Genomic DNA, 60,948 nt, shown 5'->3' with positions numbered 1-60,948 from the left:
TTAAATCTGAGACTTTGTCTCGCAGGCAAGACCACATGTTCTGACACTAACCAATACCTGTTTATATTTAGCATCCTGAAGAGACATTTGTATGCTGGCTAAATACACACACCATCAGACTGGATTCACCCATGCAATTAACAGATTATGGGTTTTGTTGACTCAACATTTGTCTGTTTAGCATGCAAAAGATTTTGTAAGAGGTTTACCAGTACCACCACTCTCAATCCAAACCTTTCCCTGCTGTTGTACTTTTAAAATCTTACAAAGCAGAAATTTACCATAGTTGCTAGACCTGTTGTATTACTTTGGACGTACACCAAGAGAACATCACACAGCTCTTTTGTGTGAGAAAGATCTCTTTAGGATACAGAGTTGTATGTGTGGTGCAGTTTTGTCTGTCTCAAGTCTTAAAAGATGTTGATTAATTAGGTCCAGATAGTCTGTGGAAATTGGGTGTCGTTTCTGAAAGAAATTGTAATAAACTTTTGTAAATTAGGGAGATAAAGCTGTGATGGGAACACTAGGCAAGATGACTCATACAACAGCTTCTGTATATATATTCAATTTGGTTTTACAGTGATTTTCTGTAACTAGGTAAAGCCCACCACCTGAACTAACAAATTAAACAAGCACATTATGAAATGGCTAGGCTCTACTCTATTTCCCATAATTTGTATTGCAGAGTTTTTCAAACTGTTAATAGTAACCCTTTCTGTGTCAAGGGAGGCAAAAAAATTCCCTTTCTCTCCCAAAGGATAAATAAGGCAAAACTAGAACGCTCAGGCTAGTTATTAAACACACACAAAATGGGGAGTGCGAAGAAAAAACAGGAAAAATAAATAAATTAGCAGCCTAGAGACCAACTAAGTTTTTTCTTGGTATAAGCTTTTGTGTGGTATAAACTTTCATGTGCATGCACACTTCTTCAGGTATCTTAAGAAGTGTGCATGCACACGAAAGTTTATACCAAGAACAAACTTAGTTGGTCTCTAAGCTGCTACTGGACAATTTCTTTTATTTTTTAATATGTTTCGACTGTGTCAGACCAACACGGCTACCTACCTGAATCAAGAAAAAAGCATAGTTTGGGATATGAAACATTGGGGCTTTTGTAATGCCCTGTATCTTTTTTTCTTTTCTTTTCCATCTTCTCTGCGTGTGTGTGTCTTAAATTAACAGTTCTTAACTTTAAAATGTGCTCACTATTTTGTTACATGGTAGCTGGCCTTATTGAAGACCCTACTGTTTGCTTTAGATTTTACCTTTACGTTTTAGTTCTGCACAGTGTTTTTTCTAGAAAAATAGGTGCCAGTACTCACAATGAAGTTGTTACAGTAGGTAGCACATTTTTAACAACAAAAAGGTGCCATACTGAGTACCCTTGAGTATCCCCTGAGGGGGGGGGGGGAGCACTGGTGCTACACTTGATTTTCCCCTGCTGTATCTAAATGAAGTTATATCTAACCCTTTCAATGAAAAAATAAAAGGAGAGTTGATTGTAAAGTACAGCATTCAGCAACATACTTGGCTCATAGTAAAGAAGTGTGTGGATGCAGCTTGAAGTTGCTAATAAAGCTGATAATAGGAACGCTTTGTTTTTAGTTCTCCAGCAGAAGGAAACTGGCTTAAAATGCAGTGATATGGAGGAACTTGAGAAGGTCAGAGGAATATTAAAAAACAACGGGGATGACAGATTTGAATCATTTATTTAACTTGCACAATAATTTTATCACTAGCTGAGGACTTATAAAAAAGGCTTGTAATTAAAGGCTTTTGTAATGCATTATGTCATGTAGGCCTGAAATATGTAGTGTGAGCTGTATTTTGAATACTTGGTTATCTTTCAATGAATGTTACCCTTTATACAGAAAGTAATTCTTAAAAAGTATAACTGAAAGTACTAGAATGCTGTAATTACAGATAAGGGAATGAAATAGTTTAGTATTTTTGCAAGAATCCCTTGAGAACAAGGACAGCTAGCCATTCCCTAAAATTAACATAATATAGACAGAATTCAGCTTTTTTATTTGTATTATTGCCATATGAATATGTTGGGCATCTCTGCTACAAACTAACTTCAGGCCATTTGTTTCCAAACTCTTATTTAAGATTGTTGATTGATATGTGTGTTTGCATCACATGTTGGAATTGCATCTTACTGTGAGTTCTAAAGTTTTACTTCTCCCACTTTTATTCTTTTATTGTGTGACAGTCCTGAGCATTACTTAATTCACTTTGAGACCTGGTTCCATGCAGATACTTGTCACATGGCAGATAAACAGGGGTGCTCACATACTATTGCCATAAAGCTTGCAGTATAGGGATATGGGAACCTTGAGCCCTGCAGAGTATTATTGCACTACAGCTCTAACCATCCTTGACAATATTGGCAGAGACTGATGGAAATTGGGAGTCCAACTTCTAAGGAACCAAAGGGCAACATTCCAATAACAATGTATCAGTATTAAATCCTAATACTATAGAGATGTTGCCTGTGGAAACAGAAAATATCCTCAGTAACAAAGAATACAAATGTTTATGTTACTAACAGAACATGTGGCAATGCATACCATTAAAAATGTTCCCCCTCTGTTGACAGACTCAATATAGTAACTATTTTTTTTTACTTAACTTTTTAATATTCTGTTGGAAGCCGCCCACAGTGGCTGGGGAAACCCAGCCAGATGGGTAGAGTACAAATAGTATATCATTATTATAATTATTCATATAATTAAAAGCATTTTTTACCATCCAATGAAATATAATAGTTTCATGTACTTTCACTATGATCTACAAGCTACAGGAATGCCTTCAGATGTCTTCTAAAAGTCAGAGAGTTATGTCCTTAAGATATCAATGACTTCCCTTCTTCTCTTTCCATGGTTCATTTCACGTATCACAAATCCCTGCATATTTTATATTTAAAAAAACACCTATACCAGGGATGCCCAAGCAGTAGATCACGATCTACCGGTAGATCCCCAGCTGATCCTGGTAGATCGCTGGATCCTTATGTACAAAACGTTATGGGGGGGGGAGCTAAAAAACTCTGTGCAATCCCCCCCCCCCTCCAAAAGGTCAACTACTCTGGGCACTTCCCTCCTGAAGAAATTCTGGGCAAGCCATCCATCCCAGGCTCGCTCCTCCTCCCTCCAATGACAATGGGTAGATCACTGCCAGTTTTTTAATACTAGGAGTAGATCACAGTCTCTTGGGAGTGGGACATGCCTGCCCTATACCATTCAGTATTCCATTATTTCATCCATGAAAGCTTGGAAAGCTGGGCTTTCACGGGAGTGCCAAAAGTATGTCAGTGAAGGCGGGCCCCAAGTTGGGGGCCGAATCCTGGCTTTAAAGCCCTCTGCATCAAAGACGATGAAGATCTAAGGGGCTGGGCCCGTTTAATCTTCCCAAATACAGTGGGATTTCAAGCGGCAAAGAACCTGACGCGTCAGGACTCCCCAGCCGATCCTACGAAACCTTCTCCTCGCACCTCGCTCCGCAAGGAAAAAACGCCACGCCGCGGAAGATCGCCCAAGAAAGGGCCTCGTGCTCCCTTTCCATCCGCCTCGTCCATCCCTGAACCCGGCAGCAGCCTGCGGTCTTAACCAACCCGACGCGCTCTCAGCCCCGCCCACCTCGCTCCCGAGGATTGGTTGGCGGCGGGCGGATGACGATGACGGACGGGGCGTGGCCTCCGTGGCTCCGCCCCCAGAACGCGCATCGTCGTCCGCGGGGCTGGGAGGTGCCTGGCGCCCTCGCGTCCCGCTGCTGCTGCTGCTCCTCCCCCGCCTCCCTCCCTCCCCTCCCCCGCCGGCGCGAGCGCTGTGGTGAAGCCGCCGCATTGTTTGTGCCGAAGGGGGGAGGAGGAGGAGGGGAAGGTTCTCGGCCACGGGAGCCTCGGCGACCAACCCGCAGCCGGCCCTCCGCCCCCGAATGCGTCGCGGCAGCCGGAGACAGCAACCGCCGCCGCCGCCGCTGCCACCGGGAGCCCCAAGGCGGCCGGGACAGCGCGGACGACGAGGCCCCTCCCTCAGTCTCCTCACAGGCGCTCGGCGTTAGCAAGCTGAGGGAGCCGCCATTAGCCCCGGAGTCTCGCAGCCAAGGGAGGGGTCGGCCAGCTCCCTCAGGTGAGCGCCCGCGGCCCGTCCAACCGCGACCCCCTCCCCCTCCGCGCCACCACCCACCTCACGGGCGGGCGGGCGCCATGTTTGCGGCCCGAGCATTGTCCCGGGTGGGGGAAGGAAAAGCGAGGCGGGCCCGGCGGGGAGAGGTAGGGCCTCGCAAAGGATAAGGCGCCGGGCCTGGCGTGGGAGGAACCACTCGGCGAGAAGGGAGGGGCGGTGGGGGGAGGGGAAGGAACCATCGGCGCGCCAGCGGGAGGGGCGCCCGCTGTTGTTGATGTCGCGGGCGGGGGAAAGGCGACGTTCGGGGAAGGGGGTGGGCGGCGGCGGCGGGGGTTGTACTGGAATCTCGTGCAGGGCGCAACCATTCCGCGAAACCGAGGAGGGGGCGGGGAGGATTGGGGAGAGGGAGGGTGGCCCGCGCCTCCCGCAAAACCTATCGTGTCTTCCTGTTTCGCCTCGTTCCCGTCGGGGAGGAAAGGGTTACTTCCTGGGGAGTTCGCTTTCGCTTTCGGGGCGAAGCGCGACTTTCCCCACCCCCCACCTTCCCCCTCGCCTTTCTGTTGTAACTCCCAGCTGGGAGCTGGCCCGGCCGGATTCAGCGCACCGGGTTCCGCAGTTTGTAAGAGGAGCGTCACCTCCCAGGGACCAGGGCCTTTTAACTCGTCGGCATGCAGTTGGAAGAGGCTTTCATCTTCCTTTCTGTAACAAGAGATGATGTAAGACGCTCCGCAAATGGACGTGTGATTTATTATTTTGCGTTCCCAAGGGAACTGCAGATAGGGTAAACCCTGACTATAGTACAAGCCTCGCAAACGGTATGCTTCTTGAGGAAGGCTTTATTTTGGCTATGTGGTCTGGTGATAAAATGTCACTTTTAAGACGCTTTGGCAGTTGCTGAACTTCGAAAAATGATGATGATGATGATTTATACCCCACCCATCTATCTGGGTTTCCCCAGCCACTCTGGGCAGCTCCCAACAGAATATTAAAAACACGGTAAAATATCAAACACTAAAAACTTCTCTAAACAGGGCTGCCTTCAGATGTCTTCTAAAAGTCAGATAGTTGTTTGCACATATGGTAAGCATTTCTTTCTGTCATTCTTCTAGACGTGGAATTCATTCTCTCTGATCTAGATTTTATCTAGTTTATGATAGAGGAATACGCTCTCAGAATAACTTGCATGGTTCTTCCTTTTCCCATGGTTTTTTTTCTTTTTAAAATCCATGGGGAAATAGTTGTAGTTTAGCATGATAATTTCTTCCACAGTTTTAGTTTAGTTTTCATTTATATAATGTCTGAGATTTTGAAATGAATTATGGCTGTCAAATAGTACTGTAAACACAGCTTGGGTATTTTAAAAGTTTGCTTGGGTCAAAAATGTCAGGATGCGAGAGCCATTTCTGTCTTTCTCATCAGTGGCCTACCTCACAAGGTTGTTAAGTCAGTTGGTTCTCTAAGGATTCAGTCTGATTCAATGTGATGGGTAAATCCCATTGAACTGGAAAGCCATAGGATTGTGTCATAATAGCTCTCTATAATAAGCTTAGAAATGCTCCCCATTGTGTACAGACACAAACATAGCCCTCTTTCTGTTACAAAAATTGAAATGTGATATTGGATTTGATGCTGTTCAGTCTGGATCCAGTAAAAAAAAAGAGCGGAGGAGGTGGGAGTTGAGTTGCAAGCTACCAGAACAGGTCTGAGTGGCTGTTTCACCAATTTTGATGAAGGTTTGAATAGATGCCTCTTGCATTTGGGTGTTCACTCGATGAACTAGCTATTAAAACACTGCAATTTCACAAAGTTCATATAGCTTCTGCTCCTCTTTCTTACCCCTCAGTATTTGTGATTAAAGATTTAGTGGGAATATTTGCACTTCCCAAAAGTGCTTATTGTGGGGGAAAATGTCAACACAATTTGAAAATAAGGAATATTCATCCTCTGTAACCTGGGGAAGTGGGAGAACTGTCATTGGAAGGGAGGGCATTGACACAAATGTTTCAAATAGAGTTGGTGCCATGCATTACCCATGAATATGTGTAAAATGTTTTCCCCAGTGCAGACATTTGTTGAGTGTTGCTTGTTTTATGTCTTCAGATATCATTGCACAGCTACCCTATTCTTTTCTTACTAACAGCTGCGGTTACTGGAAGAGAAAATGATGATTACTATCCAGTAGTCTTCTATTACTACTTTTTAAAGAAGCAGCTGTTGCCTGTTGAATTGCTTTCTGATACATGTTTTGCAGTCTGCACAGTTTTCTAAAGTAATATATCAAAGCTAAGTTTTGCAGTGATAACTTTATAAATACTATTTTGTTTTGTGCTTCAGTTCTTTTTATAAGGCTGTATAAGAAGCTTTAGAAATTACGACAGTCTAAGCTCAAATAAACCACAAACACAACCAGTTATTGGGTAATAACAGAAAAAAAGATTGTGACCTAAGAATCATTCTGCATGTGAAGGCGTGCAGGACTTGGGGCCTGTGTCCATAAAATGTTTGAGCAAGTTTTTTTAAGGCGTGCATTCCTTTAAGTGCCTGTTCTAGCTTTGTAGTCCATGGGGGAACAGTGGGAGGAAGGGAGATAGGATGCTTTGCTCAAGATTACCAAATACTAGTAACCCTTAACAACTTTAACTTCATTGGCATACTTGTCATCTGGGTACATGGACCTTCCTGTTGTGGTTGTAGCATCCGCAAATGCAACGGATACCCATAGTATTTCTGTCCTGTTACACCCCATTCACAGATGAGTGCTTCCTAAACCACGGACTAATGCTCCTTGACTATATTGTGGATATGAGAGTTGTACACAGACCAATATTTCCCATAACAGCCTAGTTCACTGAGTTTTCATATACTGAGCTGGAGGACATGGAAATACAGGACCTTTGGGGGATTCTGTGTACGTGTACATACAAAGAAGGATTTTTACCTCCCATGCTTTTTAAGGTGAATACGTGAACGCACATGAACTATCAGTGATGTAGGCACTTAAAATTAAATACGGTCTGGAGTAGGCATATGTGATCTTGTGTAGGTGGCATAGGCCCTTCAGTGCACTTGATGCACACCCTCTTGTGCACTTACTGAAATGAAATAATTAGCTTTTTATCAAACCTCCCAGAGGAATTGAGTGAGCTTAGATAATGGTTGAAAAAATTATATTTAATTTAATATGCTTTTACTAACTGCATGAAATTATTCTAATCCTCGGGGAGCAAAGCTTTCCTTAGTAACGTTGAATGGTTGTATGGCTCACAATGATCAAGGCTAGCCCCAGTTTTTTAATGATTAAAACAAGTTGACCACTTATTGTGGTCCATGTTCAAAGAAGCTAATTCATTGTTGATTGTGCTGTAGTTAAGTCTGGAAAATAGCATGGAGGCTATCCAGATAATACTTTGTTTTATTGTCTAGTAGTCATAGTCTTGTTTTGTTCCTGATAGAGTAAAATTGATCCTGTGGCAGTGAAGGTTGGTGCCTTGGGGAGAGAATCTGATGCTGTGAGACAGTCTTCTCCAACCTTTTGTCCTCCAGATAGTTTGGACTATTGGCCATGCTGGCTGGGTCTGATGGGAGTTGAAATCAAAACATCTGGAAAATCTGCCTTAAGTGAATACTTGTTCGACAGATAGTTTGACAGAGTTTATTTATTGAATGAAAAATAATTGCTGTAAACAGAACAATAAAATTTGCCTACACTGTTTGTAAACAGGACAGTTTACAGAAATGGCCAAGGTGTGATTTTGTTCCTTTCATTTTTGAGATCAACTCACTGTATTTCCTTTCTTTCACATTTTGGCATGTGAATTTTCACAACATAACTCTTCTTTTTCTCTCTTGCCCTGTTCCCCATTAAAACCACATTGGATCCCTCACAGGTGCTGCCTCGTACTTGCATTTGTGTACTGTACTGTATTAAACATCAGCATTTTCCAGCAAATTTCTGACCCTATTACAAGACAGAGCCATTCAAATATCATTTTTCTACTGATGAGCAAGTCAAGCAATACACTAAAGGGGAAGGAACCAATGTTCCACTTCTTCCCAAGCATATCAGTCATAATTATGTTCCTGCAAGTTTTCTCCAAATGATGTTTTTATGGGCTCATTTACACTGCATCACAACATTTGCTGGTTCATAACTACAGATTGTGTCAGTGTCTGTTTTAACTCAGAACCTGAAAGTGTTGCAAATCTCATTATGAAAACTGTCCTTTCTCAGAGGCAAGTAAAAGAGATACGTACACAAAATATACCATCCTCTGTATAATTTCCAGACAGTATGTATTAAAAGCTACACAACCATAAACACAAGTGAAATCCTTTATCATCAGGTAAAATGGTTCCTATTCTACATAAGAAAAATAAGAACATTATGAAAACAATCTTTGTTGATAGTAATATAAGGTCACAATCATGAATTATGTATATATTGTAGTTGAACAAAAATATCTACAAATTCAACATTGGATTTAATTCTGTGGGTTTCACGTGCTGGCTTAGATCCAGACCATGAGAAAAATTAGGCTACTTGTGCAACAGAGTTGTTTCTTTACCCCTAAAATCTGTTCCTCGCAGTTGGTGTGGGGAGAGATCCCTTTCTCACTGTAGCCCTCCATGTGTAGTCCCATGTTACTTGGCTTTGGAGAGCTCTGTGGGTTGCAGTCAGAAGGAGTCGGTGAGGAACCACTGCATGAAAGACCTTGTGCAAGTCATTTTTCATAATTGGAGGCCCATTTTGCTTGATAGAAGAGTAGAATGCAATCCTCAATACTGTGGAGCTAAGGAGAATAAAAAAGTGTTGAGTATTTGTTGACATCTGTCAGTTGCTATAACAAATCCTTCATAGAAATCAGCATCTGATGCTCACTTCACATTTCTTTGAGCCATTTTTGCAGAGGTCCATTTTAAAAATATTTCAAGACATCCTGTATTAGAAACAAGGTGATAGATTTTTCTTTTCTTTCTTTCTTTCGCCCTGGTGGTGGTGGGAGGCCCCAGGGAATTACCTGATGGAACATTGTCTTGTATAGTTATCACCTCTCCAATGATAGCCTTAGATGCCTTCATTTACTGGCACCATTCCATTCCTTGCACCAAAATTTTAAGCTCTGGTGTAATTCAATATCTGTCTTTAGGATAATCCATCTAAATAAAACAAATAAGTGCAAAATAAACTTTCCAAATAATGTAAAGTGTTTGATCCAAAAGGCTATGCACAGTATTCTGCAAATGCATTGGAGCTTTCTAGCTCCTTTCATTGCAGGTGTACTATCTCTCATTCTGTCATTCAAACACACACACAAACACACACACACACACGCTTACTTTTCTCCATTCTGCCTCCTTGCTTTTGGAAGTCACAGGACCCCTCAGGATTCTTCATGCTGTGAAATGCTGCAAAAATTGGCAGCCCCAGTCCTTACAAGCAGATGGGGTTTTTTTTCTGCCTGTGCATAGGACTCTGGTGTCAGTGAATTGTACCTGTTTTAGTTTATGCTATGCTATGTTACACCTGTGAATGATGGATAGTTGTTTGAACGTGAATTAAGGAGTGGCTCACTATTTCAAATATATATAGTGAAAGTAGGAAGTGGCATGCCCAATGAATCATTAATCTCTCCAGTAAACAAATCTGCAATCAAAGCTTGCTATTGCTTGAAGGACTGGTTCACATTCTGCACACTTCTGAAAGCACAGGTGCTTTGTTCTCCCTTTGGTTCTGCCAGTCCTTAGCTGCAGGAAAGCAAACCAGAAGCTAGCTTTCCATCATGCATGAACCAGAAGTAATGGTTTGTTCCCTCCTCCCACACAAGCCATGAGCAGTATGGCTAGGTGATATATTGTCCAAAACAGTTTTAAAGTCCATATAATGATACTGGTTTCATAATTTTTAACCGGGCAATATATCATGAATCATGATGTGTGTTAGGGCTGGGCGATATATTGTGCAAAAACCTGTTTGAAGTCCATATTGTGATACCAGTTTCATAATTTTTTACCTTGCAATATTTTACAAATTGTGATGTGTTTGTGTGCTGTGCAAAAATCACAATGTAGGAAAAACCATGAAGCCATCCAATGCCTCTACATAGCTCCATCCTTATTTCAGACATTGTGATATATCAGTACATTGCATTTTTTAGCTGGTGATATATAATGGTGTTGAAAGGCCAGCCCTAATGAGCAGTATGCAAATATTTGTTTTTGGCTTACACTGTGTGGTGTGTTTGCGAGTTCGGGCAAATGACAACCACTGGTTTGTAAGTAACTTGAATCCACCCTCCAATTTCTTCTCCAGTGTGCTGAAGGCAAAAACAAAGCACAGTCTTTCGATCAATGTGCTCCAACACACTGTTTGATCACTTTATACCAGGGGTGGCCAACTCCCAAGAGACTGCGATCTACTCACAGTTAAAAACTGGTAGTGATCTACCCCCTTTTGGGGGGTTCAGGTCAAAGTTGCCGAGCTTTTAGGAAGGGTGAAGGCCCATTTTTGGGGAGGAGCAGGATGAAAATGATGAGCTTTTTTAGGGGAGTCAAACTTGTTGAGTTTCTTTGGGAGGAGACAGTGATCTACCCATGATCTACCACAGACATTCAGTGATCTACCGGTAGATCACGATCTACCTGTTGGACCTGCCTGCTTTATACCATAGTTTATTTTAAACTATGTTTTAAAATGACATGTGAACTGGACTGTAGACAGGCTCACCGATCGTCTGTTCAAGTTACTAATGAACGTACTGCATATCACATGCTGTTAGTCTTTTTTTCTCCTTTTATTTAATATCAGGCAAAATGTGTTATGCATGTATTTTTAACGGCACAATATTTACATCGACTTCAGTGTCCCTTACTCCCAAGTAAGCGTGCGTATGATTTAAGCAATGCTGTCACCAGGGAGGCTCTTCTGTTGCCATCACTTAATAGCTTCAGGTTTCAGGTGAAAACATTCCTCTTCAACCAGGCCTTTGACTTTTAACAGTGTAGAGCCTTTTAGAGGGGATGGGATACTTTAACATTTTTCTTTTCATTTCTGGTTTTAATGTTTTATGTGTTTTTAAAAAATGACTTTTTCCTGTCTGAGACAAAAAAATGCAACAGATAAATGGAATAATGATAATAAGTGGATAAACTACTATTTAGTTTTAAGAAATGGGCTTGTTTGTGTCTTGTGTGAGTAGAAACCTTGCTGAATTATTCTGAATGTACCTACCCTGCTGCAACTTCCTGTTTCTCATCCCAAGCCATTAGACAAGGGCTCTCAACCCTCAGGAGCAGCTTTGGGGTGGTTGTAGTCAGGAAAGCCCTACTGTACAAGCAGATTTTCAATCACAGTTCTCTGGATCCAACTCATTTTGAATACCAGTGACCAGCAAACCAGTAAATATATCATGCTACTAGATCATGCTATAACTCTGTTTCTTCAGATATTGTTAAACTACGATCTTCATCACTTCTAGCCATTGTGGCCAGTAGTCAGGGATGATGGGAGTTGTAGTACAACAATATCTGGGTAGCTAAGGTTGGGGAAGGCTGACTTAATGACAGCACACACATCTGTTTAACTGCAGGGATGTTTTATAAAATGAATTGTTAAGAGTTTTCTTAAATTACAAAAATGTGTGGAGTTCTTACTGTGGTCTTATGAAAGTATTTTGTTTCATAGTTTTTAAATGCCTTCAAGATACTACATTTAATTTTTATCATAGAAATCACCTAGTAGGTAAAAAAATGTTTCTTCTTTTGTCTTTCCTGTTTTCATATTAAAATATACAATTTCATCTTACAATCATGCTTCTAATTTTAGGTAATCAGTACCAAATGAGGAGGAAAGGAAGATGTCATCGAGTATCTTCAGCAAGACACTCTTCTTCTCCATGCAGTATTAAACACTCCCCTACTAGAGAAACTTTGACCTATGCCCAGGCTCAAAGGATGGTAGAAATAGAAATTGAAGGGCGATTGCACAGGATCAGTATCTTTGAACCCCTGGAAATTATATTAGAAGATGATCTTACAGCCCAAGAATTAAGTGAATGCAACAGCAATAAAGAAAATAGTGAAAGGCCACCAATCTTTCTGAGAACAAAGAGGCATAGAAACAACAAAGTTAAAAAGAAAAATGAAACGTCTCCGAGTGCGCATGGCATCCCGTCTACCGCAAGTACTCTTCCAGAACCCAAAGTGCATATTGTTGAGTACAGTCCACCTTCTGCACCCCGGAGGCCTCCATCGTACTATAAATTTATTGAAAAGTCTTCGGAAGAACTTGATAATGAAGTGGAGTATGATATGGATGAAGAAGATTATGCGTGGCTAGAAATAATCAATGAAAAGCGAAGGAGTGATGGATTCTCGGTTGTATCGCAAAACATGTTTGAATTTCTTATGGACCGTTTTGAGAAAGAATCTTATTGTGAGACTCAAAAACAGGGTGAGCATCAGTCTTTAATTGATGAAGATGCAGTGTGTTGTATTTGCATGGATGGAGAGTGTCAGAACAGCAATGTAATTCTTTTTTGTGATATGTGTAACTTAGCAGTGCATCAGGAGTGTTATGGGGTGCCATATATACCTGAGGGCCAGTGGCTCTGCAGACAGTGTCTACAGTCCCGTTCACGGCCTGTAGACTGTGTACTGTGTCCAAACAAAGGAGGTGCCTTTAAAAAGACAGATGATGATCGATGGGGACATGTTGTTTGTGCTCTTTGGATTCCGGAAGTTGGATTTGCCAATACAGTTTTTATTGAGCCAATAGATGGAGTTAAGAACATTCCCCCTGCCCGATGGAAGTTAACATGCTACCTCTGTAAACAGAAAGGTGTTGGTGCCTGTATTCAGTGCCACAAAGCAAACTGCTACACAGCATTCCATGTTACATGTGCTCAAAAAGCTGGTTTGTATATGAAAATGGAACCAGTGAAAGAATTAACTGGTAGTGGCACGACATTCTCAGTAAAAAAGACTGCATATTGTGATGTACATACACCACCAGGTTCCATTCGGAGACCTCTGAACATTTATGGAGAAGCTGAAATGAAAAATGGCCTCTATAGAAAAGAGGGCTCTGCCAAAACAAGGTCCACATCAAAATTCAGAAAAAAGGCTAAAAAGTCAAAGAAGACACCGGCTGAACCCTGTACAGTTATGCCTGCAGTATCTGCGCCATGTATCCCTCCTCAGAGGTAAGAAAAACATTAAAAGTCTATGCTTTGTTTACCTTAATGGTACGTTAAAGATAAATTTGCTTTATTTTAATTTTCTTTTAGTTGTCAGCTTATTGATAGGGAATGAAACCTGCAATACTTTATGGCACTATTTGACAAACAAGTTAATAGAATTTTTTAAATCTTCTTACTCAGTAACTTAATATTTTTGTAGAAGAGTGAGGATAGCTTTCAGAGTCATCATTGCTGTGGTTTGAGTTCACTTACCGTATTTTTCGCCCTATAGGACGCACCGCCCCATAAGGTGCACCTAGTTTTTTTGGGGGGAAATAAAGGGGGGGGGATAATTTCCCCCCCAGGCGCGGGGCTGGGGCGGGGGAAGCCCGAGCTTCCCCCGACCCCAGCCCCCAGAACAGGCAACTGTCCGCAAGCCGCGGGAGCCCAGCACCGGGCTCCCGCGCTTTGCGGAGAACTGCGCGAAGCCTGGGCACGCTGAGCTCAGCGCGCCCAGGCTTCAGCATGCAGGCAACTCTCCGGCGCGGGCTCCCACGGCTTGTGGAGAGCTGCGTGAAGCCTGCATTTGCCCCTTAGGACGCACACACATTTCCCCTTCATTTTTGGAGGGGAAAAAGTGTGTCCTATAGGGCGAAAAATATGGTAAATTGAACAGGAAACCTTTAAATTATTTGCCTAGATCACAGGTGGACGGTATGTAGCCTTTGACCTCATTTTATTCAGCCTTCAGTGTTTCTTGAAGCTGCCACCTTTCCCCATCCCATCAACATTTCTTCTCTGCTCATACATTTCCTACTTACTCTTCTTTGCTTTCCAAAGTGTTCTTCCCCTCCTTATGTAGCTTCAGAGCAACTGGAAGTGGCAGTATTTTGTTTAATTTAAATTTATGTTTGTTTCTCTAAAGAAAATAAATTCCCCTGCTTGTATAGCTTGAGGAAATGGATGTCTGAGACAAATGGATAGGCTTTTGCTGCTTGTGTGACCCATCGAAAGAATTACTTTTACTTGCTTTCCAAAACAACAGCTATTAATCTGTTGTTCTAAAAAAAACCCCAAAAAATCCCCTGTATGCTTATTTGAGAGCAACCCTGTCACAGTCCCATGAGACTTTCTTCTGAGTAGACTTGCACAGAATGGTTTTGATTCTCACATTGATCTAGTCAATGTTTCTAGTTCTACCATCATTATCTCTGTTTCTGTCCACCACTGAAACGCAGCCCTGAAAAAGGGGCTGCCTACCCCTGTCCTACATCCTCAATTAGCAGTTAGAATTTATTTTATTTTCTGGGGTTCCCTGTTTTTCCCCAGCTATGCTATGTTAGTGGAGTTGGGTTTGTGAATCGGGGGGCTATTCAAGCGTGACTTCCTGTTTGTATGATGGTGTCAACCTCTAAACATTCAGAGGGGTTAAACACAAAACATCATGTATATATTTAAATAATTTCATGGAACTCATTAATTTTAGAAAGTAACCTTATTGGCTACATATTGCTTCTTTATATTTTAAAATTATATCCTGCCTTCGTCCCCAGAGGAGCCCAGGGTACTTACTGTGTGTGATGTGATACCCACACTGGAAATGGAAGGTTGGGTGCTGATACTTCTACTATTTCATATACTGACTTTGTTTATTTTGAGAAATTGATTCTTAAAGGCAACCCTAACAGGTGTAATATCTTGGGACATATTTGCCTCAACCCAGAAAACTACCGGGCAGACTATTTGATCTAATCTCGGTATTTTATCTGATATTAGGAAGTGTTAAATATTTCCCTTTCCCCTGTGCTTTTAATAGTGTACTACTGCCTATGAAATAATTACATATACAGACCTATGGCCCAGATCCAAGTCTGATTGTATTCAGGGAGGTTGGGAGGGTTGCCAATCTTGCTTCAGGTTCCCAACCTTCAGGAGCAGTGGAAGAGGCACTTGGAGAGAGTGAGTGAGGGCTACATTAGGATGGGTGGCCAAAAAAACCCCTTGTATATGTGCATATGCAGTTCTTTGGATGCTATATGCGGTTCTAATACCTTTGTATATCCCTTGAATAAAATTTGTGAAGTTACATGCAGAAGTGTAAGGAGAATTGCTTCTAATAACAGTTTTAGCACTCATCTGTAAATTTGTTTTCCCCAAAAAATATTTTGGCTAATTACTAGAAGGTTATTTCTGTCTCAACATTCCTAATGCAATCCCCTATTATCCAGATTGGCATGCCATGAAGAAGAAAAAAACTAGTGGAAATAAGATGCACCTGTTGGTACTTAGATGAAGCAAACACAGCTGGCATAGTAATAGAAATATAGCAGTCTGATACATCAAACTTGTAAATGGCAACTTGCCTGGATCTTATATCAGTTGAGAATTATCTCTAGGCAACCAGGTTAATTGAAAGAGAGTTGATTCTTTTTTTAGTATTACACAGTCAAATGTGACTTAACAGGTATGTGTTTGGACATGTGATACTATAAGTCTTGTAAACTTGCTTCCCAGGCTTCACTACATAACTTCAGTAGCAAAACCATTAAATAATTTAATCAAAGAAAGAAATTCAATGAATATGTATTGATTTGTCAAAGGTCTTAGGGTATGTATGTATGTAGTTCAGGCTCTTTTCCTTTTTGGTCTTTATTGTGAAACATTCCACTAGGAAATAACAGGTGAAAATAACATTCTAGCTATATCAGGTTTGTAAGATTTATGGAACTGTTTATAATACCCTGGTTCTAAAAGTGTGACTAGCTCCCAAGTACCTAAAAGAATTTTCAGTTAGTGTTTCTTAGAGAGCAGTCCCTTACCCGCAGTGCATGGTAAAACTTTTGAAATCAAGGGGAATTCCAAAACAAGTTTGCGATGTAACATAGGTGTGTCATCCAAAATAAAAAAAAAAAAAGGGGGGGGGACACCTGGCTTTCCTGAAGTTCTTTTTACACCAGCCCATGTAAATGTTGGTGTCATTTCAAAACAACATTTCCGATTCAGAAGTATTCCATTTTCTTTCTTAATTAAAATATGCAGCGCTGAGTTACAAAAATTAATATGTTTGTTTCCCCCCCATGCTTTAGATTAAATAAAATTATGAATCAGGTGGCTATTCAGCGAAAGAAGCAATTTGTTGAAAGAGTACATAGTTACTGGTTACTTAAAAGGTTGTCCAGAAATGGTGTCCCTTTATTGAGAAGACTGCAGTCTAGTTTGCAGTCACAAAGAAACACACAACAGGTATGTATCTTCCGTAATTTCCAGCATAATTAAACTGCTCATGTGATTTGAGTTGATAATATATGACATAGGTAGCTAGGAACAGTATAATTGTGTATTAAGTGAAAATGAATATGAAAGTTTAATTCCTATCTTTGTTCTACCAGAGAAAAATAGTATACCTGGAATTGTAAGTAACTTCACAGGCTAGCTGGACTCAAAATTATTCTTGAAATGCTTGCTAGAAGCTACTGTTAGCTGTAGAGTTAAGAGCAGAATAACATAGAAACTACTACTTTTCTTTCATAAGAGGGAAGATGATGAAGAAACACAAGCCTTAAAGGAGAAGTTGAAGTACTGGCAAAGGCTCCGTCATGATCTGGAGAGAGCACGGCTGCTGATAGAACTTATACGAAAACGAGAAAAGTTAAAAAGAGAACAGGTATATGAGTAATTTCATTTATTAGGATTTTGAAGGGAAATGTTGCCGAGTCAGGATTTATTCAAAGGATACACACTTGGGGACCCACAAATCGTGGGTGGCCTTGGTAGCCACCAGAATTTATGGTTACCAAAACCTCCTCTTCTCATAATGAGGGAGGGGTAGGATCCCCTTGTATCTGACATCACACTATGTGGAGGACATCTCTGAAGCATAGTGAACTGTCAGGAAGAACCCCTTTCTCAAATTCTAATCTGCAGGGGTTTTTTAAGCGTGTTTCATGCTCCATTTCTGAAAGATTTTGGACGCCCACATAGTGAATGTGCATGAATCCTGCCCTCTTCCCAATCTTAGAGCTTTGGGGATCAGAGATCTCATGCATTTGTACCGTGCTTGCTCATAGAATTGGAAGGTACCCCAAAGATTGCCTAGTTCCAGCAAACCTAGCGCTGCATCCCAGATGGCTGGCCAGCCAGCATTAAAACACTTTCATGAATGAGAGTCCACCTGCCAAGACTCTTTGTTCTACTGTCAAGCAGCTTGCATTGTCAGAAAGTTGTTTCCTAATGTTTAGTTTAATTCTGTCCCGTCCCCCCGCTTTGTCATTTGAACCCATTGTTTTTGGGTCCTGCCTTCTAGAGCAACAAAAGACAAATTTGCTGTTACTTATGTGATGGCCATCTTCAAATATTTGACTACGGCTATCGTGTTGTTTTTTAAAAGTCTCTTCTCCAAGCTAAACATACCCAACTCCTTCAACCTTTCCTAATAGGACTTAGTCTCAAGATCCCTAACTTTCTCTGTAGGTGTTCTTTGTGCATGTTTCAGGGCAACTTGGAACAGCCTTAGAGCACCTTGGGAGCATGGCGTAACTGGGAAGGCTCCAAGCTTTGAAAGAGCACCATGATTATGTGTCGTGTTTTCATTGGTATACTCTCCTCTTGAGTGTTACCTATGGCTCTACGATAGTTGTATTGCCAAAAGCACACAGGGTTTTGTAATTAAGCTGTAAAGATTGCCAAATACAGGCAAATCAATGTTTCCTTGTTACTGCACATTGAACATACATCACATATAACATTTAAGCTGCAGTACTTTGTGAGTAAGCACCATTAAACTTGTTGGAATTTATTTCTGAATACAGTTGCTTAGGATTGATAAATTCAATTTTTCATACTTACAGTCTGCAATCGTATCCATGAATGAAATGGACTCTGTTTGTCTTCCATTGCATAGATCAAAGTGGAACAGGTTGCCATGGAACTTCAGCTAACTCCATTTACTGTACTACTGCGGTCAGTTCTAGACCAACTACAGGAAAAGGATTCTGCTCGCATATTTGCTCAACCAGTGAATCTTAAAGAGGTGAAACTTTAATATTTCTGATACAGTTGATCAGTTTTGTATTGAAGCGCTAGCTTGGTAGCCATAGGTGTCATGGAATTTCATGCAGGTGAGTGAGTAACCTGGCTGAGGATGGACAGATCACTCCATTCCTCCTCTGCACTCAGCATAGAGATCGAGGGAGTTGCCAGAGGAGGAAAGTCCCCCTTGCCAAATATGGAATTACACTGCAGGATGTGGAACCTGGTAAAAAAAGAATTGGTATCACCAGTCTTGCACATGAAGGATAAAATGCTTTTATTTGCAAACAGTAAAATGTTAATACCTTCATTTTCTAGACTTTGTGAAAGCATAAATATAAAAATAATTATTTTGTTAAAATTAAACATTAAAGGAGGAATCCAATATCTGTTAGTGCAAGGATTTCTGCTCCTGCTAGTGCAACTGTTTAGTTCAATCCAGCCCTAATATTTGATTCTTCAACCAGATGATAGCATTTAATCATACAAATCTCAGAAGAGTACTTTAGATTATTTTCTAGCTTAAATATTAAAATTAATTTGTATGTATCCAGGTCACTTTAAAATAAAGGTTGCCTTTAAAAGTAGATTAAGGGAACAGAGGTTTGGAAAGTGCAAAGCTTCAAATTATCAAAGTCACAAACATACATATTTATACATTTCTATGTATTTCATTGATTCAATATTTTTAGGAAGAAACTAATTAATTTTTGCTTTTGTTAATATGGAATAGTATATTTTTGCCTTCTGTTAATATGGTATGGTATATAGTATATTTATATTTCTGCAGCAATCAAAGAGCAAAGAATAATTTAAAAAAAAAAAAAATCTACTTGCAGGTTCCAGATTATTTGGATCATATTAAACATCCCATGGATTTTTCTACTATGAGAAAACGGTTGGATGCCCAAGCTTATAAAAATCTCAACGAGTTTGAAGAAGATTTTAACCTTATCATTGAAAACTGTATGAAATACAATGCAAAAGATACAATATTCTATAGAGCTGCTGTGCGGTTAAGAGATCAAGGAGGTATTGTTCTGCGACAAGCTAGAAGAGATGCGGAGGCAATTGGGTATAATAACGAAACTGGAATGCACTTACCTGAACGGCCTAAACTTGAATCTCCTCCACCTTTTACCTGGGAAGATGGTAAGGACGCATCAGAATGAATGCTGATACAATATTTTCAGGTTATTGAGTGGGTCAATTCTTGTTCAGAATTCTTGAAGCCTTTTAAACAAGGTGTGTTTCTCACACAAAGCTCATCTTTGCCTATAGCACTAAGCCCTTAAACGTGGTTTATTAAAATCTACTGTGCATGAGCTATGTGCAACCCAAGCATTCCTATGTCACTCCTCTTCTTTCACAAGTGGAAATAAACTATGAAGTGGAAAGTTTAATGTTATATCCAAACCCAGCATGTAATGTTAAGTGCAAGCCACAATTTATAGCCAGCTTTGAATGATGGTTGTTGGCTTAGCCATTAAAAAAACAACAACATGATCTCAGGTTCGAAACACAAAAGCTAGGACCCTTGTGATTTGGTTAGCCGCTTCATTTCCAGGAACAAAGGAGTGAAGTTAGGCAGCGTATGCAGTGTGGTTTGAGAAATGAAGCTTCATGGCTTAGCAGTATATGCCGTTGGTACCAAAGTGTGGCACTTTAGGGATATGGCAAGGGTTTCCTGCACTTGCGGCATCGTGGGGACTGCTGTAATGTAGAAAGCCCTATCACAAATTATTTGTATCTCTGAGATTAAAGATTTTGTGATGTGAAGCAGGAGGACTGCTCTTAGGAAAGTAAATACTGAAATCCTATTGTTTACTTGCATGTTTTGTGGACTCTGCTTCTGGAATGTAGGTGTTGCAATAGGAAAAAAGTGTTGGACAGTAAAAAACCCCTCTTATAAGAGCATAATAAAGCAAAATAAAAAATAATTTAGAGTAGAAAGAAGGCAAAACATTTTAACATGGGAGGTTAAACTAGGGGTGAATGGACGTTCCTCATTTCATTCTGGATTCCTTCCACAGATTAACTGACAGTGCCTGTTATGTTCGTCTTCCAGTTTATAGTGAATTTCTAGAACATGTACTATTTGCTTTTGCCACAGCTTCCTGTTTCTACCATTAATTTGCATAATTTCCCCATCTACTGACTCCTACCCCGATATGATTTATATTCCTGCCTGTATCATAATTATCATTCTGGCCTCCTAGGAAAAGAAAGGAATCTTGATTTCAGCTTCTGCACATACAGAAGCAATTTTTAATGTATATGTCGAGAGAGTTAATTAAACCTGTGGTAGGCTTTCTTCCTTCAAAAGCATGTATGTAAACTAGCAGTACTGCAATAGTAATCCATTTGTTATTATGCCGTGAGATTTGAGAAAAAGCACTTCTCATACATTCATATGAGATATCAGGGATGGCAAAGGAGTTTTTATAGCAATTCAAAAACACATACTCCCAGTGCAGAAGTCTTTACAAATCCCTGGCATGCAGAGTGGAAGAATAGCAGAAAGCAAATGTATCAGTGCTGTTTCATGACCTGTGCAAGGTAAATTTGAGTCGCTAAATCTGTGGAGAAATTCACAGGGAGGGAAATTCTGCATAAAGGCTTACACATAGAATTCGTTTCAGATTGGTTGGCCAAATACATTAGTAGGTTTGATGCAATAACTCATAAAGGCATTTTTGTGCCCTTCAGAACATAAAATTCATGTTCAGCTCATGTTGCAGAGGGGCTGCATGTGGAAAATGAATGAGATCATCAATAGAGCTTGTGGAGCTGCCAGGACAGTCTTAGCATTGAATATTTGACACTGCCATCTTGAATCATATCATTGGCTCATGTTGCTCAGTATTGTTCATTGTGATTAGATGTAGCTCTCAGGTTTCAGGCATTGGTTTTGCCCAGCCCTGCTATGGAGGGTCCTTTCAAGTGGAGATGCCAGTGATTACACCTAGGTCCTTTGGCATGCAAAGTTAGTACAGTTGCGCCTTGGTACTTGTACGTTTTGGCACCCGAATGCCACAAACCAGGAAGTGAGTGTTCTGGTTTGCGAACGTTCTTTGGAACCCGAACATCCCAACTGCTGCTTCTGCGGCTTCCAGTTGAGTGCAGGAAGCTCCTGCAGCCAATCGGAAGCCGCCCCTTGGTTTTCGAAGTTGAACGGACTTCCAGAAACTGTTCGAGAACCAAGGTTCAACTGTACTTTGGAACATCTGCTTTGCATGAGGAACGTCCACTGCACTGCTGTCTGAAATCCTAGAGATTTCCTAGGTATGTTTTAATGATTTTAGTGAAAACTGCTGTTGGGACAATACCAGCTGCAGTGGGAGAACAGAATCCTACAATTTATCAAGTGTTTCTGCTGCACCCGTGTCACACTGTTTTAGCTGTTCTCTTAATGCTATAGGGTGAAAAACACTGTTCAAATGTCTATGTTTTTAACTTCAGTGGATAGGTTACTGAATCCTGCTAACCGAGTGCACATGTCTTTGGAAGAACAGCTGAAAGAGTTACTAGAAAAACTTGATCTCACCTGTGCAATGAAATCCAGTGGTTCTAGGAGTAAGCGAGCAAAGCTTTTAAAGAAAGAAATTAACTTGATTCGCATCAAGATAAGCCAGCAACAGCATCAGCCCTCTCAGATTGAATCAGGTATTGGAAGTTTTGAAGAAGAAAATGCAGTATTAGAACAAGAAGGCGAAGAAGGTAAGATGTATTAATTTAAGCAAGTATTAATAAAAAGTTGATAGAAATTGCCACAATCCTTGAGTGAAAGGGGATAAGAAATTACTTAGTGTTATCAAAAGCCCTGCACTTCTGTATACTTTTGTAGGTTCTAAATACAAATTTAGGAATCTAAACTTAATTTGTTTAGTATATAATCAGAGGTGGGTATTTTTAAAAAAGGTTTTATTCTCTTATGTTCCCTGCCCAGATTCCAAGAGTACCTTAATCCTACAATGAATGAATTACAAACAATTGCTTCTGAGTAAACATGTATAATATCAGAGTGATGCTGGCAGGATTGCACAGGGATTAAGAGATTTCAGAAAATCCATATTTGTGCATCCTTGCTCAGTTTCTTGCAGCAGTAAAATAAGTTGTTTTCCAGATAAGCTAGAAATCGCTATAATCCAGTTTAAAAGGGAGCATATAGGAATGGAAAAAATAAGAGTAGATTGAAGAGGTGAGAATAATCTAATGTGCCTAAAGAAGCTTACTGTTGCATCTATCTGTTTCCAAGTGATTATCCAGTTTTTACATTACATAGAAAGTTGCATTTGTTGCAGTGGGCCTTCATATTTTCATTAGCGGCAAGTTTCTTTCCCTGCTGTCGCATTGGAAATTGCTCCCAATACACCCGATAAGGCGGTTGTTTATAGCTCAGGTGCACATGTTTGCTATGTCTGCTGTCTTCACAGTCATGGCCATGCGGGTTTTATAGGTGAACTGCAAAAAAGGGGGGGAAACAGAAAAATTAAAAGGTTGAGATGTGAATAAAGAATGTATGCTGAATCCTTTTTTAAGTCAAAAATATGGAAAAGGTTAAAATCCAAAGCAAGTTTAAATGGGGAGCTGCTTAGTATTTTCATTGTGTGTAGAAGCAAATTGCACGAGAGGAGAAACCTGTGGGAAGCGTTAAGTATCCTCAAAGTCACAAAAGCATCCACTCAGTACTGTTGGTGTAAGATACTGACAAAATATTTCGGTAGAAATAGCTGCTTTTCTATGTCCTCTTCATTCTGCATGGAGTTTGTAGATAATGTATATGGATTGAAAACAAAGGTGGTAGACTTTATTGACCCAAATAGCAGGCATTCTCCCAGGTAAATAATTCCTGTAAAGAATGTCAGAACGATGCTAAACTAAATAGTAGGGGGAAAGATGAATTGGTAGAAGGAATGATTTTTTTTTTTAAAAAAAGAAAATCCTCCAAATAGTCAGTGGGTGAAATTCAATGTAATGTAAGCAGTCCACTGATCAGTCATGTACACTACAGAATGTCATCCTTAGGGTTGGGTTCATTGCAAGCATGACTTAAGTCTGGAGCCAACCTATGATATTTCCTGTCGGGTTTTTGCCATTAAGATAGAAGTGCAAGTTTTACTGAATTGAAACTGGTAACCATAACTCTAAGCTGTTTTGCAATGCTCAATAATATATTAATTTAGCAAAGCTTTCAAAGCCCCCTGTTAATTCTCAACAGTTTCAGGCTCCAAAAGTGTTTAAACAAACAAACAAACAAACTGAAAAAGTTTAAACAGGTAAGGTGGATATATTACTCAGCTTACTGTATTTTAAGTACTTTTATAAACAGCTTACGTCATGAAACGCTATGCAATTTGAAAGCTAATAGTATTTTAGAGGCTTAAAACTTTGGCACAAATTGGAACTCTTAAGATTCAATCCACAATGCAAGCAGAGTGAGTCCTTTGGTTCCAGTGGGACTCTCTGTGAAATAAATACATTGAAGATTAGAGCCAATCTTTTCCACACTTACCATATTCCCCTAAATCCAGGCACTAACTAGGACAGTTGGTTTAAAGTTTATGTGTTATACTTTGTATCAAACAACAATAATTATTGCGGGCTACATATTTGATACTAAGTTTTATGTAGTAGCTCTTATAACTATCAGTTTTCAAAAACCCAACTTTATTAATTTTTTCAGGAGATAAATCTCCCCCTAAACTTGAACCATCAGATGCATTACCTCTTCCTTCAAACTCGGAGACTAATTCAGAGCCACCAACCCTCAAACCTGTAGAACTCAATCCAGAGCAGAATAAACTTTACAAAAGAGTAAAATTTGACAATGAATTGTATAGTACTTCCATTCAGAAAGAAATAAATGGACACACTCCAGAACACTTACTTGACAGTAATCTCAGTGAGTCGACCGTTTCTGCTGTAGCTGAGTCATCAACTGATGTAAACAGACGTACTTCTGTTCTCTTCTGCAAATCGAAAAGTGTAAGCCCCCCAAAGTCTGCAAAGAACACTGAAACCCAGCCAACTTCTCCACAGCTAGGGACCAAAACCTTTTTGTCTGTAGTCCTTCCAAGGTTGGAGACACTACTGCAGCCCAGGAAAAGATCAAGGAGTGCTTGTGGAGATTCTGAGGTGGATGATGAGTCCCCTGTAAAGCGTTTGGATACAGGTAAACATTTGCTTCCATATTCTTGTTAAAGATAACATGGATAAATAATTATTGAATCCTTTTTTTAAAAAAAGCCCACATTAAATTGACAGTATAAATGTACAGCTTTATATTTGTAGAAGCCTGATACCTTCCGACATCTGATTAATTTGTTTTATCCATGTTGTCTAACTTCATATTCAGGGATGGTTGTTTTTTCTTTTCCTTTACTGCTGTGATCTGCTCTTCTTTTAAATTAAATTGAATGTTAGATCTTTCTTCAAACCTTCTGCACTAATGAATCTGAATGCTTGCAGCCTAGTTAGCTATCTTTTATATGGATACCTTTTTGTGTCTAATCATGAGAAGAATATACATGGATTCTGTTAAAGGTCAACTTTAGGATTTACATCCAAACCCCAAAAGGTTTGGACCGGTTCTGTTGTGCCATTCCCAGAAGCAGCCCTCTGTTGGGTATAAAATGTAGTTCCCCCCTAAGTTTTATGCGTTGGATCCAAGCAGCTGTGTACGTTGCTTGCCAGGATTAAGCGTCACAGTTTTCCTTTAGTGCTCTAGCACTGGGAGTGCCGTTTGGATCCAATCCTATATTACACTGTGTGTGTGTGTGTGTTTTTCAAAGAAAATCCTCAAAGTTATGAATGAGATGAATCTGGGGGAAAAGTTTTATTAGTGTTATGAATTATTATTATTTTTTTGAGTGATAGGTTCTTACAAAGCAACCAAATCCCTACTCTGCCACTCTGGCCAGGGCTTGGATGAAGAAGTGGTGTCCCCCCTACTCAACTGTGCCTGGGCTTTGCTGGCAGGAAGCGGAGCCCCCGTGGAGCTCTCTTTTATTCACCTGCCTGAACAGTGGTTATATGGAAGCTGTTGCTGGTGTTATCTAGTATAAAGGCCCCCCAAAGGGGTGTTTGGGAAGGCAGAGGTGGAGCTGAACCAGCAGCGGGTTAACTGAATTAAAAACGTGGCCTTGCTGGTGGTAAGTTGCGATCTGGACCTGTTTGCTGTGCCAGCCTGGCGTGACAAACCGCAAGGTTTTCCTGTCCGTCTCCTTTCTTCCTGTGATAGGAAAGGAGATTTTGAGTCCGTAACACATAGCCAATCTCTTAACGGTGGTCAGACAAGAGGGAATGTTATATCTGCATTGTGTCGTTGAAAACGTGTATCATTTTAAAAGGATCAGTTTGGCGATACCAAATACGCAAACACACTTGATTATGACGTGCTGCTGTTAATGTCAAGTTTTCAAGCATTTGAGCAGCTTGTTGTTTTAAGCATAATAGTCTGACATTCATATTTCATGTACTTGTTGTGTTAAGCAGGTTTATTTGTTTGCAATGTAGAAAATAGTGGTGATTTACATTTTTACTTTTGCATGAAATGGCAAAAGCAGAAAATAGCTTGGTGAACAGTGTTCGTTTTAGTAGTTCAAGCCATCAGACCTGATTCACAGCAAAGAGCTGTTCTGTTGAGCAAACCAGTAATTGAGCAAACCAGTAACAGTAACAAACCAGATTTTCGGGATGTCACCCTTCAAGAAGCACATTCAGTAAACTTGTTGACTTCAGCTAATTATCTCTTTAAATTAGCTAACGAGATTGCTTTCCTATCTACCGTTCTGCTTCCATGTTTTTCTTTTCTGTGGCCAGGAGTTCAGTTGAAGAGGCTGCGGTTGGCATACGTTTTCAAGTATTAATTGTTCGGAGAATACTGCAGGTATCAAATATGGGTTTAAATCCAGAGCAAGTTAGTCTTACTTGGGTCCAGTTGAAGGAAATGGAACTTAGATCCCATTGAACTCGGTGCAACTTACGTGCAGCTAACTAGTTCTGGATGTATACAATTGTGTTCTGCATCTTGATGGGGAATGTGTCACAGGAACAACTGTTTAATGGGCTGCCCCAATTATCACACACTATAGAATGCACTGTTTTTACCCACAAAGTCTATATTTGAGTTTCCACCCCCACCATTTCTCATTGCAGTTTCTAGAAATGTCAAATCAAACTGTGCCGACTAGCATTTGGTGCAAAGAGAGAAATGTCATTTGTAGTTGGTGCCTCTGTACATTTCCATGTGTGTTTATTTATTTAGTCATTTTTTCATTTATATATACACACATATACATAGATACAAACCCCATTTACCTGAATATCCACCAGAAGCATGTTCTTAGCCTGACTTGTTTTAACAAATAGTAGCATCTAGTACAGGCTTCCTCAACCTCGGCCCTCCAGATATTTTGAGACTACAATTCCCAGCATCCCTGACCACTGGTCCTGCTAGCTAGGGATCATGGGAGTTGTAGTCCACAAACATCTGGAGGGCCGACGTTGAAGTAGCCTGATCTAGTAGCTGCTTGATTTAGCTTTAAAGTCAATATTTTTACAAGTGGAACTCATTTTTCCTTGTGTCTAGAATGCCATCTGAACAAAGTTTACCTGTGTCTGTTTGTTCTCATTGTGTTGCATTATGCCTCTACACACCTAAGGAACCTCTAACGCAAGAGTATGCCACTTGCTAGTTTGTTTCTTGCAGCTCATTATGAACTCATAGCGGAGGGCCCCCCCTCCACTTTCTCCATATTTGTCCAGAATCTTCCTACTGAACACGTTTTCTCTTTTTTACTGAGGTCATAGCAAAGTTCCAGTAGCTCACAAGACCGTCAACCAGTGGTTCACAAACATTCCTTGGCTTGCTTGCCGGCTATCATGTAATTGCTACCAGTCCCCTCTCCTGCATCATCTGGCATTCACAGAATGCCTGGGAGGGTAGGCATTTGTGTGGAGGTAAGGGGGCCGGCAGTAAAAAATAGTGGAAGTGTCACCATTTGCTTGGTAGGAACTTCTACCATTTCTTACCTGCTCAAAAACTGCAATGGAAATTAGACTTGAGAGTAGCGATTGGTGTCCTGTTCTCTAGAGGCTCTTGCCACTTGCTGGTGAGTGGCCTTGTTGATCCCTTTTGATCCCTTTTTGATCAGTTGCCTGGAACTTGGGTTGCGAGGACAACATCCAAGGAATCATGCCCTTTCCTTCCTACTATTGGAACGGTGTGTTTCTCTCTTCCTTCCTCTTCTCGGCCCAACCTCCTCACACTTTCCTGAGAAGTTCCAATTGTGCCGTTCCAGTTTCACAATGAACACGTGACGACACATAGTGCTGTTTCTTTTCTCTCCTCCCCGCGGCCCACCTCACTACTACACATGAAAGAGCAAAAGTGCCCCGAAAGTTGAGAAGCAGCAGGGGAGAGAAGTGTTGGTGTCCCCCTTTTTTCAGAACTCCAATTGTTACTGTTGATTTTTTTTAATTAAAAAAATGTACAGTGGACGCTCAGGTTGCAAACGTGAGCCGTGCGGGAAGCACGTTTGCAACCTGCAGTGCCGCGTCTGCACACGTGTGGGTTGTGATTTGGCGTTGCTGCGCAAGCACCGTAACCCAGAAGTAACCCATTCCGGTACTTCCGGGTTCGGCGCGGTGCGCAACCCAAAATCACGCAACTCAAAGCATCTGTAACCTGAGGTATGACTGTACAGTGGTACCTCGGGTTAAGTACTTAATTCGTTCCGGAGGTCCGTTCTTAACCTGAAACTGTTCTTAACCTGAAGCACCACTTTAGCTAATGGGGCCTCCCACTGCCGCCGCGCCACTGGAACACGATTTCTGTTCTCATCCTGAAGCAAAGTTCTTAACCCAAGGTACTATTTCTGGGTTAGTGGAGTCTGTAACCTGAAGCGTATGTAACCTGAGGTACCACTGTATAGGTAAATGTGGCAAATGTTTTATATCACCTATTTTAAATAGCTACAAAATATAGAAAGCAGGGTGAGTTTATAATCCTAACCCAGAAATAAGTTTTTCCCTGATGGTATCAACTGAATATTCCCTTCTGAGGGAAAGAAGAAGAAAATGCTGTAAAACTTTTTTTAATTTGTGTGTGTTTCTGTCCCATCTCTCTTATATAGAACTTCTTTTTAAACCAGCTTCATAAACCCATAAAATATTCAGGCAGTATTAGTTAATTGGCAAATGTTTCTTCTTTGCACTTAAATAGACCTTTTGTAAATACTGTTGTGCTTTGAGTAGAAGGATGCCATAGTGCAGTATTTTTTTGTCAAATAAAGCTGTTTCAGAGTGTCAACACTATTTCAAATAATCATCTTACAAGACTCTTCTAATGTATAATGTGGATGCAAATGACTTGCTGCTGGCCTTATTAAGAAAACTTCCATAAAGCTGTCTTTCTAGATCCCTAGTGTTCATGCAATCTTTGATATCTCTTAGCAGAAAAAGAGCTCTTTCTAAGTCTTCTCATGACTGTTGATCAAAACTCAAGTTTAACTTAAGTATAAAATTGGCAGGAAAAAACTAATAGACTATCAACTATACTAGAGTATCTTACCCGGTTTTTGTTAGAAATATTGAAATGATAATGTTTCCAGTACTTTACTGAAAATGTAAGCAGGACAATTCTATAGCTATATCTCTAATGTGGAAAAGTAAAATTCTTTATTTAATTGTGTGTGTTATGTAATTATTAAGGAAATACTGTGAGAGTGTTTTGGAAAGAATAAGCTCAGTTTACTTCTGAAATTGTGGAACTTGATGCCCTCTAGTCTGTTTTCTTATTTGTGGAGCAATTGACAGTAGCTGGAAACATTTCTAAAGCGCTGCATAGAAATCTTAGGATCCAGCAATTAACTGCAGCGTATATTGTTTTCTTTGAACTACTTAACTATTGTACATGGAAAAAGCAAAATTTGGAATAAACAATTTAGTAGTTCCTTCACCCTAAGCCTACGATTCCCTTTTTAAAAAATTATGTGTGCTGAAAACCAGTTCAGTAGCATCTTGTGACCCTTAGCACATGCTTCTGCTAACTCACAATACACCTTCTAAATTCACATGTGCAAGATACTTTCTTGGGCTTCGTCTGCTAATGTCTTACTGTGCTGTTGAAGCATCTTTAGAGGTACTGATGCTCCAAATATAGAAATAGGTGGATAAATTAATCTGTCATCTTCTTTCATTGGAATGAATTTTCTGCAAAAATGCAGCCCTTGTTCATAGTATCTCTTACGAAAAATGCCTCTAAGCTCTCTGCTGCTACTGCTTTCAATAATGAGCAGTTGATTCAAAGTGGAGAATATTTCAGTCTTCCACTTTCAGATATTACATTAAATATGACTAGTAGATGACATTGATAGTTTGCATAGTTTTTGCTATTCTTGCTCTGGATACTGCTGGGAGGAGGGCTTATTTAATTAAAGCTCTTTTCCCTTTCAGTGAGACTAAATGGCTTTTTCACTGTCTTCCAGGTTCTCATATTAACTAATATGCTGAGTATTTATCTATTTGGATCCTAATTATTTTCTATTATCCTGAACACCGACTGGAATTCAATGTAATGATCATTTTGGAACGCAGAAAGACAATTACATTTCAAGTAATTATTTTGGATCATGTTGGAGACACCAGCCATCCTTAAAACAAAATCAATATCTTGAACCCTGTTGGAGGAAGTCTTTGATATATATGAACCTATGCTCTTCATTCAGTATATTTCCCCATCTCCGTAAGTTATGAAGTTGTATGTTGCAATCTTATGTGACATAAATTGGTCGCAGTTTTACCAATCCCCAGAAGTCTTACATCAAACGTGCTCCTTGTGGGTTGATTGGTTAAGAATGTTCCTTTCCATCGCCATTCCTCTGCAAGCCAATCTAATCTTCCCTTGGCCAGGATATACTCCATAATACATTCACCAAATATAATAACTACATTTCTCTCCATCTTTATTTTGTTTCAGAAAATACAGGGCTCTATAGGAATTGAACATGATTTTGCACTAGCACTGGGCAGCAAAAAGGGTCTATATAGTGGTGCCATTCATTGATTATTGAAAATACTTGCCAGCCGACACCCTCAATTACTGCCTAGATCAGAAAACCCAATCCTGCGTTATACAGAGAGGGAATTAGGCAAGGGTTTTGTAACTTCCTAAGCCAAAGGGATTTTGAATTCCTAAATGCAGTATCTTATGTTTACTTCCAAACTTTTAGTATTCCTCATTTTTTAAAAAAAATCCTTCCCTTTTTCTTCTATTTCTTCATAACTGATTGCTTTCTACTGCATTGATTGTTTTCGGAGTCCAGTCGAGAATTCTTATCTGGTAGATACGGGTCTGCTTCTTTTTTACATAAATTTTAAACACTCTTGACACAATAAGTTTGACTCCATATTTACAGATTGGGTATAACTTCAGTTCCAAAATAATGAAATAGATTTTTTAAATTGTTTTGTGTATCCTGTGTTTCCATGAAATGGTTAGTTGTAGTTGTAGCTTCTACTGTGACAGTTGCATATCTGCTTCAACTTACACTCAAGTAAAAGGTAAAGGGACCCCTGACCATTAGGTCCAGTCGTGACCGACTCTGGGGTTGCGGCGCTCATCTCACTTTACAGGCCGAGGGAGCCGGAGTACAACTTCCGGGTCATGTGGCCAGCATGACTAAGCTGCTTCTGGTGAACCAGAGCAGCGCACGGAAACACTGTTTACTTTCCCGCTGGAGCGGTACCTATTTACTTGCACTGCGTGCTTTCGAACTGCTGGGTGGGCAGGAGCTGGGACCGAGCAACGGGAGCTCACCCCGTCGCGGAGATTCAAACCACCGACCTTCTGATCGGCAAGCCCTAGGCGCTCTCTCTCTCTTCACCTATTAAAAATAATATTTTTTTCAAGGAAGGTTTTCTTTTCACAGTATGAAAATCTTAAGTACATTTTATTACATAGATCTTCATCAACAGTAGTCAAAGAGTTCTTTACTACTTAGAAAGTGTTCTGTTGTCCCTTAACTAGCTTCTTGCAGCATGAACTTGTGTAGGCAAGAGCTTGTTCATCAGAAGTGCAAAGGATCTGAAGTGGACTATGAACAATTAAATTTCATAGGGGTTAACATTTAGAATGCCACACTCTTACTTATTGAAACAGACTAACATGGCTTTTCTTCTGAATGTACTCAAAAAAGCCGTAGCAAAGAATGGTGTGTTCTTAGGAAAACGTTGCTTGGACAACTAATGAAAACTTAGAAGCACAGAAAGATCATTGTAAAGGTCTGTTAACTTCCCGTGGAGTACTAATGGTGCCCGAAAACTTCAGTGTGGATCTGACAGAGCATCTCAAAGAAAATGAAAACAGATTCAGCTATTTTACCATTGCTCCAACAGAGTCTCTAAACTTGCTTGAGATATTGATAGTATCCGGCTACCAAGTGCTTCTTCCTCCTTACTCTCTATTTTTAGTAAATTGTTTGTGTTAGGCCAGGCCAAAATGTTTTATGCAACTATATCTGTTTCTGGTAACACCTGGGAATCAGCTATACTGCTACATATAATATGTTTTCTGTGTGTTGTAAAGTGAAATATACAAATGTGGCACTAGATGACAATGGTGAGCTATGGCAAATTCAATATATTTTTCAAAAACCTTTTTTTTAAAAGAAAGAGCATTTTCACAGCATTTTTATATATGTGTAGATTCCACCCTGTTCTTGCTAAATTATCATTTATGTTTTTGTATACTTCTATGGCTGTGTTTGGATTTAATGGTGAATTATGGTTTAGCATTACACAAACAAACCTTGGAGTGCTTCCTCCTTGCCTTTCTCTACTAGAGTGGCTAAGAGAAGTCTGGAAGCTTTTTAAAAAAATAATAATATTAACTATAGTTTAGCTTACAGCTGCAAGACATGCTGCAGCTCATTTTTGTAATGCTAGACTACATTTTCGTGTCATTCTTGAACCAGCCCTGTATGTTTTACACATATTTCTGCAGTTTATTAGCACTCATTGTGGAATAGTGTAGGGATGTAAGGAATGGACTTTGGTTGGATATGGTATTTGAACTTCTGTGCTTTAACTGCTCATATACAAGTGTGTGTACAAAAGTTTTAAATTGTCTTTCGAGTAACCCTTAAATATTTTGCTGTTTGGCTCACAAAACAGATCAGCACGCAGTATTACATTGTTTTCAGTTCTAAGCATTTGATCCTCTGGACTCCTAGAAATAATTATGCTGGCCCTTTCAAGCCCTGCTGTGTGTACATATTACTTGAAAATATTCACTTTGCAAATATTATTGCATTTACATTTAGCTTATATTTAGCATTCCTCCCCCCCAATTCATGTTGCCCTGTTTTGGAGGAGGATGAAGATCTTACCTCCGTGGGGCTTCAGCCCTATAACTGCTCTTTCTAACAGTAGTTTTTCAGTAAGATTTGTGCACAATGTCAGTAATGCAGTAATCTTTGCCTATGTACCACCACCTTGTAAAATGAGTACCGGTATATAAAACAAGGAAGCTTCATGAAACCTTCAAAGCTGATACGACACAAGCTATTGTTGACTGCTTCTCATTTTGATTTCTCTGTACCCGGTATATTCTGGTGTAAAAATGCAGAGTGACTAACTGAACGACAAGAAGGAGCGTATGGGGGTATAGGGAAATTGTAATGTCAATTTGCCTGCATTCTGTATTGTAGTTGGTTGTCTTCAGCTTGTACTGCCACAGGTTCATATCTTGTTGGATCGACTAGTGTCTAACATGTTCATCACACGGTACCAGTTTTAGGAAAAGTTATTTCTTAGAGCAGGTTTCTTTTTTTGAAAAATGAAAGATTGGAAGCATGTTATTTAAAACACTCCAAGGAAACATAATTTTAGCGTTATGTGTTCTGGCGGAACCGTGCCTCCATACAAGCCATCTTACCCTCTGCAGCTGGTGTGCCAAGCAGATCTTACCCACCCACCCCCAAGCGAGGCAGAGAGCTTTTAAGCTCTCAGACTTGCTTACTGGGCTCACAGGCGTCTTCTGAGATCTCGCAAGAGGCTCCCAGAGCTAGGCAGAGAGCTTAAAAGCTCTTTTTCCCCGGGAAAACCCTGCACAAAAAGCTCTCTTTCTTCCATGCTCTTAATTTATGGGATGTCAACCAATCAGTTTTCAGCAGTGTAAAAATGTACATAAGTTGTGAGTCACCTGCGTGTTTTCAACGTATTTTATGCATCTGTTGAATCTTACGTACAATTTTCATTCATGGTCAATTGAAGCATCTTTCAGTTTTATTTATTATTACGATATGAGATACTACCATTCCTGTTTCTAAAATAAGAGAAGATCAAATTTCAAAGTTAGCAGATAAGCTGTTTGGGTTGTGGACTTTTAGACTAGTTTAGTGCTGTATTAGGCTTCTGTACATAGGTTCTGAATCCTAAACTGAATATGTGCAGACAGTGTTAGCATTTTCTAGGGCTCTATTGAAAGTTAGCAGTCGCCTATTTGATACCAGACTGGTCCTCACAATGCTGGGAGGTTGGAGACAGCCATGTTCCATTTTCTTCTGACGATTTGAGGAATAGAATGAGTTTGCTGTCACTTGCAACTCAGATGCTTTGAGTACTGTATTAACTCACATTCTTTTAATTTTTAGATATTTAATGAAAATGTAGACCTGTCTTTTGTATGTTTGCATAGACTTCGTTCTGCATGCATTGCTTTAGGAGCGGCACAGTTTGATACATCTTGCAACAAGTATCAGTCTCTTGATTTTACCTCCTCTGTCTTCACTGATGTCTACGCATTCTGCATGTTTCACTTAACTATTTAACCTTTAATCTCATTCCTCTTGCACATGTTACAGCTCTATTAACAGAGGTACTAAAACATGCACATAAGTATATATTGAAACATGTATGAAAATGCAATCCACTTCCACATTATGTGTATTTTTCTTTTGTTAACCTGCCAGGTCTTTCAAATGGTTTTGGAGATGGCAGTAAAGAGTCGGAGTTAAATGATACTCCAGGGAGAAAAGTTGAACCTCGTCGCCGTTGTGCATCAGAGTCTAGTATATCCTCAAGTAACAGCCTGTTGTGTAATTCAAGGTAAAAAAATGGAATGCATTGACGGTTTTAAGAAAAAGGCGCAAGACGTTTTCGTCTTGCGAAGCAACTCAAAAAACAAAAAACTATTTCGTCTTGCGAGGCATTCGTCTTGCGATGTACCACTGTATGTTCAAAATATAATTATTTAGATCTAGACTTCCCATAAGTAGAGGTACTCCAGTTTGTCATTTGCCCTGTGCCTCTTGAAAATATTCTCTGGAAGGTTGCAGGACCCTCTGGAACAGTGAGGAAAGTGGTAAAAATCCCCATTTCCCTTCCTCAAGCAAGAATCTTCACTGGATTTCAGAAGTGGGCAGCCCAACAGTAATATTAGTTACTGGAGTGAGAGACTTCTGGCATATAAATGGCCATGTCCATGAAACCTTGTAAAGAAGTATAACGATTCACGTGTTTCTGCAAGCTATTGTTATTGTTGTTGTTATTGTTATTATGTTTTCTGACACTTCAAATGTTTCTAGTTTTAGCCTGCCAAAATGTGGGAAAGGCAAACCAGCGCTTATACGAAGACACACGTTAGAAGACCGAAGTGAGTTGATATCATGCATTGAAAATGGAAACTACGCAAAAGCAGCAAGAATTGCGGCTGGTAACTGATATATTTACGCTATGTATTTATAAAAAAGATCTTCCTGCCTGCTCTCTAGAAATGAAGGGTGATGCCTTCCCAGGACATGTTATTCTGTGGCCAGATGAATGTGAGACTTTGCCTATTTGTGTCTACCTCTTGAAGATACCCGTTAGGTTTTCCAACTTGCCCCCAATGTGCCTCCTTCTAATCAATCTCTTATTTCCTCTGCCTCAGACATTTTGAGGTTGAACATAACAAACACAAACCTTCTCCCATCCATATTTCCCTCCTGTGCACCCTTTTCTAAATTCATCGTTAAAATTGATCTGCTTTGAACACCCGTTACACCTTTAAACTCCTCTTTCCTTGCCTTGTGCTCTGCTCTTTGTCATTATAGCAGTTGGCCCCTTATGACTATTTAACCATTCCCTTCAGCGCATCTCCACCTCGAGGCCTTGTTAGCATTGCCTTTCCCGCACCAGCCTCGCTTCACCTCATCTGCTTTCCCTCAACTGTTGTCTCTTGTTCACTCCCTCGTTACTTCTTTTGTCCATCTAATATAAACTGTAAGCCCTTTGAGCACTATATTTTCCCTGTTCTATATATTGCCTTAACACACTGGTGTCACTAAGCAAATAAATTCAATTAACAAAGAACTCTTAGTTTGCATGTTGTGTTCAGGGCTTTCCATGTTGACTCTGCTCCAAAATGCCAGGAAATCGCAGCTGAGAACAAGACACATTATTGAGGCAGTATGGTACGGGATCCATGCTGTGGTTAGTTCAAGCTTCGCCGCCACCTTGGAGCAGAATGGCTTGCAGTTCAGAATCAGAAGAACCTTTATTTGCACCAGCCACTAGCCGTAGCAATAAAATAAAATACAGTGTACTGAAGATAGAGGTAAAAACTTAACTATACAAAATACATTCTGGAGGTTTACATCAATGATCAAATAATAGATCTTATTCTAATTGCCCCTGCTAAATTTTCTGCAGTTTTTGCTGTTGCCCGGTTATCTTGATCTGCTAGAAGAAAGGACACAGTAGCAAAGGTTGAGCGACCTGGTATAGATAGCATTTGAGGGGTGATAACCTCTCTCTTCAAAGGCTTTCCATTGCAGAGGGATCAGCCTAACTCCCATTTGTCTCTTCACTGGAATAGACATGTGGGGTCTATGCAGCTGAAGCTAACATGCAACTGAAGTTACCCTTCCATGTTGCAACTACACAACTGGCACAAATGATAAGAGTTGGAAGGGACTGTTTAAGAGGGGAGGAAGAGGAGTTGACACGCACGCAGACACACACAACCAGGGTTTGCCTTCCACCATTACACTTCTGTTTATAGGTATGGTACTGTATTTGAGTGCTGGGGCCTCTTAATAAATTACCTGCTCAGAAACTGTATGTATAATTCACAACACTGTGTGGAACGAGATCCTGGGCATAAACTTATACCATCATTATACCTGAACCATATTTCAGCTTTTCTGGAGTTCAGTCTGTAAGTGCCTCAAGTCTATTAGACTTAGCTGAGATGCTCCTGAAGAGCCTGTGGGAAACTGAGCTGCCGAGAAGTCTAGTCATTTGATACGATTAAAACACAACACACATCTGCGTCCATTTCTAGTTATAGCAGTGGAAAGTGGAACTGTGTATTGGTAATTTAAAATTACAGTGGTACCTTGGTTCTTGAACATAATCTGTTCTGGAAGTCCTTTCGACTTCCGAAATGTTTGAAAGCCAAGGCACGGCTTCTGATTGGCACTGGCACCCCGGAAACAATAGCTGAAAGCTGCATCGGACGTTTGGCTTCCGAAAAACATTTAAAAACTGGAACACTTACTTCTGGGTTTTTGGTGTTTGGGAGCCGAAGTGTTCGAGTATCAACGCGTTTGAGAACCAAGGTTCCATCGTATAAACTTGAAATAATTTTCTATGCTTCCTTTCGTCCAAGGAGCTCGAGGTAGTGTACATAATTCTGCCTCTTCCATTTCATCCTCGCAAAAACCCTGTGGTACCTTAGCCGTCACGGCTGATGAGGATTCCTTATCCACCAAACTAACCCTTACCCTACATTGGTTCACTTTATAAACTATTCTTTTGGAAAATCAAAACCATGTGTTGTGTCAGTGTGGAATCTGGCATACAGAATGCAACTGAGGTAGGGTATGATTTGACCAAATTTCACCCGCACTTCGTATTGATTTTCTCTTGAACATTGGGTTTGCTGTGTGCACAGAATGGCAGGGTGGTGGAAGGACCTTACTTGCAAACTTCTCTGACTCATAAAATGGGCTGCCTTTCAAACTCTTGCTGGGCAATGCCGGTTCATACTGAGCACGTGCATAAATTTCCTCATTCATGGGAGCTTAGGCAAACTTTGGACCAGAAAATGCATTTTTTTAAATTAATTTTTTTAAAAAAGCAACTCCTGGGTAATGGCACGAGTTAGACATTCCCCTTGATCTATTGCAGTAAAAAGTTTTGCAAAAGATGCAGTAAAAACAAAAATCTTTCCAAAAAGTCCCCCCACTCCCACGCTCCTTTTTCTTAATTGCAAGTCTGAGGGCAAGGACCATCTAATTATAATTTTTTGTAAGCTGCTCTTAAGAGTCTTTTTGGCAAAAGGGTTGGGGGATAAATGCCGTACATAAATAAAACCAAACCATCAATGTCTTTGGGAAGGGGGGAAAAAAATGGTTTAAAAGTGCTAGTCGCTCATCAAACATTTTTCTCATTCAAAACAAGTCATTTTATAGCATTTCTACCTCAAATTCAGTATGGACCTAACTCTTCTACCCTGTCAACTTCCAAATCAAGCCATAGAACTTGCATCCCCACTTCCAGATTCCTTATTATATTTCCAGAATGTGAGTCAACCAGCTTAATGTGGGACCATGACTGTGGCCTTATAACTAATGTGATCAATTATTTCAGTCCTACTTGTTTCCATGCCATGTAAAACTAATTACTATCCTTTGCAGGAATGCTGATTCTTGTGAACAGGCTATAGGAGTTTCCTAGTCAAAAGCATCATCATTATTCAACTAACCTTACTCAGAGTCGACCCATTGAAGTTCATGGCTCAAACTTTATTTCAGTGGGTCTACTGTTACTAAAAGTTAGTTGACTTGCTGTTTGATTTTTCTTCTTCAAATCTACACTAAAGAACAGGAGAACAGAATCACAGGACTGCCAGTTTCAATTTGTGGAAATAATCACTCGTGAGTCTTATAAGGCCACAGCCAACAAATTCTCTTAGCTCAGTGTATCTGTGGCTCTTGCATGCATAGTATTAACTGGTTAAACTGGTCAATATGTTACTCTGTTCTCCCAGTCAGCCAGTGAACAATGTGTAACAATATATTGAGCCACCTCCAACCTTGATGTTGACAGCGTAGCCGCTTTTCTGCATGGAATGTTTTGTTCCGAAACCTATGTGGTATGGACTGGTTTTCACCACACCAAAGACTTGAGCAAGTAGAAGAGCAAAGATTAACAGCTGGTTAAAATTGCCCAAACAACATAGGAGCTGCTTCATGCTAATGCCCTACTCAAAGGGCACACACAAAGTTTACCTTTTCAGTGTGTCAACCATTGCATCAACTGTAGCCGTTATTGATTTACTCTCTCTTTCTCTCTTTTCCCCTTTAGAAGTTGGGCACAGCAGCATGTGGATTTCAACAGATGCTTCCAATTCTGTCCTTGAGCCTCTAAAAGTTGTGTGGGCCAAATGCAGTGGGTATCCTTCCTATCCAGCACTGGTGAGTTGTCATTTATATTAGAGGTGACTAGGAGTAACATACCTTTTTTTATTCCAGTTGCACAATTTATTATGGGTGCATCTGAGTTCATGAAATGGCAAGTGGCAGTTGTCATATTCTGACGCTTTCAGAGTCAGTTTCCATGTAAGTGTCATGTTAGCCCAATTTTGGAAGTATACCCAATAATTAGTTTCCCATTACAGTGGTACCTCGCAAGACGAATGCCTCGCAAGACAAAAGAGTTTTTTGTTTTTTTGAGTTGCTTCGCAAGATGAATTTCCCTATGGGCTTGCTTCGCAAGACGAAAACGTCTTGCGCCTTTTTCTTAAAACTGTCAATGCATTCCTATGGGAAACCGTCAATGCATTTCCTATGGGAAACCATGCTTCGCAAGACGAAAAATTCACAAGACGAAAAAGCTCGCAGAACGAATTAATTTCGTCTTGCAAGGCACCACTGTAATTTATTCCAACTTGTGTATATATATATATATGTCCTTTCATATCCATATTTGGAGATGTCAACTCTCCAATACGTTCTTAAACAACAACAACAACAACAACAAGCAAACCTGGTTTTCTGTACCAAGTTGGAATAAATTGATACTGGAAATATTAATAGATCCATTTCAATAACATTTTATGCCTGGTTTTGGTACAGAAATGGTTTTGGTCTCCCTTTATGATGACTTCTGTCAGGAGAGTGGGGAAATGTGTTCCAGTTACTTCTCCTTGACTTCTCAGCGGCTTTTGATACTATCGATCACGGTATCCTTTTGGAGTGGCTGTGCAAGTTAGGGGTGGGCATCACTTCTTGGTCTTCCTTAGCCGTTTCCAAGAGAGTGATGCTTGGGGAGTGCTCTTCAGCTCTGTGGAGTCGTCAATGTGGGTTCAGTTTTATCCCCCATGCTGTTTAGTATCGACATGAAACCACCGAGTTGGGCTATCTACAATTTGGGACTATGTTGTCAGCAATATGCGGATGACACACAGCTCTACTTCTCCTTTGCATCTGCAGGTGAGGCAGTTGAAGTGCTGGACCAGTGTCTTGCCTGGTAATGGGACTGGATGAGAGCCAACAAACTGGAGCTCAGTCCAGATAAGACTAAGCCGCTGTTAGTGGGTGGTTCCCTAGAGTGAATGAATGGGAAGTTGCCTGCTCTTGATGGGGTCACATTCCCTCTGAAGGAGTGGGTACATAGCTTGGGGGTGCTCCTGGATCCATTGCTGTCACTTGAGGCTCAGGTGGCCTCGGTGGTGCAGAGTTCCTTCCCTGAGCGTTGACTGGTGGCCCAGCTGTGCCCCTATCTGGCCAGGGATAGCTTCGCTTCTGCTGCCTGTGCTTTGGCAATCTCCAGTGTAGATTACTACAATGCATTGTACATGTGGCTGCTTCTGAAGGTGGTTTGGAAACTTCAGCTGGTGTAGAAAATGGTGGCCACATTGCTCAATTAGTTGCCAGGCCCAATTCAAAGTGCTGGTTTGGACCTATAAAGCCTTAAATGGCTCAGTACTGCTCTGTGGTCCAAACCACTGAGCCTCTTGGGCTTGCTGATCAGAAGGTTGGTGGTTCTAATCCACACAAAGGGGTGAGCTCCCGTTGCTCTGTCCCAGCTTCTGCCAACCTAGCAGTTCGAAAGCACACCAGTGCAAGTAGATAAATAGAGGTACCGCTGTGGCGGGAAGGTAAACGGTGTTTCCGTGCGCTCTGGTTTCCGTCATGGTGTTCCGTTGTGCCAGAAGCAGTTTAGTCATGCTGACTGCATGACCCAGAAAGCTGTCTGTGGACAAACGCCCGCTCCCTCGGCCTGAAAAGAAAGATGAGCGCCACACCCCATAGTCGCCTTTGACTGGACCAGGGGTCCTTTACCTTTTTATCTTTTACCTGAAGGTCTGAACCAGGCCTTCAAATCATCATCCAAGGTCCTTCTTCATGTGCTTCCTCCACAAGAGGTCTAGAGGGTGGCAACACGAAAATGGGCCTTTTCTGCCATGGCTCTCTGTGGAATGCTCTCTCCAGAGAGGCTCTCCTGGTGCCTTCACTACATATTTTTAGCCTCCAGGCAAAAATGTTCCTCTATAACCAGGCCTTTGACTAATTAAACAATCTGGACTTTCAGTTGTGTTTATGAGAGGGAATTGTTGGTGATGGTGGTGGTTGTATGTATTTTGTGTTTCCATTCTGTAATGTTATGCTATGAACCGGCTTGTGATCTTCGGTTAAAGGGTGGTATATGAATTTAATAAATAACCATAATAACCACAATGTCTAACAAATTAAAGTCTTAAGCATTGGATACTTAATGGGTAAATAGTGCACACAGTTGGTTATTTCAAAGAGGTTACTGTAGCACAGGGCTGGCTCACCTATGGCCCTTCAGAGGTATCTGGATTCAAACTCGCATCATCCCTGATTGTTGATTAGGCTGGCTGGAATTGACAGGAGTTGGAATTCAGCAACCTCTGGAGGACCACAAGTTATCCTTGCTGTAGCAGCCTGGGGCTTGATCATGTGGGAACCAAATGGGAAGTTACCACATTATTAAGAGTGTGACTCCTGTGAATTGAGTTTAATGTTGCGTACATTGGTTTGAGATTTATGTTAGTAGATAGCTGCCTAATATACAATAAAACCTTTAAGAGCAGTTAATAAATTATTATCCTTTCCCCTCCATTTTATAGATAATTGACCCTAAAATGCCTCGTGTTGCTGGTCATCACAATGGTGTTACAATACCAGTGCCACCCCTTGATGTGTTGAAAATTGGAGAACAAATGCAGACCAAATCGGATGAGAAGCTTTTCTTGGTTTTATTTTTTGACAATAAAAGGAGCTGGTATGTAAACTTCTTTCTCAAATGAAAAAGTCCTGTATGTTTTATCTGTAAGGGCAGCTGAAAATGTGATAAATTGGGTTCCACAGCTCCTTATTTGCTCAGAAATGGAATTTTGCAGAAGGAGAGAAAAATGTTACTTGCATGATCCAAATAATTTTAGGAAGCATAAAAGCTCTAGCTTCTGAAAAACCTGATCCCTCCTATAGCAACTGTGTTTAGACATCATGATAAACCATAGTTTATTTTGAAAGGAATAAGGCTGTGCTAGCCTTGGGCGTAAAGCCTTCCTCTTTCCCTCTTCCAGCGCAAAAGCGAAGCTTAACTTGAACTTTATTTGAAACGAGCCACCTTCATGATTCATGGTTTGAAGTTGGCTTGCTTTAAACCATACTTAAGAGTAACCATGGTTTTTTCAGGTTCAGATGTAATGATCAGCTACAGTGAACCAGAAACTGAATTGAAAGCTTCAGAATTTCTCAATAGCAACACCAGTGGAAAATTTGAAGCGTGCAAGCACAAGATTTGTGCAGGCACGTTCCTGCCATGATGAACTATGATTTATTGTGATGTCCAGTTGTAATCAAAGGCCTTATTTGCACATACCACAAAGCCAAGCCATGTTTGAACAAGTACGCACTGAGTGCATGGAGTGAAAATTGCAACTGTTTTGCTCTGGTCCTGCTGAGAGTTAAAGCCATAGTTTGACTTAACATTATCTGGGCTTTTGTCCCTCTCACCAAAGCATGTCCTGTGGCCAAGGTTCATTTCATTGCTTTATCAGTCATGGCATATCTGGGGCAGATAAACCACAAGCTCGGGTTCAGATGTAACACTACATCTGGTACGCAAGCTGAGACCCTACCTCCCCACAAACTGTCTTGCCAGAGTGGTGCATGCTCTAGTTATCTCCCACTTGGACTGTTGCAATGCGCTCTACGTGGGGCTACCTTTGAAGGTGACCTGGAAACTACAACTAATCCAGAATGCGGGAGCTAGACTGGTGACTGGGAGTGGCCGCCAAGGCTGTATAACACCGGTCTTGAAAGAGCTATATTGGCTCCCAGTACGTTTCCGAGCACAATTCAAAGTGTTGGTGCTGACCTTAAAAGCCCTAAACAGCCTTGGTCCAGTATATCTGAAGGAGCGTCTCCACCTCCATCATTCAGCACTGGATGTCCAGTTCCGAGGGCTTTCTGGTAGTTCCCTCACTGCGAGAAGTGAGGTTACAGGGAACCAGGCAGAGGGCCTTCACAGTATTGTCACCTGCTGTGTGGAACGCCCTCCCACCAGATGTAAAGGAAATAAACAACTGGCTTTTAGAAAACATCTGAAGGCAGCCCTGTTTAGGGAAGTTTTTAATGTTTGATATTTTAATATCCTGTCGAGAGCCGCCCAGAATGGCTGGGGAAACCCAGCCAGATGGGCCTGGTATTATTATTATTATTATTATTATTATTATTATTAACCATGTGGCAGAAGTTGCAAAGCTGCCTCTATGTAATGTTTGTCATTGTTAGCCTCTGATCCTGTTCAATATCCATCCTGATTGTGTATTTAGACCTTCGGCTGAGAAATGATGAAAGTGCCATCTCATACCAGTGCCGTGTTTTTAAGAAGTAATCTTGTTAGCCTGCTTGATAATATGGTCCTCATTGAAATGGCCTCGGTTGTCTGAAAAATAAAGTGCAGGCCTAATACCAATGTTCTTGACTGCTGCACATCTTTTCCATGGACCACAGTTTTAAAATCACTTCCTTAGAGAATTTGTCCATTATGAGATTTGTATGAAATTTTGATTTACTTCCCTGTTTGAAAATCACTTGGGGCTGGTGATAATGTATGGTGTTAAACATTGGACTCAAACGTTTTTGTTCCACCATGCCTTTTTAGCTTTTCATTATTCCGATTAATCTGTAAGTGTAGGTTTCTTCTATTTCCAACATTTATCCTTGCAATTTTTAATAGAAGTTGGTTTTAATTGTCTGTTGTAGACTGCTGTGAGCATTGTTTCGAGTGGGAAGGAGAACTTAAAACAAAACAAAAATTGCATGAGAACCAGGGTATTTTTAATTTTCCAAAATGGTGATAAGTATCTAAGATGTTGACTTGTCCTTTTCCAGGCAATGGCTTCCAAAATCCAAAATGATTCCGCTTGGGATTGATGAAACAATAGACAAGTTAAAAATGATGGAAGGTCGGAACTCAAGTATTCGCAAAGCCGTTAGGGTTGCTTTTGATCGTGCTATGAACCATCTCAGTAGAGTCCACGGAGAACCAGTCAGTGACTTCAGTGATATTGACTAACATAGGTGCAGCCAAGGCACACAAAAAACCACCCTGTATAGAGATCTACAAATTAACTTCTTCGTCTACAAGAATGTATTGAAGATACAACTTCGTAATCATTGATCCAGTGGCAGGGTTCTGCAGCAGATCCTCTGAATCACCATTGCCATATTGATTTAAAGAATTTTTTTATCATTGTGTTGCTGTTTGGAGGATTTTTCCACTAAAATATCTTGTTCATAGTGTTCATAAAGTGTACATATATGTATATTCAACTCTTAACTTATTCTGATTTTAGATGTACCTTTTTATTTCTTTTATTTTGGCTGGGAAAGGGATAGATTGTCATTTCCATTTCTTTCCGCATTTTTTTTAATTAAAAAAAAAACAAAACTTCAGCACCACCTTCCAGCTTAAGGTGCTAGGTGTTTCTTGAAGTAAATAACATCAGATAGATTTGGCTAAATCATATATTATGATATGGTGCTGCTTATGAAACTTGTATGTGATCTGTAGCTTTTTAACAAGACCTCTGAATGTTTGATTTTGCATAAATCAATTAATCTTTGCACAAAGTACCACATAGTTAAGATGTAAATTTACAACAGCAAATGTGTATTTTAAGAGAAGAAATTACATTATTTTGGAGGGTACTTTGTGAGAAAGACAACAGAAGTAAAAAAAAATAATTATGCTATGTACATCACTTGAAAAATCACCAAAAACACTCCATTGTTGCCCAAAATATCACTTTAGAAATTATTTGTGTTTTACACACAACCGGCTTAAAGCCTGTGAGTACATTATTTCTTGCAAACCATATCTCATCTATCTCCCCTGGATTTTATGTGCCTCCCTGTGTTATATTTATTGTAGAAAATGTATTACTTTGCTTTATAAAGAGAAATAAATGAGAAAGTATATTGATATACATTTTTATATAGGCACATAAGACAATTTGCTTTGGGAGAAAAAGCTGTCTTGGAAATGGTTGTACAAAATAACTTGATGGGTTGTGTGTCATTTGACCTTTTTTTGTAACTTGTAATCTTTCTTTCAAAGGGGATTTATGTAACTTTTAATTTTAGAACACTTTGGTAGCAATAGAAACTTTGGATACATTTTTGTATGGTACATGTGATGTATATAGAATTAGTACTTTATTTTTATTTCGAAGAATTAAAGCATTACATTTAGGGAAGGAAAATGATAGGGTGGGTTTCGAGTAATAACTTTTATATTAAAAAAATAAAGTAAAACTATTGATTGTTGTAGCTACTTTATTTCTATGTTCACTGGAATACTGAATTTGTAACAATGGAAATGGCAAGTATGTTTTCAATGTGATTTATAATGACTACACTATTTATAAGTGCACTGCGGTGGACTCTTCAGTGATAACTTAAATGCTGTACCGAGATATATAATATGCAACACCAAATAATGCATATGAATGCACGAAATATTTATGCCCAGCTTCTTTTTTTTTAAAATGGGTTAGCAAAGATGGCAAAGCCAATACTTTTAAAGTCTTTTTAAACAATTTCATTGAATAGCGTTCTTCATTGTAAAACCTGCTTGGATTTTTATTTTAAAGCTACAACCAATTTTGGAATAGTTTCTAATGTTTTTTATTATCTATGGTTTGTAATACCCCCTTAGAAGCTTGAAATAAACTTCCTTTCTCAAGTGATACTATTGTCATGCATTTGGCCCCTTAGAATGTCTACATGAGAGCCAGACTTGCCTAACCACTTTCTCACAACAGAGATCACTACAAATGCTATACAAAGGATTCAGTTTTGCACCGAGCTGCATTTTGAGCCACCTAACCACTCACAGATCTCATATGCAGCAATATTTGTGATCACTAAGGAACACTTCTAGGAATCTCAAAAGTTTAGCTTCACTGTGTTTGCGTTACAAGAAGAACTCTGCAGGGGCACTTAACGTAATGTCTGAGCAGCCGAAAGAAGATTGAAGTTGCGGTAGCTTAAATGTGAGGATTGCAAAACTACGTAAAGGATGTGCACTGGACAAAAGGATATGCATTTGGGGCTGATTGAAAAAATAGCTCCTGTGCTTTTGCACAGTTGATTTTTCATTAATCATGCTATAAACTGCCGTAGGCATAGGGCAGGTCACATATCCGAAAAAGGTCTACATTGGAAATTTATCTTCACATCAATAGTTCCTTCATTGTGCATCTTCTAGATCTGTAAGTACCTTGTATAATTTTGGGGTTGCCATTTGCAGGAGTTCCAATAAGATTGGAACATTTGAGATATGTTGAAAGTGCTGGAAATGATGGAATGTGGCTTAAGGAACAGAAACGTGGGTCACCAAGGTGAGAGTTGATCCCTTTGACCTGTTAGGAAAGAGAAGTTGTACAGTGCAGTGACTTCTGGCCTGCGTGACTCGTTCTTGTTTTCTCGGAAAGGAAGCGAGCGAGTGAATGTGCTCTTTGAGCTCCTTAAGCTTCTATAAGACCTGCTAGAAAGTTAGGGTGCTTTCTTTGAACACTGAGTAAACTGGCAAAAATGTATAAATCCAAGTCAAATGTCCAAGTCATAGAATCATAGAATCATAGAGTTGGAAGAGACTACAAGGGCCATCGAGTCCAACCCCCTGCCAAGCAGGAAACACCATCAGAGCACTCCTGACATATGGTTGTCAAGCCTCTGCTTAAAGACCTCCAAAGAAGGAGACTCCACAACACTCCTTGGCAGCAAATTCCACTGTCGAACAGCTCTTACTGTCAGGAAGTTCTTCCTAATGTTTAAGTCAAATAAGTGTTGGAAATGTAAAGAGAAAGAAGCTTCCTTTTATCATATATGGTGGTCTTGCAGTAAGGTTAAGGCTTACTGGGAAGTCCTGTGGACATGAGCTCTGTAAGCTTCATTGGAGAAAGGCAGAGTATAAATCATGGGTATGCAAACTAAGGCCCGGGGGCTGGATGCGGCCCAATTGCCTTCTAAATCCGGCCCACGGACGGTTCAGGAATCAGCATGTTTTTACATGAGTAGAATGTGTGCTTTTATTTAAAATGCATCTCTGGGTTATTTGTAGGGCCTGCCTGGTGTTTTTACATGAGTAGAATATGTGCTTTTATTTAAAATGCATCTCTGGATTATTTGTGCGGCCTAGAAATTCGTTCATTATTTTATTTTTTTTTCAAAATATAGTCTGGCCCCACACAAGAACTGAGGGACAGTGGACCACCCCCCTGCTGAAAAAGTTTGCTGACCACTGGTATAAATGCAGCGCAAAGGCTTCATATGAGACACACCTTATCTTGGTTCATAAAAATCTCAAGAAATTAAGGAGATCCTCATGTACCTGACGCGGGTGGCGCTGTGGGTTAAACCACAGAGCCTAGGGCTTGCAGACCAGAAGGTTGGCAGTTTGAATCCCCGCAATAGGATGAGCTCCTGTTGCTCGGTCCCTGCTTCTGCCAACCTAGCAGTTCAAAAGCGTGTCAAAGTGCAAGTAGATAAACAGGTACCGCTCCAGCAGGAAGGTAAACTGCGATTCCGTGCACTGCTCTGGTTTCGCCAGAAGCGGCTTAGTCATGCTGGCCACATGACCCGGAAGCTGTACGCCGGCTCCCTCGGCCAATAAAGCGAGATGAGCACCGCAACCCGAGTCGGTCACGACGACCTAATGGTCCGGGGTCCCTTTACCTTTACATGTACCTGAAGAGGGCACACAGGCAGGGAGGAGCACAGTAGTTCTGCTCTCCACTCATTGGAGGGTGTTTGTCTAAAGGAGGGAACCTCTTTGAGGCTCCCAACGTGGCACCAAACCCTGAGATATCTCATAATTATGCATCTGCGAGCACATCAGTATGGAGGAGATTAGTTGAAAGGCCATACAGCTGAGGGTGGCCACAGTGCCGGGGTGAAAATAGGGTGAGGACTTCAATTCCATTAGCCAGATTGGCTGGGATTGAGGGAAGTCTGAGTCCAAGAACCATCTGAAGCAGGCATCCCCAAACTCAGCCCTCCAGATGTTTTGGGACTACAACTCCCATCATCCCTAGCTAACAGGTCCAGTGGTCAGGGGTGATGGAAATGTAGTCCGAAAACATCTGGAGGGTTGAGTTTGGGGATGCCTGATCTGAAAGGTCACACAGATGGAAATTTTGGGACCATAGCTAAGAGAGTACAGTCATACCTCTTGTTGCATTTGCTTCACGTTGAAGCCTTTCGGGTTGCGGACGCGGCAAACCCGGAAGTGTATACTTCCGGGTTGCGTTGTATGCGCAGAAGCGTTCTGCATGCTTCGCGCATGCGCAGAAGCGCCACTCTAGTTGCAGACTTTTCAGGGTGCGAACGGCACCCTGGAACGGATCGTGTCCGCAACTAAAGGTACCACTATACAAGACTCCATTGCTTCACTGGGAACAGACTACCCATTCAAGCTTAGTAATATAAGACTGAAGCAGATAAGTGCTGGAGATGCAATGAGGTTGAGGGTATGCTCTTTCATATGTGGTGGACCTGAAAAAGGGTAAAAGAGTACAGTGGTACCTCAGGTTAAGTACTTAAGAGTACAGTGGTACCTCAGGTTAAGTACTTAATTCGTTCTGGAGGTCCGTTCTTAAACTGAAATTCTTCTTAACCTGAAGACCACTTTAGCTAATGGGGCCTGCCGCTGCGCCGCACAATTTCTGTTCTCATCCTGAAGCAAAGTTCTTAACCCGAGTTACTATTTCTGGGTTAGCGGAGTCTGTAACCTGAAGCATATGTAACCTGAAGCATATGTAACCCAAGGTACCACTGTATTGGGAAATAATGTATAATGAATTGGAAAACATGTTTAAAAGCACCTTTCCCCCAAAAAACCCAGAGTCCTTTTTGTTGGGGATAATTCAGACGGAAATTCCCAGGTGTCAAAAAAGGTTATTTATGTATGCCACTACGGCGGCCCATGTTTTGTTAGCCCAAAAATGAAAAACGAGTGAGGTCCCAACCAAAAAAGAATGGCAGCTTAAACATGGAATACACACAGCTTGCAGATCTAATGTATAGAATAAGAGAACAAGAAGAACATAAGTGTAAAGAAGATTGGAAAATGTTCATTGAATATATGGGGGGAAATTGTGTACACTTGAAAACGTGGGCATCATTAAGATAAATTCAACAGTGTAAGTTTTGATGGAAGCAATAATGGATTACTGAATGGTTTAGTTTATACAAAATATGCAGGGATTTACGCTATGTAAAAAGAACCATGGAAAGAGAAGACAGGAAGTCATGGATATTTTAAGGTTGTATAAATGAATACTCTAAATGGTAAAATAGAAAATTCAATAAAAACTTATTTTTTTAAAAAAAAGGAACCAGGCTACTCAAACATTGCTTGTTACTTAATTTGACAGGGGTGAGAATACCATGCTTGATAAACCAGGGGGCGAGGGGGGTAGACTAGAAGTGTAAGGAACATCCTACTTGCTGAGATCCAGCAGCTTGAAAATTTTAACACCTATATGTTTTGTTCATGTGCGTACACACCCAGACACACACAATCTGCTTTATGACATAAGGCAAAGGAAGAAGAGTTTGGATTTGATATCCCGCTTTATCACTACCCGAAGGAGTCTCAAAGCGGCTAACATTCTCCTTTCCCTTCCTCCCCCACAACAAACACTCTGTGAGGTGAGTGGGGCTGAGAGACTTCAAAGAAGTGTGACTGGCCCAAGGTCACCCAGCAGCTGCATGTGGAGGAGCGGAGACGCGAACCCGGTTCCCCAGATTACGAGTCCACCGCTCTTAACCACTACACCACACTGGCTCTCTCAAAAGATCAGAGATGCGCTTAGACAATGGATTTGAAAGTTGAATGGGGATGCAGACAATCCTACACGATTCTCAGTCCCTAGCTATTATCTTGTAGCCAGGACTCTCCCTCCTTTCTCCCCACCGAAAGGAAGGCTAGCACTACAGAACTGGGGTCTCCCATGAATTCTACTTTCTAAAGCAAAATATTCACCTACTGTAATGCTTCCGAAGTAAATCTAAGCCTTTTAACTTCAAGGTTTTACATCCATGTAATGTCATTCTGCCACAGTAACAGGTAGTTCTTTACGTTGGATATCCTTTTTTTTAAAAAAAAGCCAATAACACGCTTTGCACTGGACAGCTGAGCTGCTAAAAAGGGGAAGGTTTCTTCCCCCTGCAAGAAAATAAACCTGTCATAATTCTCCTTAGGCATCTGGGTATTTGCACTAAATGAACACGTAATCCATCAATGTGAAGTGCTAAAACCCCTTAAAGACCATTATGCTAATTTAATGCTGTCGCTTGATTAATCCCTTGGTCTAAAACAGCAGAAGCTCAAAAATGAAAAAGGAAAAAATGGTTGGGGGGAAATAAGAGAGCGTTACTACTTTTTAACATGATGAAACAAGGGGTTTGGCAGTGGATCATTTTTACAGTGAACTTTTAACACAATAAACGTACACATTCTGCGCACAGGAAAATACCAACTTGGATGCTAAGACAATGAATAATAATAATAATAATAATAATATAAAAATCCCTACAGGGGAGAGTCAGAATTTCCATTTACAATGGCAGCTTTCCCATCAATTTTTACTAAAATTTAATCTCTTTCCACTTTTTGTGCTTAGCAGAGTACCAGGGTTCAGCTGCCTCTTGAGGACTGGGGCACGGAAGTTTAAAATCATTTCCCCACTTATCAATGATGGCTTTTTCTGTTATTTTTCTATTAATGTGCATTTTTTTATAAAAAAGCAACGCGCTGAAAATATTTCTTATAAATGGTTCATAGACATGAGACAATACCTGGATAGGATAGTAAAAGCCATCGTTTCTGTCAGTTGTGCCCGCAATGTGATTTTGCCATCAGCTTTTCAAACTGGTTTTCTTCAAAATAGGCAGTTCATTTAACCGTCGTGAGTAGATCTGATATGTTCTGCCTGCCTATCGTGAATAATAGCTTTTTAAAAAAGTTTTCCTCTTACTGCTGCCAAAGTAGTAATTAAAGCATGTTAAGAGACCAATCCAGAGGGACGCGGGTGGCGCTGTGGGTTAAACCACCGAGCCTAGGGCTTGCCAATCAGAAGGTCGGCAGTTTGAATCCCTGCAACAGGGTGAGCTCCCGTTGCTCGGTCCCTGCTCCTGCCAACCTAGCAGTTTGAAAGCACCCCTGGGTGCAAGGGAAGGTAAACGGCGTTTCCGTGCGCTGCTCTGGTTCACCAGAAGCGGCTTAGTCATGCTGGCCACATGACCCAGAAGCTGTACGCCAGCTCCCTCCACCAATAAAGCGAGATCAGCGCCGCAACCCCAGAGTCGGCCACGACTGGACCTAATGCTCAGGGGTACCTTTACCTTTAAGAGAGCAATCCAAGCCGCTTCTGTGATGGGCTGCCGGTTGAATTGGACAGGCATCTCTCCAGCAGCATGAGAGATCATTCAACTGGTGTGAAGCTCTTCCTTTTAGCCATTCAATTGGGCGCAGGGAGGAGGAGAAGTGGTTCTGTCCAGGGGTGGGATTGAGCTGGTCCCAAGATCCATTGGATCTTCAGCCGGCCCAGTTGCTGTCATTTGACAGCATCGGGCCTGATCACACCAACTCTACGCTGGTACAGTTATCTGCCTCCCCATCGCTGAGCCTCTTTGGCTTGCCGATCAGAAGATTGGCAATTTGAATCCCTACGACGGGGTGAGCGCCCGTGGCTCTGTCCCAACTCCTGCCAATCTAGCAGTTAGAAAGCACGCCAGTGCAAGTAGATAAATAGGTACCGCTCTGGTGGGAAGGTAAACAGCGTTTCCGTGTGCTCTGGTTTCTGTCACGATGTCCCATTGCGCCAGAAGTAGTTTAGTCATGCTGGCCAGATGACCCAGAAAGCTGTCTGTGAACAAATGCTGGCCCCTTGGCCATAAAATAGAGATGAGCTGAGAGTTGTTAGGAGTCACTGGGAAGTGGGACTGGCTGGGAATTGTAGCTTTGTGAGGGGAATAGGAGTCTTCCAGCAATTCTCAGGACCCATAACAAAGGGCAGTTCCCAGTTTTGTTTCCTTCCAGAGGGAACCACACCTGAGTAAGAGCTGTCCCTTGAACCTCCACTCCTCTCTGAGATATGGACTGACCACAGATCAAATGCTGCAGGGGTAGTTGATGTGTCACCCTCAGGATATCATCGGACTACAACTCCCATCAGCCCCAGGTGGCATGGTCCACGGACAGGCATAATGGATTCTGTAGTCCAACAACCCCTGCAGGGTTGTCCATTCCTGGAATACAGAGTGAGTTCAGGCTCCAGTCACATAAGTCCATTGCTTTCAACGGGTGTACTCTTGTGTATGACTTAGTCAGGTATCACCCACCAATCTCTACACACAAAAACACACACATCATTGTGGTGAAAGCATCTTCTTCACTGGCGATCACTTGTAGCCGAGTAAGATTGTCTTCCATGAATATGGTCTTAATGACGTGTTCAGAAGTGAGCATGGAGGCCAATTCTGGATCCACACGTCCTTCCACAGTGGGGACTTAGGTTTCCGGGTGGGAGTTGATCACGATGAGGGTTTGCCAAGCATGCCTTCCTCTTGGCACGTTTCTCCCTTTCGTCCTGTGTTTGAGTGTCTTCAAAGTCCACGACAGCTTTGGTAAAGGCTGTTATCCAACTGGAGCGCTCGCAGGCCAGTGTTTCCCAGTTGTCGGTGTTTATGCTACATTTTTTAAAAGATTTGCCTTGAGAGAGTCTTTAAACCTCTTGTTGACCACCAGCACGATGCTTTCCTTTTTTAAGTTCAGAATAGAGTAGTTGCTTTGGAAGACGATTATCAGGCATCCGCACAACATGACCAGTCCAACAAAGTTGATGTTGAAGAATCATCACTTCAACACTGGTGATCTTTGCTTCTTCCAGTACACTGGCATTAGTTCACCTGTCTTCCCAAGTAACGTGTAAAAATTTCCGGAGACTCCGTTGATGGAATCTTTCAAGGAGTTGGAGATGGCGTTTATAAGTGGTCCATGTTTCACAAGCATACAATAAGGTTGGTAGTACAATAGCTTTGTAAACAAGCATTTTGGTAATACACACATCACTGCGGTAAAAACATACAGGGAACTCAAGTTATACAGCTGCAAATAAAACTTTTTTTAATGCAATGTACACATGGGACACTAGATGGCGAGAGTGAGCCACGCCAAATCATATGTGTTTTTCAAAATGTTTTTTAGAAAAGCATTTTCGCAGCGTTTTTCTATACATGTGTAGATGCCACCGGAATTTCTTGTGGGAAAAATTAAGGAACCGAATGAGGTTTTTTTAGTCTTCAGGACCTTCCATCCAGATTCTTATTACACGCTCCTTCATTTTTTAAAACGCAAACGAGACTGCCTTCAGTCCGAGACTGGTTACCTTGCATGCCAGAAAGTCCATCATTTCATCTGAAATGCATGTCAGTATTTTTGGTAAACAGACACTATGGATCTCAACAATGAACAGGGCCACCTGTCTGGAGTTAAAGAGAAAATCCTTGAGGTCTTGCTTTTGGCCAGCAGGCAACATTAACCACCTGGCTATGCATATGTCTAAGCGCACTTGCGGGACTAGGTCTGTGTGATCTTCATGTCTTTTTAGATTTATTTTAACAAACAGCATGCAGTGCCAAAACAAAAACTGCCCTTTTAGCATTGCCCGTAGAAATGACTACGGACTTGGCAGGTATTGTGGAATTTTTTGTGTGTGCACCTCCGGCATGTGAGGGGGGCGGCTAGGACAGGAGTGAATGAACAAGCTGAGTTTTATCTGTGTTTTTGAAGTTTAGCGGTGTAAAACAACAACAACCGGGTGACGTTTTAAATGTGGCACCCTCACAAAATATCGTGGCACAGGCAGTACGGCAGACCCTCCAAGTGTCCCTATTTTCCAGAGACATCCCTGATTTAGAGAAGCCATCCCAGTTTCTTATTTGATTCCGGAATGTCCCACTTTTCCTTAGGATGTCTCTATTTTCATTGGAGAAATGTTGGAGGGTATGGAGTTATCTGATCCCCGAGCCGTCTAAAGGCAATCCTGTATAGGGAAGCTTTTTAAATTTTTTATATTTTATTATGTTTTTATGTATGTTGGAAGCCACCCTGAGTGGCTGGAACAACCCAGTAAGATGTGTGGAGTATAAATAGTAAAATTATCAATTTTGGAACAGGACCTCCCTATTTTCATCAGAGAAATGTTGGAGGGTATGGTATCTGCCCCTGCGTACACTTTGCCCAGCCTAGGTGCAGGCTTCAAACTACTCGGCTTACTGTGGGTCCAAACTGGAATTCAGGACACAGACAAATAAGCAAACGATATGACCTCTTTTGGTGACAAACTACTTGGAGCATTCTGCCAGTCAGTCAAAAATGACTTTCTCCAGGAATTTTCAAGATAGGATCAGAAGATACCAAGTAAAGATACCAAGGCGAAACCTAAATAATAAAGTTTTCCACCTCACATTTTTATGGGCTTTGCATCTTTTTAGTGATGCTCTCTCTAAATTATTTCAATACCTTAGCAATGGATTCGGGTCGCTCTGATTTTTCTTGGTAAAGGCCGTGAAACCTATAGCCCCAAACTGGATTTTCTATATTTGTTGGCTGGAGGAGGGCAAATGAGGACGAGTCATCTCATCCAACCACCTCCAAGTCTTTCTGGAGAAATTACCTGTCATTTCCCTAGCACATTCCTGAGGACAGGAACCTGTCATTTTTTTTATTTCTTATTTTGCTTAGGTTGTTATCTAAAGTTCCCTGTACATCGATGGCTCTCTATAATGAATGCATGACTGAATGAGCAAATGAAAGATGGCGGCAGCAAGTTGTCAATTGGCAATGACAACTGTGAGAAACAAGCAAACAAACAAACAAACAAACAAACAGATAGCATTCTAGGAAAGAAATGAGGATTGATAGGAACTCATGAATGTTGCCTTAGGAATGTCGCAGGCAGCAAACGGCCCGTTTCCGTGAAAAATAATAAATGGACACAAATCTAACATTGGAAATGGCTATATCTAAAGACGAGTGGGATAACTCTTCAACTACCCAGGATACTCTGTAAGTGACCTTAAAATGGCCATACCTGAAGAAAGGAAATGTAGTGTGAAACTGCTGACTTACATTTCAATATGTTCCATGCTATTGTTTGAAGATTAAGATGAGGCAAATTATTTTTGTCATGCTAGATGTGTGAATTGAGTCACCAGTGCCATACCCTTCAACATTGCTCCAATAAAAATAGGGATGATGATGATGATGATTATATCCTGCCTGTCTGACTGGATTGTGCCAGCCACTCTGGGTGGCTTCCAACATATATAAAAACATAATAAAACATTAAACATTTAGAAACTTCCCTATAAAGGGCTGCCTTCAGATGTCTTCTAAATGTTCTCTAGTTACTTATCTCCTTGGCTTGGGGGTTGCATAACTCCGGACCCTCCAACATTTCTTAGGAATGTTCTAGTGAAAAGCAGGACATTGTGGGATCAAATCAGAAACTGGGGCGGCTTCTGTAAATCTGGGACTGTCCCTGGAAAATAGGGACACTTGGAGGGTCTGCAGCAAGCTGCCTCAGGGCAATATGGCACCCTGAGGGAGGAAAAAGATATGCTTTAAATGTATGATGCAACGGTCAGTGAGAAAGAGGAGGATTGGTTTGAGAAGATATTGAATTATTTGGGTAGGTTTGAACAATTTGAGGCAATTAAAATGTTAAAAGTTAAATAAACCTTGTGGAGGTAGGAATGTTAATGTATATAGAATTGTACATATGGTTGATTTGAATATGTTATTACAGTGGTACCTCAGGTTAAGTACTTAATTCGTTCCGGAGATCCATACTTAACCTGGAACTGTTCTTAACCTGAAGCACCACTTTAGCTAATGGGGCCTCCTGCTGCTGGCGCGCCGCCGGAGCCCGATTTCTGTTCTCATCCTGAAGCAAAGTTCTTAACCTGAAGCACTATTTCTGGGTTAGCAGAGTCTGTAACCTGAAGCATATGTAACCTGAAGCGTATGTAACATGAGATACCACTGTATTGGTTATGTGTATCCAATGTATCAGTTGCCTGGGAGGTTTCACTGTTTTGGTTGTTGGTAAAAAAATATTTTTAAAAATAAAAAATAAAAAATGTATGATGCAACAGTGCCTAAGTCTGTGTAGGCAAGAGGGTTCACCCTAAAAATTCTCCATTCATTTCTGTTGATGGCCACAAAGAGGAAATAAAACCCTACCTCCCTTCTCTTTGCATTCTGGTGCCTTATTCTTCCAGGTTACCACATCCTGTTTGCTGCAGTAGATGCTCTTTTGTTCTGTGGGACGGTTGTTGTTTTGCTCACAGATCTGCCGCCTTTCAGGGTGGAAGAGCTTTCAAACCATGACGTTTGGGTCCCCTTTCCTGTAACCCGCGCTAATAATGTCGATAGTGATTAAGGGTCCCTTTCTTCGAGTGCGTCGCGATCCTCAAGGTCTCCTTCGAAAGCTGTGTTCTTAATTGTACAAGGAAGGAGCTGCCCAGGCGGCGGAGGCCGAGGAAACATGAAACAATACTCCTGGCTTTTTATCTTGCAGATAAAATAGACTTCTTGATAGTTGATGACAGAGCAGGGAGTATGGCTCAGGCAGCTGTCTGCATAATGAACCTGCATCCTCCAGATGTGCCCTTCTCTGGTGAAGATCTGATTGCCAGAGAAGGGAGCCAAGCCCCAGAGATCAGACCAAAGGAAGGAGAAGCTTTCAGAGCAGTTTTTGAAATGCCGTGGCAAAGGGAGGAAGGCGAGGTTGCGTAGGTGCCATGCTAATGAAGGCCTTTGCCAGCCTGGTAACCTATAGATGCCATGGCTCCCATTTGTCCCAGCAAGCACGGCCGATGGGAGATGCCGTCCAAAACATCTGGCCAGCAAAGGGATTCCTGCAGTGTTAAAAACTCAGATATATGAGCAGGGCCAGATTTAAGTTTGATGAGGCCCTAAGCTACTAAAGGTAATGGCAGGGGTGTCTTATCCATAGAGCCTAGTGGTGCGGGGTGCCAGGGCGCCAAGTTTTGGAGGTTGACAGGGAAGAGGCGGAGACTGCACGTGGCGCCTCCTGGCACCAGCTCGCCGCCCTTCCCTGCCTCAGCCATGCCGTGCCAAAGCAGCGCCGTGCCCAGAGTCTCCGTCTGCCATGGCCACCGCGGCACGAAGCAGCCAGCTGAGCTGGGAGGCGCTGCATCCAGCCTCTGAGTGCCACTACCCTCTCTAACTTTCACACCCTCTTCTTCCATCTTAAGCCCTTGGCACTAGTAACATGCCTTCCCAGTGCCTTGGGGTAAAAAGGGACACCCCGCTTTTTCACATGGGACCTTGGCAGCCATTTTGGGTGCTGTGATCTCTAGCGCTGTTGGCCCCCCCAAAAAAGCGCTTTTTCTGGGGCGAAAGCAAGGCTCGGGTCACGTGACTCATCTGTGAATGCGTCCCAGAAGATACACACCTCCGATTCTGGGCTGTAAAAAGTTAATAAAGATGTAAACGTTGCTTCTGAGCATATGCTGAATGCCGCAAACTGCTACAGGAGAACCACAGTGCATTTGGGATTCAATCTCAAGGAGAGACTGTCCCAGCCGCTTTTTGGAAATCAACCTCCAGTTTTTAAGACTGGGAACATCATTGGCTGAAAAGGGCTGCTAGATGCGCTTCCTGGGAAAATAGGAGTTATGGGTTTCAATGGGGGCTTGCAGAGGAGAACTTCCTCGCGGGCGATACCCATTAACTTGATTTCCAAATAAACTTCTTCGTAAAATAAAACACATTACAGCCTTTCAAATAACTGTACATTACTAGGGGGGGGGGCACCCCAGAATTATTGCTCTGAATTACTGGGTTGTTGTCTATTGAGACAGCACCCCCTTTCTCCAATCAAGTTCATACTGAAAAGATTTAATTAAAATTTTATGTGTAAATTTACAAACCATCAAATTAAATTAAACTATAAAAATGCTCCTTGTGACTGGGAATGATCGCAGCTGTAAAATATTTATTAGAGGCTTTATTAATTTGGGGGTGGGGTGGGGGGGTTAAGGTGTAAAGTATTATGATTTCTCTGATGTTTGGGGAGTTCCTAGCACCCTTACACCTTTCTGAAGGCTTCATTAAGGATTCCTAAATTGAATCAAGCGCAACACACAAAGTGAAGTATAGGATTTGTCTCTTTATCACCAAGCCATAGGAATAAAATCATTTCACGAATGGCATGAAGAATGTCCACTAGATGGCAGCATGAGAATGACAGACCACAGCAGTCCATTTATTTGAGACGTCTGATGCCTGTTTATATGGAGACTGAAATTTGTCAGATATTTGACTTTAGATTGTAGCAAGCACAATCTCAGTTTTTGGGATAGAATCTCTTTCAGTGTACTTTCCCCCCCAAACCAGAGTCCTTTCTGTTAGGGTTAATTCAGACTGAAATTCCCAGGTCTCAAAAAAAGGTTATTTATGTATGCCACTACAGCGGCGTGTGTTTTGTTAGCCCCAAAATGGAAAATGAGCGAGGTCCCAACCAAAGAAGAATGGCAACTGAAGTTGACAGAATATGCACAACTCGCAGACTTAAGAGAACAAGAAGAACATACTTTTATTGGAAAACGTTTATCGAATATTTGGGAAATAATTGTATACAGCTTAAAACGCTGGCAGCATTCAGATAAATTCAACAGTGTAAACAAATTTTGATGGCTGCAATAACGGAATACAAAATGGTATAGTTTTTGTAAAATATGCCAGGGATTTATGATATGTAAAATGAACCATGGAAAGAGAAGAAAGGAAGTCACTGATATCTTAAGGATGTAAAATGAATATTTTAAATTGTGAAACAGAAGATTTACTAGAATTTATATATAAGTAGAATTTCTCTACAAAGGTCCGTATAGTTAAAGCTATGGTTTTCCCAGTAGTGATGTATGGAAGTGAGAGCTGGACCATAAAGAAGGCTGATCGCCGAAGAATTGATGCTTTTGAATTATGGTGCTGGAGGAGACTCTTGAGAGTCCCATGGACTGCAAGAAGATCAAACCTATCCATTCTGAAGGAAATCAGCCCTGAGTGCTCACTTGAAGGACAGATCCTGAAGCTGAGGCTCCAATACTTTGGCCACCTCATGAGAAGAGAAGACTCCCTGGATAAGACCCTGATGTTGGGAAAGATGGAGGGCACAAGGAGAAGGGGACGACAGAGGACGAGATGGTTGGACAGTGTTCTCGAAGCTACAAACATGAGTCTGACCAAACTGCTGGAGGCAGTGGAAGACAGGAGAGCCTGGTGTGCTCTGGTCCATGGGGTCACGAAGAGTTGGACACGACTAAACGACTAAACAACAACAACAACAACAAAGAATCTCTCTCAGCTGGGACCTTCTTTCTGTTCCTCTAAGGACATCTTTATTAATTTTATTAATAATTTTATTAATAATTTTATTAATAATTTTATTAATAATTTTATTAATTTTCTTGCATTTATATCCCACTTCCCTTCCATCATGGAACTCAAGATGGCATACGTGAGGGCGTCTCCCATCCAAGCATCTACCAGATCTGGACCTTCTTAACTTCAGCAAAGTTCTGGTCTTCTGAGCTTTCAACCCATACACTGAGCATCACCTCCTGCAAGGATGGCGAATAAATATGAGGATATCACTAGTTTCAGGCATAATGGAAACATATAATGTGAACCCTTTAAGTGTCCCTTTTTCCCCAGGGACACTCTCTGATTTTCAGAAGCCGTCCCGGTTTCTGATTTGATCCTGGAATGTCCCACTTTTCCTTAAAGGTAAAGGTAAAGGGACCCCTGACCATTAGGTCCAGTTGTGACCCACTCTGCGGTTGCAGTGCTCATCTCGCTTTATTGGCCGAGGGAGCTGGCGTACAGCTTCCAGGTCATGTGGCCAGCATGACTAAGCCGCTTCTGGTGAACCAGAGCAGTGCACGGAAATGCTGTTTACCTTCCCGCCGGAGCGGTACCTATTTATCTACTTGCACATTGACATGCTTTCGAACTGCTAGGTTGGCAGGAGCAGGGACCGAGCAACAGGAGCTCACCCTGTCACGGGGATTCGAACCGCCGACCTTCTGATTGGCAAGTCCTAGGCTCTGTGGTTTAACCCACAGTGCCACCCGGGTCCCTACTTTTCCTTAGGATGTCCCTATTTTCACTGGAGAAATGTCAGAGGGTATTGGAGCTATCCAACCCCTGAGCTGTCTAAAGGCAATCTTGTATAGGGACGTTTATTTATTTTATTTTTAAAAATGTTTAATCTTTTACAGCGGAACCTCGGTTTTCGAACGTAATCCGTTTTGGAACACCGTTTGCGTGCTGAAATGTTCAATAACCAAAAACTCAATAGGGAAGCCTCAAAACGGAAATATTAATATGAATACTAAAAGGAAAAAGAAAAAAAAAGAATTTCGAAAGAGGTAGGAAGAGCTGTGAACTTGAAGCATCCTTGAACCAATCTCCTGGTGCCTGGTGCAGGATTAGCGATGATGCTACCTATTCAAAGAGTGTGGCTGCCTCCAGTATGCAAATATTATGAAGACAATTTAAATCTCAAGTGCTTCCTCGTTAAAAGAAATGAAATCTTGGAGCTCGCACTCAGACACATATTCATACATAGCTTTTGCTGTCAGCTCGTGTCATCGTTCATTTGCGATCCGTTAAGGTGCCAACTGGGAGACGTGGGTGGCGCTGTGGGTAAAAGCCTCAGCGCCTAGGGCTTGCCGATCAAAAGGTCGGCGGTTCGAATCCCCGCGGCGGGGTGTGCTCCCGTTGCTCGGTCCCAGCACCTGCCAACCTAGCAGTTCGAAAGCACCTCCGGGTGCAAGTAGATAAATAGGGACCGCTTACTGGCGGGAAGGTAAACGGCATTTCTGTGTACTGCGCTGGCTCGCCAGATGACCCGGAAGTGTCTCTGGACAGCGCTGGCCCCCGGCCTCTTAAGTGAGATGGGCGCACAACCCTAG

At 41.2% G+C, this 60,948-nt stretch overlaps 1 protein-coding gene across 6 annotated transcripts; it reads left to right on the top strand.

The window, feature by feature from the left end:
* Window positions 1-3,694: 3,694 nt before the first annotated feature.
* On the top strand, window positions 3,695-45,617 carry BRD1 (bromodomain containing 1). 6 transcript variants are annotated; one of them, XR_014502075.1, is made up of 14 exons: window positions 3,695-4,133; window positions 11,953-13,330; window positions 16,393-16,549; window positions 16,839-16,970; window positions 18,207-18,335; window positions 19,174-19,486; window positions 21,797-22,054; window positions 24,021-24,509; window positions 34,312-34,447; window positions 34,927-35,054; window positions 35,752-35,936; window positions 38,693-38,802; window positions 41,484-41,638; window positions 43,759-45,617. XR_014502075.1 is itself a non-coding variant. In XM_083399395.1 (13 exons), the coding sequence occupies exons 2-13, from the start codon at window positions 11,967-11,969 to the stop codon at window positions 43,940-43,942; spliced, it is 3,495 nt and encodes a 1,164-aa protein (XP_083255521.1). In that variant the 5' UTR covers window positions 3,695-4,133; window positions 11,953-11,966; the 3' UTR covers window positions 43,943-45,617. The 6 variants fall into 6 exon arrangements, 5 of the variants coding, with proteins under 5 accessions (XP_083255521.1, XP_083255520.1, XP_083255523.1 ...); XM_083399395.1 differs by lacking the exon at window positions 35,752-35,936 and having other exon boundaries at window positions 34,927-34,994; XM_083399394.1 differs by lacking the exon at window positions 35,752-35,936.
* Window positions 45,618-60,948: the final 15,331 nt, after the last annotated feature.

Source organism: Podarcis tiliguerta, assembly GCF_965153285.1.
Source record: "Podarcis tiliguerta genome assembly, chromosome: 10".
NCBI classification, from domain to species: domain Eukaryota; kingdom Metazoa; phylum Chordata; class Lepidosauria; order Squamata; family Lacertidae; genus Podarcis; species Podarcis tiliguerta.
This window is presented reverse-complemented; position numbering and strand designations above follow the sequence as displayed.

Excerpts from the sequence above, each read along its gene's own strand:
- BRD1 (XM_083399394.1), top strand. The coding sequence starts at position 11,967 with ATGAGGAGGAAAGGAAGATGTCATCGAGTATCTTCAGCAAGACACTCT. Across the intron at positions 24,510-34,311 it reads TGTAAAGCGTTTGGATACAG|GTCTTTCAAATGGTTTTGGA; the intron begins GTAAACATTTGC and ends TTAACCTGCCAG. Across the intron at positions 38,803-41,483 it reads ATCCTTCCTATCCAGCACTG|ATAATTGACCCTAAAATGCC; the intron begins GTGAGTTGTCAT and ends TCCATTTTATAG.